Source organism: Trichosurus vulpecula, chromosome 8, assembly GCF_011100635.1.
Source record: "Trichosurus vulpecula isolate mTriVul1 chromosome 8, mTriVul1.pri, whole genome shotgun sequence".
NCBI lineage: Eukaryota > Metazoa > Chordata > Mammalia > Diprotodontia > Phalangeridae > Trichosurus > Trichosurus vulpecula.
Window position 1 is genome coordinate 127,758,442 of NC_050580.1, and position 72,089 is coordinate 127,830,530.

The 72,089-nt window shown below is 43.3% G+C and overlaps 1 protein-coding gene across 2 annotated transcripts; it reads left to right on the forward strand.

Moving 5' to 3' along the window:
- Window positions 1-8,513: 8,513 nt before the first annotated feature.
- Window positions 8,514-54,202, forward strand: KLHL25 (kelch like family member 25). Of its 2 annotated transcripts, none has more exons than XM_036735170.1 (3): window positions 8,514-8,699; window positions 37,402-39,228; window positions 52,144-54,202. In XM_036735170.1, the coding sequence occupies exon 2, from the start codon at window positions 37,416-37,418 to the stop codon at window positions 39,183-39,185; it is 1,770 nt and encodes a 589-aa protein (XP_036591065.1). In that variant the 5' UTR covers window positions 8,514-8,699; window positions 37,402-37,415; the 3' UTR covers window positions 39,186-39,228; window positions 52,144-54,202. The 2 variants fall into 2 exon arrangements, with proteins under 2 accessions (XP_036591065.1, XP_036591066.1); XM_036735171.1 differs by having other exon boundaries at window positions 8,601-8,699; window positions 37,405-39,228.
- Window positions 54,203-72,089: the final 17,887 nt, after the last annotated feature.

Here is a 72,089-nt window from a genome sequence, read left to right on the forward strand (position 1 = left end):
GAATTCTGCTAACCAAGCCCACCGGAACTGCAGCCCAAGGGACTGTAAGACGCAAAGCTCAGATTCAAACCCGTGTCTTCCCATGTCAATGGCCACTGCTTTTTCCACTGTACAGCAATGCCCCTTCCTGGCCCAGATGCCAACTCCCATAGCTTCCTTCTCTTCTCAGGCTGCCAATGTATGGATCAATTCTCCTCCCCAGGGAAATGTTATTTAAGTACCCAAGTTCATTAGAGAAAAAACAAGAATTTGCATAAGCAGTGATGAAGAACAGTTATCTTCCTCACCAACGAATTCAGGGCTGGAGTACCATTCTTCAAGTTCTCCTTTCTGTTTTTATTTTTGTTTTTTTTTAAGCAACTGAATTAGAAATGACAACATTTCCCCAGTGTGTTTATTGTGGCAGAGTTCTGGGGAGACAGACTAGAGTCATACAGGATGGGCAAATGTGGCTGGGTTGCAATCTGTGTCATTGGCTTTTAAACAAAGTGATTAGCTTTTAAATAAATATACCTACTAATTTGCATATGTGATATACACAATCTGAAATCCCTCAGCTCACACACATCTTCTATTTGCCGTGAAGAATCAACCCAAGATCCATTTCTACAAAGCTTCAGTCAGACCCCTGTACATTTTGCCTTGGAGTCAATTCACTACCATAAGACTTGTCTCAAACATGGTTGACCAGCAGGCCTCAGGACGATGGCGGTGGTTCTAATTTCCTCTCTATGAAACAGGTTCTGAGAAGTGATAGAATCATAAAAACTCAAATTGGAAAGCAGGTCATTTAGTCCAATGAATATTTGAACTGTGAGGGGGGACGGGGAAGGGAATGAGCATTTATATAGCACGTGCCAGGCACTGCATGAAGCACTTTACCAATATTATCTCATTTTACCCTTATATAAGGTAGGTGCTATTATTCCCCACGTTTTATAGTAGAGAAATCTGAAGCAAATAGAGGTTAAGTGACTCATCCAGGGTCACACAGCTAAGAATTATCTGAGGAAGGATTTGAACTCAAGTCTTCTAGACTCCAGGACTAGCACTCTATGGGCTGTACCATCTAGTTGCCTCCAATTGCTAGGAAGTTTTTTTTAAATTCCAAATTCCAATGGATCTGTGAATGTACTGGTGCAGCTAGTCCCTCCAATGACACAGATAAAAACCCATCCATGTCTTCTATATCCCATGACTCCTGTCCACATCCTCCCATGAATAGACCTTTTCCCTTATATTGAACCTAAAGCTGCTTCTGGCAACTTCCATCCACTGCACCTCTGTTCTTTGGAGACAAGTAGAACAAATACAATCTCATCTCCAAGTGGCAAACATTCAGATACTTAAACACAGCCTTTATTCCTGAGAAACAAAGAAAAGTAAGATACAGTCCCTGTTCTCAAGGTGTTCACAGTCTAATGGGGGGAGAACGTGTAAACAACTATGTAGTGACAAGTTATATGTCAGATAAATTGGAAATAACAGGAGCGAGGCACTAGAATTAAGAGGGCTTAGGAAGGCTTCCTGTAGAAGATGGGATTTTGGCTGGGACTTGGAGGAGGCCAGGGAAGTTCCCACCTACCCCCAAGTGTTCTCTTCTCCAGACCCTCATGTGACATTTCCCATTCCTTCTCCATCTTGGTTGCACTCCTCTGAACATGCTCCAATTTGTCCATAACCTTCTTAAAATGTGTTACTCAGAAGTAAACAAAATTCCTAGGTAAGTCTGTGTTCCCTCCTAAGAATTCTTTTCTGAGCCCCAAGCAACTGAGGGGCTGTCATTCCCTGAAAACCATAAACTAATAATTCAGAGGACCTCTGACTCCAGCCCTGGTTGATACTAGGTAAAAGGTCATTCATAGATTTGCCTGGCTCCATCTGGGAGACTGAAGAGCAGCTCTGGAGCCCATCTGTCTCCTAATCGGGAACTTCTAGTTCCCCATGCTTCTAGGAAAATGGGGATGAGGCCAGAGGAACACAGCCAGAGCTGTACACCAGAAATGAGCTCTATTTCGACAAATTCATCAACTATTTATTAATTGCTTACTACTGTACTCTGTGCTGTAAGAGCTGTAAAGTTTAGCTAAGAAATGGTCCTTGATCTTGAGTAATTTATTGTTTAGGCTTCATTCGCACCTGGATTGGAGAAGAGGAAGCATATTAGCTAGTTTATCCCCATGTTAGGTGATGGTTTCAACTGTCAAATTACCCCAGCTTTTGGGAGGATCATGGTATAATCTGTAGACAAATACAAAGTTTCAAGTTCATGAAAGTACCTGGTGCTTTGCCGAGGCTCAGTTGTGGTATATGGGATTTTCTCCCAGTTTCCTTTTGCATTTGTTTTGTGTGTGGCCCTTGCTGAAGGCTGTTGACCCTGTGAGGAAGGCAGTCAGGAATTTATGTGTGGCACCTCTGGGTTTCCCCCAAGTGTTGTCAATATGTCCATGTTCAGGTTCCTATGACGATCCCTACATAAGTCAGATCCCAGGAAAGAAGTGATACTAACAAAAAGGATTCATCCTGCAAAATTAGCCTGAGAGCTATGTCCCTTGTGGCTGAGCTCAATCCCTCATCACCTGATGATGGGTGAAAAATGTGGCATAGTGGTGAAAATCAGACAGGACCCTAAGCCCCCTAAGAACTGTTTTCTCTCTCATATGTTTCAATGTAGTGGCAGTATCTGGTATCCTTTATTGTCCTCCAGAAGAATCATAACAGGTTCCTTTCTGAGTTCCTGTACAATTATCTTAGCAAACCTTCTAAGAACCCCACCTCTCCCAGTAGCTGCAGCACCAGGAGTCTGAGATTTCCCTGGAGGGAAAAAAACCATTCACTGTCCAGTAAATACTGATAAAAGGGCTCATTATCTTGGAATAAAGAAGCTTTCCATATCCCTCTATCCCTGTGTGTAAGTTTTCCTAGGAAAGATTCATGGGATAGGACTGTGATTTTCAGAGTCTGATCTGCAGACCCTTGGGGGTCCTTGAGACTCTTTTAGGGGGCTGTGAGGTCAAAACTATTTTATGATAATGCTAAAACATTATTTGATTATTAAAATACTTCTCCCTTTTCCAACTACATAACTATAAGGCCAGATTTTCTTCATATTCTTCAACCAAAACAACATCACAGCAGATTGAATGCAGAAGCAGATATGAGACTCTATTAAACCAGATATTAACGAGATTTACAAAAATATCTAAAACAGCACCACTCTTTTTGCTATTTTCCTTTGCTTTGGAAAATATATTTTTCATAAGAATTTTATTTATCTTAACATATAATTGGTTTATTATCATTTTAAATGAGTTAATACATATTTTTAAATGTATTGTTTTCCATTTCTAAAATGATGAATATTGATAAAGATAACCCACATAAACAAAAGTTCTTTGGGATCCTCAATAATTTTTAAGAAGTTAAAGGGGTCCTGCAACCAAAAAGTTTGAGAGCCATTGGGATAAGGTAAGCCTTGAGGATTCCGTTTCCTTTTGGTCCACATTGTCTGAAGGAAGTAACTAAGCAAGGCTAGGGGTTCCTGAGGCTCCTCTCAATTGGGAGGGAGGGTCCAAGCACTAGCCAACATCTCTAAGAAGGGAAAGTTTGTTTCCTAACCTTCCTACCTGACTTTTAGCAATCCTCTCCCACTTGCTGGTTATCTTCCTAAACCTTTATGCTATCCAAAAATCCAAATACAGCATTCAACTCAGGTCTTCACTCCCCATAAAATATACTACCTTCCAAAATTGTCCCTTTCCTCAATTTCACCTTGCCAAAATTCTCATGGCCTGTCTCATCAGTTGCTAATCTCAATTAAGTGTCAGGGTAAATAGAGTCTGAACTAATTCACATTGAGGTGTGGAAAGTCTGATGGGTTCCCAATTTCAATCTCCCAGATGTAAATGATGTTTCCTAACTAAAATAAACCTCTAATTGGTACAATTTCAGCCACTAAGAGGGCAAATATGTTTGGAAAGAATAGTATTCCTAGGGTTCTGAAAGCCTAAAAACTCTTGGCTATTTGGTTTTCTGTTGGTTACAGAAAAGGAGTCTTTGGAGCAACTGCCAGCTTATTCCTAGGATTTCCACTGTCTCTACCAAGGGATCCCAGATATGTTCTCCACCCATCAGATCTCACTCCCAGACCTATTCTCTGCTTTCTTCCTTTGCTTTGCTGAGGCCTGAGCTTTTCTGCACTAAGTTGCTTTTATCCAGTCTTCTTCCCTAGGTCATTAACCAGGGTGACATAGACCTTCCTTTGGCACCCAGCTTTGAGAAGGACAGCTCTAGGCTCAGCCCCTCCCTCTTTGATAGACCCCTCTAAAGCAAGCCTTTTACCCCTTGGGAGATTGGGTGGGATCAGAGAAGCTTCCAGGTCGACACAATTCAAAATTTACCAAACAAAGCCCACAAGCTCTGAGACACTAGTGACTAAAACTGCTTTGCTTATGATGTTCAAACAAAATGCTACTACCTATTTATTCAGTAACTATTGTGTGCAAGATACCATGGCACAATCTATCCTCACTAAGGTTCTCTTGTCAATCATCAGAGCTCAGATTCATGCCTGAGAAGGCAAATACTAGACAGGTGGTAATGCTAAAAGCTCACCTCCCTTTTGTAGCTGCACTCCCTGAGAAGGCTGTCTACACTAGGTGCCTCCACCTGCTTTCGATTCACTCTCTTAGCTGCTTAAAGTCTGGTTTCTGAACAAAACTTCTCCCTCCAAAATTATTAACAATCTTCCAATCCATTAGATTGTTATCTCCTTAAGGGTAAGGATTGTCTCTTGCCTCTTTTTGTATACTCAGTATACTTTGACACATAGTAGGTGCTTAATAAATCATTTTTGATTGATTGATGTCAATTGCCAAATCGAATGGCCTTTTCTCAATCGCTCTTTCCCACCACTCTTTCCTGATTCTCCTCTTACCTATCTGATCACTCTTTCTTAGTCTCCTTGGATGGACCTTCATCCGGGTCATGCATGCTAACCTTGAAGATCTCACAGGGCTCTGTCCTGGACCATCTTCTCTACTCTTTTTGTACTTTTCACTTGATGATCTCATCAGCTCCCATGGATTCCATTATCATTCCTATGCTGATAATTCTGAAAATCTATTTATCTATTCTTCACCTCTCTGCTTACTGCTGGTCCCACATCTCCAACTACCTACTAGAAATCTCAAACTGGATGTTCCATGAACACCTTAAACTCAACACATCTAAATTTGAACTCATTATCTTTTCCCCAAAATTCTTTCTGCTTCCTAAGTTCCCCATGACTGTTGAGGGTACAATCATCTTCCAAGTAACCCAAGCTTGAAACCTAGGTGTCATCCTAGCCAAGGGTGGGGAACCTAAGGCCTTGGGGCCACATGTGGCCCTCTAGGTCCTTAAGTGTGGCCCTTTGACTGAATCAACTCTCTCTTACCTCTTCACCATATCCAATTTATTACCAAGGCCTGTCAATTTTACCTCTATAATAACTCTTGCATGCATCCCCTTCTTTCCTCTGACACTGCCACAGCCCTGGTATAGGCCCTTATCTCCTTAGATTTGGACTAATGCAACAGCCTGCTTGTTAGTCTGCCTGCCACAAGTCTGTCCACACTGCAATCCATCCTTCACTCAGTTAACAAAGTGATTATCCTAAAAACAGGGGTGGGGAATCTGCAACCTTGAGGCCACATGTGGCTTTCTAGGTCCTCAAGTGCCACCCTTTGGTTGAATCTGGAGAAGCCCCACTTGAGGACCTGGAGGGTCACATGAAGCCTCGAGGCTGCAGGTTACATGCCCCTGGGACCTAAAACCTAAATCTGACCATGTGACTTACCCTATTTAATAAACTCTAAAAGCTCCCTAATATCTCCAGGATCAGATAGAAAATTTTCTATTTGGTGTTCAAAGTCCTTCATAACCTGCCCAACCCAACCACCTTTCCAGTCTTCTTACACCTCCCTTCAATCCACCCACTCTGGGATCTAGTGATACTGGCCTCCCACTCTCCTGTCCTGGACTTTTCTCTGGCTATCTCACCAAGCCTGGAATGCTCTTCCTTCTCATCTCTACTTCTTGGGTTCATTGGTTTCCTTCAAGTCCCAGCTAAAATCACACCTTCAACAAAAAGTCTTCCTCTATCCCCTTTAATTCCAATACCTTCCTTCAGTAATTTATTTCCTATTTATGCTGTTCATGACTTATTTGTGCATAGTTGTTTGCACTCTCTCCCTCAACAGATTGTAAGCTCCTTAAATACAGTGCCTATCTTTTGCTTTTTGTATCCCCAGTTCTCAGCATAGCGCCTGGCACATAGTAGGTGCTTGATAAATATCTATTATTTGTCACTGACCAAGATAGGGGAGGGAGGGGCAGAGAATGGGAAGAAAATTCACTTCTTTTTTTTCCGTTTACATTTGAGCACATCAACTTAATGCAGATGTTCTGGCTTCATTTCATTTCCTATATTTTAATATATTCAAGCTACAAATTTAACATAGTTGCAGGGGAGAGGAAGGGGAGATTGACGTATATGACAGGGACCAGATTTTGGGTGGCTAATATTTACAATTTAACACATTATCCTGTATGGAAAAATAAATGAAGTCTGTTTGAAATGAATTTGAGGATCTTTGCTTGTGGATTTTAGATGACAGCACTTACACAAGTAAACTAGCCCCACAAACTGATAAAATGTCAAAACTGGAAATGTGCTTTTTCAAACAGACAAAATGGAGAGAGAATTTTTGAGGACAGTTCCCCACCACCACCCCAACCACCTACTTAAAAACACTGGCTTGAAAGGACCTCAAGAGAACATTTTTGCCTCTGGAAATGAATGTACTCAAACCATCTTGAGTGATCTTTCATTCTTTGAAGTCTCTAGATTATGACAAGGGTCCAGTTCATTCTAACATCTGACAACTTTTATAACTCATCATCCTGCATTTTGAAGTTAATTTTTTCTGTGCAGAGAACAGCCAAAGATAGGGTCTTCTGTCCATCTTCAATGTTCGCTAAGTACCATATACAGGCACTGTACTATGAGCAGTTAATGTGCAAGAAAAGTGGTCCCCAACTTTATCTAATGAAAGACATTGGAATATGGAGAGAGAGAGAGAGAGAGAGAGAGAGAGAGAGAGAGAGAGAAACTACAGCTAACAGGAACTCAGCTAATTGTAACCATCAGTTATCCTACATTGAGCTTTTAGGTGGAAAAAAAGGCAAACATTTTATGAGTAATTTTGACAATGCACCAATTTCCAGGGATTATGTTAGAATTATTGCAATCAACTCAATCACCTGTACATTCCCACCCACCTTTCAAACATCCCCTTTTTATACAACTACTTCACTCAGGCCAAATGGGAAAGTCACAATGCCTTTCACTTTCTCAACTGTGTACCTTTGCAAATACCGTGCCTGCCACCTGGACTGCCCTTCCTCCCAAACTTCCTGCCTGTTGAAATCCTAAAACCCAGTTCAAATGCTACCTCATCCAGGAAGCCTTTATTCTCCGATGTCCCTAGCTGGAAGCAAGCTATAGGTCTCCTTTCTCTGAACTCACAGAGTACTTGCTACTTTTTTCAGGGCACTTAACAACATACGGCCTTGTATGAGTTGGTAGAGCATCTGGTCTGGGGTCAAATCGGACCTCAGACACTTCCTAGCTGTGTGACCCTAGGCAAGTCACTTGACCTGCTTGCCTCGGTTTTCTCATCCATAAAATGGGAATACCATTGTTGGATCAAATGAGATAATTGCAAAATGCCTGGCACAGAGTAAGCGTTATATAAATGTTAACCACCATTATTATTATTATTATTAAAGGAGACAGCAATTACATAGCACTTAGCAAAGTGCCCAGCACATAGGGAGCGCTAGTTAAGTGTTCGCTATTTTTATGCAAATGTCTCACCTCCCCACACTTGACTAAAAAAAAGTTCTCTTGAGTAAGACCTCGTTTTACTCAACTTTATAATCCTTCACATTTCTTCTAAGAACATTGGAGCCCCTCGACAAAGGGGGTGAGAGGATAAAATACACAGTTACGAACAAGTTACAGTTTCCTAGGGCTTTGTGTAGAGATCAGCAAAAAGAAAGCAGTTGCCGCAGGCAAAGCTCAGCGAAGTCTAAGCCTGAGACAAACCTGCGGTGGTAGAGAAGTGAATGGCTCCTTCGAAACCACGCAGCTCCCTCCTTTACGAAACCCAGGTTATGTTGCGTTTTGTTTCCCAACTTCAGTCCTTTGGTGAACAAAAGCGCCTGTCGCTTTAAGAATCCGAGCCGAAGCTCTTTTTTCCCCCTCAATTCTTCTTCCCTCCCACTCCCCTCCAATTAGGCAACCTAGCCTAGGCTCCCACCCCTTTCTCTTCCGGGACAGCGAACTATGGGTTTAGCTTCCTGTCCGTCACAGTGAAGGCTCTTCTGATTGGTTCGCTGCCTTCAGGCGGGGGAGGGGGGAGCGAGGGCCGGGGAAACTAGTTTGTTTGCAGCGCCCTCGCTACATTGTATCCAGAGTGCGCGTTCTAGGAGTAGGCGAGGGGGAGGGGCAGGAGGGGCCAGAGAGAAGCTGGAGGAGGAGGAGGAGGAGGAGGCAACATGAGCATCGTCCCGGCGACCGGAGGTCACTGATTGGGAAGGACGGCTGCGGGGACCTGGAACTGGGAATCAGAGGGTCAGGGAGTGCCCCTGGAGTAAGTACCTGTGTCCGCGCTCAAGGTGCCCAGAGCGAGCGCTGCCCTGTCCGCAGGACGCTCCGCTGAAGCAGGTTTGCCCAGGCACACGCTCAGGCCCTTTGCAAAGTGCTGGGCACCAGGGCAGCAGCGGGGGAGTGAGTGCCGTCCGGTAGCCTGGCTCCTGAATGCGGGTCTGGGCTCTGTTAGAGGGTCGGGAAGGCGGGCAGGGAAGCCGGGTGTGAGAGCTGTCAATCCTCCCTCTTTGACAGGCAGCCCTGCGGTCTGGACTTGACTGCGGGACGATCCATTGGAAGTGAGTTCCATGTACGGGAGGCAGCAGTTCCTGGGAAAGAGGAGACACCGAGACAGACTCACCCCAGGCAAGAGACACCACAGGGGCATTTCTAGGCTTTGAGTCTAACAAGGACTAGCATCCGAACCCCTCCATACTCACACACACACACGCACCCTTCCCCCCCCCCCTTTTTTTGCACCTTTAGGATCCTGGGAGAACATTTGCTGAGCCCTGGGTGCGGGAATGAATTGTTTTGCAAATGGGTGTTTGGCTCTGGAAGCCTAAACTCTTCCCCCTGGGAGTTGTTTCTTCATTAAGTCTACAGTCTTTTTTATTATTATTGATCCTGGAAAGAGGAAGATGTTTGCTTTTGAGAATGCTAGTGTCCCAGCTTATTCACCCCAAGCTAAAATCCTGTGGTGCTTTGCTCTGAAAGCCAGATGGTCTCCTTTCCATAGACCCAGATCCTTCACTTTTTAAAAAAAAAAATGAAAACGTTGTGTACAACAATTATAGAGCATCAGTCCCTTCCAGGAACAGAGCATAGGAATTGCTCATTGTGAGAGTAAGGGAAAGTCCAGCATTCTGCTCTGATCTGTTTCCCAGCTGTGAGCTGCAGTTGTGAACAGTTTAGGCATCCACAATCCAAAGGAAGTGGGATGATTGGAGCATTTGGGGATACAGTGGGATGACTGGATGATTTGGGTCCCACTCTACTTTGAAATGTTCCTCTAGTAAAGTGCTTGTTGACTGGCTGACTCAAGTAAACAGCTTTTTGTTTTCTGTAAGAGGATAACCCCACACATGCATTCTTACATTCATTTATTCATTCAGCCATCATTTGTTAAGCACCTACTATGTGCAAAGGAAGGGGAGGTGGGGAAGATACAAGATAAATAAGAGAAGGCTGAGCTTGAGAGAGGGCCATCACACCCATGTAAAATACTATAGTGCAGAATATAGGATAATTACAAAGTTCTGAGGATGGTTGGAGGAAGGAATGGTAATTTCTGACAGCATTGTCCACCCACATGATATCATGAACGTAAATATGCAATTTAGTGGAAACGAGGTCCTAAGGCAATGCTAGTTCTCTGGGATCAAGGCTCTGTAGGTCTCTTCAGAGTGAGCCCAATTGGTAGGCTGCAGTAAAAGAGAATGTCTTGTCTGGGTAACTTGAGAGAGCAGCAGTTGGGTAGTGGAAAAGATCAGGGAATTTGAAGTAAATCAAAGAGGACTTGGGTCTACATAGGGGTAGGGAACCTGTGGCCTTGAGGCCCTGAATGGCCCTCTAGGTCCTCAAGTTCTGAATGCAAACCTCACAGAACAAATCTGGATTCAGTCAAAGGGCCAAACTTGAAGACCTGGAGGGCCACATGGGACCTCAAGGCCGAAGGTTCCCTACCCCTGGCTCCAGCCCTATCTCCGTTACTTATTGAGTAAGTCTTTGAAGATAATTTGCCCTCTCTCCCTCACAGGATGGTTTTGAGGATCAAATGAAGTAATGGGTGTGTGTGAAAGTGATCTTAATATCAATAATAATATAAGGCAGGATACAAGCATAAATTGGTGAAAGGGATGTGTCTGTTGTGTTGAAGGGATCCACAAAAGGACATTCAGGATCATAAGATTTAGAGCTAGAATGAATTTTAGAGATCATCTGGTACAAGCTTCTCCTTTTACAGATGAGGGAACCAAGGCCCAGAGAGTTGATCACGCAGGTGGGAATTAGCAATGATAGCATTTGAACCCAGGTCTTCTGCCTGTGAATCTGGTGTCCTCTCTGCTGTAATTTCACACTGCCTCCTCTGTAAGGAAAAAGGCAGGTCAAATCATTATGAAGTTTACTTAGAATGCTTCAAAACCTAATTGGTGTAGAAAAGTTACCAGTGTGGTGAATAAAAGGAAATTTTCAGGTTTCTGGAGCTGCTAATCTTTAACCCTTATTTTTGAGTGTGAACATCTTCTTTTGAGGGTAAAATTCACAGAACTGGAAGCTCTCTAATCCTGATTTAGCCTCTCACCTGCTGTTATCCTGGGATATATTCCTTTGTTTTTCTTTGGGCCTCAGTTTGCCAGTCTGTCCACTGAGGATGATATTTGCTAGCTAGGGTTCACTAGTATAGGAGTGGGAGTTTAGGATTCATGGGGGGATGTTGGAGAGGATTTCATTGAGGTGCTGAGGACAAGATGACTTAAAATACATATCTGCAATTTAAAGAGCAGATTTCAGTGGCAGACTGAAAAGCTGCTTTGGATGTTTCTAAAATAGAAGTCCAGTGCTGCCATGAGAGTTCTGAACACCTTGTAAGGATGAATGAATTATCTTTTCCAAGGCTGCTGCAGTTCAAATGACTTTAAGGAGAGTAGTGGAAAAGGAGATAGAAATGTAAGAACCCTTCAGTTCCTTTGTATTTGTGGTACCGAGAGGACTGGGAGAGTCAGAGGTCACCCTAGCAAGTCTGATGACAGGGTGATCGCGATGAAACCTACCTGCATATTTAGAATCCTTACTTCTAGGTCTTCTCAAAGAGGGAAAAGGACATAATTACCTATAGATTCTTGGGCTTAGTGAATGTATACTTGAATTGTTTCAGATCTCCCTGCGTGGTATCTAGGAAGGAAGAAAGAGAGAGGGACAGTTGGTAACCTAGCTGGGAGAGAGAAGTTCCACAGTGGCCCTTGTGAATACTTAGATTTCTAGCTTCCATACGCTCCCTCCTATCCCTCACTACTCCCAAAACCACATTCAGGTCCAAGTCAGCAGTCAGGAGTCTGGGGGTGGGAGGGAGAGGAAGAGGAGGGTCGAGAATGATAGCTTGGCTCTTAACCATCCCTGTCACTTGTCCCCTCCCCCACCCCCAACAGAGGTTGGATCGATTTTTGTTCTTGCCAAGGTTGGATTTGAAGGTCCTGAACCCAAGAGATAAACTGCATGGTAGAATGAGCTTTGGAATTCAGAGAACTAGATAGAAATTTCTCAGTGGATACTTAACCAGCTCTGTGACTAGGTATATTACGTAACTTAGAACCTCGGTTTCTTTATCTGCAAAATTAGAGTAATACTGGCTGATCCTAAAAATAGTATTCGAATGGCATTAAATTATTATCATTGGCCATCTTCCCTGGGGCCATGTAGGAAGTTAACTGGCCCCCATTTATGTTGGGAAGAGGAAGAGGCAAATGGTGACCACAGATTGATCCAGTGCCCTCAGCTCCTTATCAGTCTTTGAGTGTAACAGTTCAAATCCCTCCTCAAAGATATCCCTGGCTAATGTGGGAAGGCTTTAGTAGTCCTGAGAAAATGCAAGCTTAAATGAATTGGTTAATTGAGATTCTGGTTTTCATTTAATTTGGTGAATTCCATAATTGAATTATCTCAGCCACAGTAAAGGTTGCTTAAATCTCTCCCTGTTGGAATGAATGCCTGCAAAGAAGCATTTAGCAACTATAATCTACATCCACCACCCCTCCCCACTTGACCTTTAACCAGAATCTCTTCAATAGGTCTTTGCTTATCAACTTTACATCCCCACAGTGGCAGTTAGCCCTACTCAAGCAATCAAAATTCCTCCTCAGCAAGAATGAACCAGCTGCCTTTCTTGATCCAAGGATTCACTGCCACCCCAACATCAAGGGCAGAGGGCTGGCTATATAGCAACTTGGTAGACATTTACTTTAGGGCCATCCCATTCCCTGCTTCATCTCAAGAGCCAAGGAATAGACAGACAACTTGAAAGGTGGAGCTGCTTGCTGTGTTACTACTTTGGGCAGTGGTTAGCATCATATATCTTCATCCATATTCTTGAGATTTTGGTTGCCAGAGCAGTTTCTGATTCCTGAGTGTCTCAGCCCTCTGACTTGTCTGTTTCCTGACTACTTCCCTAACTATGCACATCCTTTCCTATTTCCTTCCCTCCTCTACATTCACCCTCCATTTTTTTTTCTGAGAAAGCACACTGGATTTGGAGCACAGAACAGGGTTTAGATACCTGTTCTACTACTTAATCAACTGTAACCTTTGGACAAAGTATTTCCCCTCTCTGGTCCTCAGTTTCCTTACCTGTAAAATGAGGATAATGTTTGTATTACTTAACTTCACTGCATTCTTTTAGGGATCAAATTAGATTACGTATATCAAATGCTTTGTAAATGTGAATGAAGTATGATATAAATGTGGGCTGTCATTATGATGAGGATAATGATATTCTTCTAATAGCCCCTGAATTACTTCATTCAGACCAGATAGGATAAGCCATGGGGGGAGGGATACATGGTCTCCAGACTGTAGGTTTCATTAAGACAGATGTAAGCTTTCTCAATAACTTTATTGAAACAAGTCTTTCCCAATTGCATCTGCTTGTTCCCTCCTCTGGCTTCACCTCCACCCCCTCACTTGGACTTGGAATCTTGTTTTGGTGAACTCCCTATTAGACTGACTTGCAAGCTTATATACCCCTCGCTCCCCAGTCCTCTGGCATTGCCTGCCCAGGGTGTGATCAATGGAATGAGCGAGCAGATGAAGTATACGCAAGCCATGAATGAGCTCTTTCACCTACCCAGGCTTCCCTGAGCCAAAGGATAATGGCAGAATGGAGCCAGGTGGGGCACAGAGAGAAACAGGTATGGGCACAAAATGGAGACAGCAGGTGAAGGATGCATTTCAGTAGAGGTGGTGCTGATTTGCCAGGGGCAAGGGAACTTGGAAGCAGATGTTTGGAGCTGTCATGTGTCACCCACCTCGAACTGACTAGAGAATTCTGTCCCAAACTGGAACCACTGGCTTCTGTGATTGAATGTCAGGGTAGGGTGTTGGCCCAAATCAGAGTTAGAAAAACATCCTGGAGGTGAATGGCTCAGCTAAAAACCTAGGAACACAAAGTAAGCGTAATCTCATCTTAATTCCTTTGTCTCCTTTCCCCCAGTTTCCCATAGGGACTCCTATAAGATTAATAAACCCAGATGGATTGATCTGCCCAAGAAGGAAAGAATGAGCAGGGATAGATGGAAACCTAACATTTATAGAGTGCAATAAGCTTTTCAAAGTACTTTATTATCTCACTTATGTGATCCTCACAAGACTGTGAGGAGGATAATATTATCCCCATTTTACAGATGAGAAAATGGGCTTAAAGAGGCAGTGGTTAGAAGGCCTCTTCTGCGTCTATTCATTTCTTTTGGCTATAGCCTGCTGACTTTATGTTAGATGAAACTTCTGCTGTTCAGGGGCCACATCTTCTGCAGAAATCTGTCTGAGGAACTAAAACCATGCCTTTCCCCACCCACCACTGCCAAGAATAAGCATTAGACTGTGTGAGATGTGTTGCCAATACATCAGAAAATGTAGGGTTGGAAAGAAAAAGACCTTTTCTCCTAAGAGGAGAATGAGGTGGCTCTTGCTCTGCCTGCTTCCTTTCTGCCTACCAGGGAAAGCTGACTGTGATAAATCAGGAAGTTAATCAATTACCTAATTAGGATAAGAGAAACCTTTCTCTTTAAAGGTCCACCAGGCTGCCTTGCCCAACTGTATTGCTTGTGTGTGACAGCTGGCAAATTGTACCTTTTCGGGTTGGAGATAGTGAAAGGTGAAAAGGGAGGTGATAAAATTCTGATCTCTAAAGTCAGGGTGATTTCATGAGAAGAGGCAGTGGGGGAAGTCAAGAGAACTGGATTCTAGATACAGCTTTGCACCATCAACCAATTGATATCGATCAGTCAATAAATGTTTATTAGGCACCTACTCAGCACCAGGCACTACAGGGTCAGTCCACCTCTCTGGGCCCAGTTTCTTGATCTAGGAAACAGCATTGGCCACTAAGAGGGTGGTGAAGAAAGTCTCTGGGAAACTAAAGCTAGCTATAAAAATCATAGAATGATTTCTTAACTTTGTTGCTATTGCAAAATCATTGTGATTCCTAGGGAAACAGAAAAGTTGCAGTCCTTCCATTCTCACCAGCAAAAACCAATCTGAAGACTGTGCCACTGTAACAGCCAACAACTAGGGTGATAGCTTTGCCCTCAGAGAAGGGGTTATCGAGGTTTTTTTTTGGTGACATTATTCATCCCTCTGGAAATCTGAAGCAATGGACCCCCTTCTCAGAGTAATGTTTTTAGATGCTAAAGATAAAATACATGGAGCTATAAGGAAAGCAGTTATAGCAAAATATAATTATCAAAATATTTTTTAAATTTTTTAAATTTTCTTTTTAATTTATGGAATGAAACAAGCATTTCTGTAATGTAGTACAATAAAAGGATGGTTTCACATGAAACTGCAGATCTACTATGTACAACTTGCTGTAATAAACAACAAAATTATCATGTAAATTTCTTTTTTTCTTCCTCCCCCTCCCTGCCTAGAGATGGCAACCACTAGATACAAATAAGTGCGTGTGTATGTGTGTGTGTTTAAAATTATTTTACACATTCTCCTATTTATCAATTCTTTAGGTGCAGTTAGTGTTTTTCTCCATATGTCCTTTATGGTCAATTTGGATATTTATAATTGTCAAAATTACTATTTGTTCAAAGTCATTCTCAAAATAATATTGCTGTTACTACATAAAATGTTCTCTTGGTTTTGCTCATTTTGCTCTTCGTTGTTTTGTGTAAGCCTTTCTACGTCTTTCTAAAATCACTGAGCTCATCATTTCTTAGAGCAGCACAGTAGTATTCCCTCCCATTCACTCAAATACCACAACTTGTTCAGCCATTCCCCAACTGATGGGCATCCCTGCAATTTTCAGTTCTTTGCCACCACAAAGAGAGTTGCTGTAAATATTTTAGAACATAGACGTTCTTTCCCGTTTTCCGTAATTATCTTCAGAAATAGACCAAGTAGTGATATTTCTGGGTCAAAAGGTATAGGCAGTTTAATAACTCTTTGGGCATAGTTCCAGATTGCTCTCCAAAATGGTTGGATCAGTTCACGATTCCACCAACAATGAATTAGTGTCCCGATTTTTCCATATCCCCTCCATAATTTGTCACTCTTCCCTTCTATCATTTTAGCTAATCTGATAGGTGTACAGTGTTATCTCAAGGTTGTTTTAATTTGCTTTTCTCTAATCAACGATTTAAAGCCATTTTTCATATGACTATAAATTGTTTTGATTTCTTCATCAAAATCCTTTGACCATTTATCAACTTGGGAATGACTTGTGTTCTTATAGTTTTGGTGAATTACCAAAATACTTTCAAAAATAAGTTCATGGACCCCAGGTTAAGAACCCCTAACTTAGAGGGTCCTGGTAGTACTTGTTCTCTTTTAGCAGGGACATGCTATTGAGCCTATCCTTAGTTATCAAGAACAGTTGGTTAAAATAGGAAGCCACCAGTGGGTGTTTGCATCCTAGGTGAACTCCCCCACCCCAATCCCCTATTGTGGGTCTCTCTAGTCTTAGTTACCCCACGTGGGGAATGTCTTGGAGTCTATCTTGGTGAAGCCTTGTATCCTAAAGCCAGAGTTCTCTGCTCAAGGTTTCCTGAACCCCAACTGAATGTGTCCTTAAAACTAAATTGCATTCATTCAACAAGCATTTATTAAACACCTTCCACATTCGAGGCATTTGAGATGCAAAGAAACTGTTCTTGCTTTCAAGAAGCTTACACTCTAATGGGAGAGGGGGAGGCAGTGAGGGTAGACAACCTGCACACAGAAAAGTAAATATGAAATATATACAAGGTAGATGCAAATAATTTCCAGTGTGTGAGGGTGACTCTGGTAACCAGAGGAATCAAGACAGGCATCCTATAGGAGGGAGGTACCCTTTGAGGGGAGCGTTGAAGGAAAAATAGGAATTCTCTGACTTGGTATGAAAGAAGATGCTTCAGGAATGAGGTGAAGGGAAACCCTGTGCAAAGTCACAAGTGGGAGATGGAAAGCCTTGAACAATTAATAGCCAATACACCGGGTTTGCCTGGACTGAAGGGGTCATTATGCGTGGATAGGAAAGCTGGAGCCTGACTGTGAGAGGTTTTAAAAGCCAAGTGGGAGACTTTGTACTTTATTCAAAGGGCAAGAGGGAACCACTGAACCTTCTTAAGCACAGGCGTTACTATGGTGAGCCCTGAGCTTTAATATCACTTTGGAGGCTGTGTGGAAGATGGCTTGGAGAGGGAAGAGACCAGAAGCAAGGGAGACAAACTAGGAGGCTTCTGCTGTAGCCCAGGCAAGAGGGGATGATGAGAGCCTGAATGCCAGTGATATGAATGGAGAGGAGAAAGATGCAAGGAGAGGTTGTGCAGGTATACCCACAGTATGGTTTGGGGTGCTTGCCCCTAATACCAAAATGGCCAGTGTAGATTTGCTAGGTCCGAGTCACATTCTCAGTGATGGAAGATTGGCATTGAACGGCCAACTCCTGGAGGGATAAACAAGAAACTTGGCATGGCAATAAGTTCCCTCTGGAGTAGCCCATTACAGGTGAAATTCAGGCCCTTTAGGGAACTACAGCCAGACATACTTTCCGTGCCCCTGGCATATTGTATGAAAGAATAGCAGCCTCTGGGAAATGACTTTAGAAGGGTTTGGTGGCCTGGCTGTCTTGGGATAACGATTCCCTGGTTGGCCTTGAGATGACTCACACTTCTGAAGGATGAAAAGCTCTCAGTTATCTTTAGCAGGTTTGCCTGGGCAATACCCAGTTCAATAGCCCTCGCTCCATTTCCTCAACAGGAAGGCAGAACCCGCAAAGATAGAAAAACAAAAGCTTTCCAAGGGACACAGGACTAGAGACATATAGGTGTGTCAGTTTTGTTCATAATCCTGGCTGATCAGGCTACTGCTTGTATCACTGTAACAGATGGAACAAATAGAAAGCAGCACCCCTTAGAGAAGGCAAACATTTAACATTTGAAAAAATTTCCCATCTCAAACGGTTGTGAGGCTTTGGAATGCACTGAGAGTTTGAGGATTCTATAATGGCTGGTTTCACTCTCTCTTCACCCATTTTCCCCACTAGCTTCCTGGTACCCACATCTGGGCTTACTTAACCCCCAGCCTGCAGGCTTAGCTCTACACCAGGTCCTGGGGACTTTGCTCTCGCATTGATCTTGCATCCCAACTCTGTTAACTGAGTATGCTTCATCCACCGTAACATTCTCCCCTCTTCTTCCCCCGTCACCCTACCCTCTCCTTCTCACCCTGCCAGTCCCAGTAATTAGTCACTGTCCTGTTTCTCTCTTCCTAAGTTTCTGCCTTGGTGTACCCTGCCCTGTGCCTCAAACCCTCTAGGATGGAATCTTTCCCTTGTTCTTGCCAGTTTTTCTGGGGACTAGAGTCTTGCTCCTGGACCACAATCCCTACGGCCGGGCCCCATACCTTGCAGCTAGATTACCCCTGACATTGTCTATCTACCTAAATGAATCTCTGCCTAGTATGTGACCTACCTCCCATTTTTCCTACCACCCAGGATAACTCCATCTATCTGCCCATCTGCTTCTTGCTTTGATCTCTATCTGTTATCTGCTTCTATATTCTCCTCTACTCCATTCACCTATTTCTTCCTTCCTATATTACTTCTGTGGTCCTCCCTGATTATCAGCCCCACCTCTATGGATCCATCTTTGATCTGGCCCATCTCTCTGGACACTGAACTCTACTACTGCCAGACTCCTGCTTCTGAGACTTTGTTAAGTCTTGGGTAAAACAGTTGACCTAGGTAAGTTGGTTTAGGGATCATCCTGCCTACTGGCCGGAGACATAAATAACATGGCTTTCCCAGGTCTTCTAGACTGATTATTCTGTGAGTGTCTGAAGATCATTTCCTTCAAGGGGTGGAAGGAAGTCGACGCTTTGAACTGCACCCAAGTGCCTTTCTGGATTCCCTGAATCTACAGGCTCCATGTTGCCGGACGTTACAGTTGCTATTTTTATCATTCCAACCAATACTGTTTACTGGAAAGGTATAATTAGTAAAACACAAAATGTCTAGTGTTGGCTGGTCAACTAAGCCATGTATGTAGCTTCAGGCAGGGGAGAGAGCACAGGGCTGTTATGGATTTATGGTTTGTTGGTATGTAAAACAAAACACATGCACGTGCCCAGTGTTGGAATTGTCTCCTTTGAACCATGCTCCTGTTTCTTTTGAAGGGGCTTTGCTCAGACCCTCATCTGAACTCAGTGCAGTCAGAAGCATAATAATGCAACCAAGTAAGCTCAGGTGACCAATTTCTTCTGCCGCTTTAAGGGAGTGGCCAAGACTAGGGATATATTAGTCCCATTGTGCTCTGCCCTGGTGGAACAGCTAGGTGGCACAGTGGATAGAGCCCTGGGCCTGGAGTCTGGAGGACCTGAGTTCAAAGCTGGCCTCAGACACTTAAGAGCTGTGTGACCCTGGGCAAGTCCTGTTTGCCTTAGTTTCCTCATCAGTAAAATGAGCTGGAGAAGGAAAAGATACTCTAGTGGTTTTGCCAAGAAAATAAGATCACAAAGAGTCAGAAACAACTCAACAACAAACAACCCTTTGCTATTGGCGGGACACAGCTAGAGTACAGTACTGTGTTCTGGTCTAGGTGCCACATTTTAAGAAGAAGGTTAATAAGGCAAAGAACATCCAAAGGAAGTCGGTTAAGATGGTGAAGGGCCTTTTTAGTTGATGCCAAAGAGGAGGATGGAGGAACTCAGGATGCTTAGTTTGGAGAAGAGTCTGAGGTGGAATGTGATAGCTGTCACATGGACTTGCACTCTTGGTCCTTGAGGGAAGAACTTGGAGAAAGGGCTAGAAGTTGCAAAGAGACAAATGTAGGTTTGTGGTAAAAAAATTAGAGCTTTCTCCAAGTAGAACAGGCTGCACTAGATAGAATGATGGACCTGAAATTGGGAAGACCTGGATTCAAATCCAGCCTCAGACATTTGTGCAAGGGGGTGCTATGGTGAATGGTACTACCATTTGCTAGCTGTATGCCCTTGAGCAAGTCACTTTAACCCCTCTTCATCTCAGTTTCCTCATCTGCAAATTGAAATGATAGCTCCTATCTTCCAGGGTTGTTCTGAGGATAAAATGAGGTATTTGTAAAAAGTACCTTGCAACCCTTAAAGCACTGTATTGTATACACACAAATTATTGTTGCTGTTTGCAGTTTCTCACCCTGTACCTCTTCAAGCAAAGAAGGCTGGGTGACCTGGTAAGATGTAGTTGGGCTTCTTACTCAGGTATGGGCCTCCAAGGCCCTTTCCAATTTTGAGAGGGTGAACCCTGGTGACGTGTGGCCAAGCAAAGCAAGCTGGCATTCCTGTGCTACCAAGCTTTTTAGGAAGTTTCCAAAAGCAGCAAACCATTGCTGTTCCTTCTGCCCCCAGAAAAGTACAGAAAGTTCCAGTTATCCACATGTACGTGTTATTGCTACAGTCCAAATCGAGACTAGTGTCGCCATCAGTTGCATTCATTGGCTAATACCCAGCATGTGTTTGAACAATTGGCAATTCAGCACCGGCTATTTGACTAACGTGAATGACATAAAGCTAGAGTTGAGAATATAGTCTTACTCTCCATCATTTGTTTTTATTCTTAGTTTAGCTAGGGATTTGGGTTTATTTGTTCAACAAATATTTACTGAACAGTGGACTTAGGAGTCAGGAGCCTAAATTCAAATCCTAGTTAGGAATCTGTTTCCTTATCTATAAAATGGACATAATATTTGTACTAGCTTCTTCGCTAGGTTGTTGGGAGGTCTGTGCTTCATTCATAAACTTTAAAGCATGGTATGAATGTGCTGCTATTTTGTTTTCTGTGTATTAGGCTATAAAGTAATAGAGTAAGGGCGATAAAAAATATCATACCCAGGGGGTTAGATTAGCTGACCTCTAAGGTCCTTTCCAGCTCTAGAGCTCTAGAGCTATGATGACCCTACGAACATTGTCTCTGCCTATAAAGGAACTTAAAAGCCACTTACAGAGACAAAATCTAAAAACAGAAATTAATCAGTATGAAAATGATAGGTTTTTGAACACCTGTAATATTCTTACACAGTATCAAACTTCAATACAGCATCAAATCAACAAGTAATTATTGAGAATTTAGTGTGTGCAAAGATTGCATCATATGACACAAAGATCTGTTGTTTTGGGGTGACATACAGGGTGTTCCAAAAGTTTTAGTGCAGTTTCAAACTATCATGTATTTCCAACTGCCTCCTGGATTACTCTGTCCAGATGTCCCAGTAAGGCTTTAAATCAGGGGTTCTAAGGCATTTTTGTGTCATGAGATCCTCTGGAGGTCTGGAGGAGGTTATGGACCCCTTCTCAGAATAATGATTTTAAATAAATGAAGGAAATGCTAAATTTCAGTTAGGTGTTAGTGAAAATAAAGATACATATTTTCCTCATCTAAATTTATAGATCCTCCTAAATCAGTGTTCTGTAGACCCAGGTTAAGAACCTGTACCTTAAATTCATGTGTCCAATGCCAAGCTTAACATCTTTCCTCAAAAAACTGACTCATCCTTCTGTCTTTCCCATTTCTCTGTGGTGTTATGTTTCACCCAGTTACATGTGCTCAAAACCTTAATGTTATTATAGATCTTTTCCTTCTCCTTTACCTTACCTTATCATACAGGTACTTAGCAAGTTCTGTCAACTCTTCCTCTTAACTAGAACTGAAATCTGTCCCCTCCTTTCTATTCCTAATACAGGCCCTTATTACCGTATATCGGGAAAGCTTTCTATAACATAACTACCTACCACCAGGCTCTCCTGTCTTTAATCTCTCCTTCCTATCACTGCCGCATTAGTTTTCTAATAGACAGATGTGATCACATCATTCTTTAGCGAAAAACCATTCAAGGGCTCTCTCTTGCCCGCTGAGTAAAGTCCAAGCTCCCCAGCCTGGCATTAAAGGTCATCTAGCCCCTGGGACATCTCTTTCTTTCCGCCTTATCTCACATTCCACTCCTACACATGGCCTGTTGTTGAAGGTAATCTGGACTATTTACTGTCTTTTGTAAATGCCTTTTTTCATTCTCCTCCCTGTATCTGGAATACATTCCACCCCCATTCTCTGAATTTTGAAATCCTACCCATCTCTCAAGGCCAGCCTCAAATACTATGACTTCTGTGAAATCTAGCTTTCAGAACCACCACGACTCCCTCCAATCTCCCAGGGGAAATTCGCTTTTCTATCCTCAGACTCACATATAACATTTTGTACCTTTCTTGTATTTATATGTGTGTGTGTGTGTGTGTATATGTATGTATGTATTCTATTTGGCACTATACTTACAGTGTAGTATTATGCATTTATATACGTGTGGTCCCTCTGATAAATTGTATCTATGAGGTCAAGGATCATGTGTTCATATCTCTACCAAGACTTAACATGGCCTTTTGCATGTAGTAAATATTTAATAAGTGATTATTGAATGAATGGATGAATGAGTATGATAATATAATTAAGTGACAAAGTGATTTAGAAATCAAGATCAGAGAAGGGAAAAAACTGTGGTTTAGCAAAAAGAAGTCTAGATTTGTAAATAACAGAATGCAGGTTTGAATTCCACTTCTCTGGCCCCTAACATGCTTTGTGACCTTGAATAAGTCACTTCTTTCTGGCTTTCTGTTAAGTTTTTTTTTGGGGGGGAGGGAAGGCAAGGCAATTGGGGTTAAGTGGCTTGCCCAAGGTCACACAGCTAGTAAGTATGTCAGATGTCTTAGGCAGGATTTGAACTCAGGTTCTCCTGACTCCAGGGCTGGTGCTCTACCCACTGCACCGCTTTCTGGCCCTCACTTTCTTCACCCATGAAATGAAGGTATCAAACTAGATAGTAACTACTCTTACGTAAAAATTTAATATTAATATCACTACTGTTGTGTAATGTCAGGCAAAGTGCTTTCCATATACTGTCTAATTTATCCTCACTACCCTGTCAGAAATGCATTACATTTAGCACTTTCCCTGTTTTGCAGAAGAGGAAACTGAGACTCAGCAAAGTTAAGTGACTTGCCCATACAGTTAAAACTAGACAATATAATTGGTTTCCTCTTTGACACTATATATTTTAAATTATGCATTTTAAAACATTATTTTGAGAAGAGGTTCATGAAAGCACCAGACTGCCAAGTGGTCTTTGATACAAAAAAGGTTGAGAACTCTGCTCTAAAAGAACACATCAGAACGATAAAATAGAGGAAACCAATTATATCGAAATACATTTATCAAAATATTTTTTAGAAAATTCATAGACCACAGGCTAAGGACCCCTGAATTTTAGAGTCTTTGTGATAGTTTTAACTAGAAAGATAAAGGTGTTTTCTCCTCACCACTTTCATCAAAGGCATTTAAAGTGTATTTGCTTGCTATGTCAAATGTGGTGTAGAGAAAAGCACAAAACTCCCTGAGGAGGGCTTAGGAGCAGAGCCAAGATAAGGGATCTGGGCTAGGTAAGCAGCTTTCTAGGGCACAACACTCAGGGTTGAGTGCCGTGAAGAGCTGCTTCTATTCATTTTTATAATTGCACGTTTTTAATACCAGAAAATTCTACCGTACCACATAGAGGTATTCTAAGTCAAGTCACACGTGCTACAGTGGAGGTTCAGAACATTTGGTGAATATTAAATACATGCAGGCAAACCTTGCCTAGAATGTGTAAATTCTTAGTTCCAACTCTTCCTAACAGGAGTAGAGAAAAAAGACCCCCCCCCCTATCTACAAGGTGCTTCAGGGTTCACTGTCAAAGTCCCTAGACTTCAGAAAGTATCTACTTTGGGATTCAGCCCACTCTGTTCATACCATTCGTCATTGTTACCACAACCTACGAAGAACATTTCGCAAGCCTTGGAAGTGCTATAGAAAAGCTAGCTATTATTATCTTCCCTGGTGTTCAGATAGCACTGTGAAGTTTACAAAGAATTTTACATATATCATCTCACTTGCTCCCACCTCCATGACTTAGTCAACAAGCAGTAAGTGCCAGGCATTGTGCTAAGCAGTGGTTTAAAAAAGAAAAGAAAAAAGAGCAAAACCAGGATCCCTGCCCTCAAGGAGCTCCTATTCTAAGCCTCAGTGTCCTCATTTGTAAAATGAAGGGATAGGATTTGATGGCCTATATAAGGTCCTATCCAGCTTCAAATCTGTAATCCTTACAGCTACCTTTTAAAATGGAAATTATAGATAGTGTTATCACCAGTTTCTCAGTGAGGAAACTGAGACCCCGAGAGGTTAGCTGACTTGTCCCTGCTTACACATTGTGTCAGAGGGAGGAAAATTGAACCCAGGCCTCTTCTGGCTCTAACATGAGGGCTTGTTCTACTCTGTCTCCTTAGAAGGTTGATGCTTTAGCTCAAGAAAGCCTCAGGTAGCTACCATCTCAGGGGTCGGATTTTCCTGCTTCATTTGTCACCTGCAGCGTCTCTGCTACTCTCCTCCTGCTCAATGGACAGTAATCACGGTACGGTGTTAAACGTCAGCTAGGTGGCTCAGTGGATGGAGCACCAGCCCTGCTGTCAGGAGAACTTGAGTTCAAATTTGGCCTCAGACACTTAATAGTTGTGTGACCCCGGGCAAGTCACTTAACCCTGTTTGCCTCAGTTCCTCATTTGTAAAATGGGCTGGAGGAGAAAACGGCAAAGCACTCCAGTATCTTTGCCAAGAAAATCGCCCCAGAATAGGGTCACAGAGAGTCCATCATGACTGACACAACTCAACAACAGCGTTAGAGTGGTCAGAGATGCCCGATAGCGTTTCTGTGAATGACTAAACAGCCCTGGTCATAGGTAACATGTGCCCTTGTTGTTATTTAGACTTTGGTGCAAGTACCACAACACAAATATCCTTCTTATGATGTAGATCCTGGTGTCTTGAAGGCCACAAAAGCAGAATACAAACTCTAGGTGGTCCTGCCAAGCTTGAAGGGCTTCAAGCATCAGCCTGGCAGCAGACTGCTGGTCTATTGTCCAAAAGAACAACCAGGAGCTGAAAACAATTATGTTTGGAAAGTAGGATTCCATGCATTTCACTTTTTTTTTTGGAGGGAGGAAGGCAGGGCAGTTGGAGTTAAGTGACTTGCCCAAGGTCACACAGCTAGTAAATGTGTCAAGTGTCTGAGGTCACATTTGAACTCAGGTCTTCCTGACTCCAGGGCTGGTGCTCTATGTACTGCGCCACCTAGCTGCCCTACATCTCACTTTTAATAGAAGATTAGCTACTGGGTTATGAATATTTTTGACCATTGTCACCCATCAAGCAGTTTACTAAGCTGTGGATAGAGTACTGATACTGAGAAAGTCATCGATCTTTTGAAGTAATGAAGCAGATTCCGAAAGAGGAAAAGTCTCCTAATGATTCTTCACCTATCTCTTCACACTTGGTGGTTTCCTTCTCCTTTAGCTCTTACCTCTTTTATATGTGACTTATACAATCCTAATCCTTTGTCCAGAGTGTATTCAGTGGGAGAGGGTGAGGATTCACAAATTGTCCAGCCTTTGGGAGAATAGTAAGAGAAGAACCCTTAACAGATAAAAGCTAACTTGAATCAACAAGCATTTATTAAGCTCTTACTGTGTTTCAGGCACTGTGCTAAGTGCTGGAGGCATTACAAAAGGATCTGAACCCTGGCCATTGAGCAATGAAGCAGAGATACAGGCAACAATAAATATTCTAAAATTTCTTTTTGTCTTTGCCCTTTATCTCGTGAGAAATCGTGTTTCACCTCCTCCTCTCTGTCCTTCCAGATGACTCAATGAAAGCAACTTCAAGGCTACAGTTTCTTTTAGCAAGACCAATAGGTGTGTCCTAGAGGATCTGATGGGAAATTCAGCAACGGGTACAGCTATTAGACCTCCCTCTGAAATCCTGCTCCTCTCCCACCACTGTTCTGAGCCTCTTCTGTTTTTAGAAGAGCACCGTTAGTCTGCAGGGAGAATGCAGTAAGATGGGGGAAGTGCTTGTCTGAGTCTGTTGTGTTTTTTTCCCTTTTCTCAGTAAGAGGGAACCAAATGATTACAACATATGGGTGAATCTGAGCCTTGAGTTACCCAACCCCTATGCTATTAGATCCATTTCACAAACTGTCCCTGCCCTCAAGAAACAGCTGTGCATATGAAAAATGTGCCTAACTCTAATTGGAAGATAGGGAGGGCCAAAGGCTAAGTTTAGGAGAAATAGATATGAGTCCTCTGGAAGAGGAAATATTCCAGGTGCCAAGGCTGCTTTCATCTCTGCTTTTGCCTATCAAGCTGGAGAAGATACAATCGGGGAGAAAATATTCCTCCATTTTCTTAAAATAATACCTAATTTTTACCTAATTACATATAAAAACAATTTGTAACATTTCTTAGGGTTTTTAAATTAAGTTTTGAGTTCCAAATTCTATCCCTCCCTCCCTCTCCACTCCCCTCCCTGAGATGGTTAAGCAATCAGATATAGGTTGTACATGTGCAGTCATGTAAAACATTTCCATATTATTCATTTTGTGCAAGAAGACTTGAGAAAGAAAGAGAGAAAAGAAGGAAGGAAGGAAGAAAGAAAGGAAGGAAGGAAGGAAGATTATGCTTCTGTCTGTATTCAGACAACATCAGTTATTCCTGGGGAGGTAGATAGCATCTTTTCCATCATAGGTCCTTCAGAATAGTCTTGGATCTTTGTATTGCTGAGAATAGCTAAGCCATTCGCAGTTCTTCATCATGCGATATTGCCGTTACTGTGTGGTGTTCTCCAGGTTCTGCTCACTTCACTTTGCATCAGTTCATGTAAGTCTTTCCAGGTTTCTCTGAAAGCATCCTGCTCATCATTTCTTATAGCACAATAATATCCCATTACAATCATAGGTAACCCTTTTTTTAAGAATGAAGAAGTGGCATTGGTTATACACTGTCAATGTACTCAATACATTTTATACCTAAATATAGATATATACACATACACATACCCATGTCATCTAAATACAAATTTGTATATATTAACTGCTTTTCTCATAATGATCAATATGATATAAAGCAATCTTCATACTATGTCCAAAATAGTTAATATACATAAATTTATATTGAGACCATAAATATGTATTCTTATGTACAATACATGTATGTGTTGTATATGCATGTATATATTTGGGTATACATGTGTAGATGTGTTTATTTATACATATATGCACTTTTTTTGAGCACTGACTGCGCAAAGCAGTTTACATGCTATAAAAGGAATGTATGACTTAGTCCAGGGGTGGGGAGCCTGCAGCCTTGAGGCCACTTGTGGCTATAGGTTCCTCACCCCTGATCCCTACCTTCAAGGAGTTTAGAATTTAATTGAGAAGACAAAGCATCCCCTTGCCATTCATCCTACTTTTGCACCCTCCTGACTATCAGGCCTCCAGAGACTGTGCCCCCATGCTTATTGGTGGGTACCTGAGAATAAGCTCACATGGTCCACTATATCTAGTTTCCAACCATGATATCCACCTTAGCCATCTTCTTGCTATCTGATGTACACTGCCCACTTTCTACTTTTTGGTCTAGGTAACCATAATCAAATCAGTATTGCCATTGCTATGAGAAAGTGCAGATCAATCTAATTCCCTCATGGTTCCATGCACAATCCCTATGACTTATGAAATCAAAACACTGTCTTCCTGGCTACCATTCCCCTATATATGATATCTACCCCATTAACATATAAGCTCTTTGGAGGTAGGGGCTGCCTCATTTTTAGATTTGTATCCTGAGCACTTAGCACAGTGTTTGGCACATAATAAGCACATAATAAATGCCTCTTCATTCTTTAATTCATGTTTTTAAAAATGACTAATACAAGACACTGAGAGGCAGCAGGATGTGGTGGTTTGTGGGCTGGCCTCAGAAGCATGACATCTGAATCCAGGTTCCATTTCTGACACAGGCTGGGCAAGTCACTTAAGAGTACTCCAGTGTTCTAAGTCAGTAAGTCCTAATCACCAATCTACACTGGTAGAAAAGGGAGTTTTTTTACATGGGGAATGACGGCCCCATGCCAATGAAATCACAGACCTGACAAAAAGAAAATACAAGACGTTATGTATAATTGCTGACAGTTGTCTAGCACTTTAAGGTTTCTGACATACTTTACATGCATTACCTCATTGGATCCTCAGAAGAAGGCCATGTGTCAGGTGCTACAGATATTGATTATCCTAATTTTTTTAAGATGAAAAAACTATGGCTCAGGGAGATTAAGTAATTCACCCTTGATCATCCATACAGCTAGAAAGGGTTGGAAGTGAGATTCAAGCCTGTCTCTCTCAACTCCCAATCCAATCCAATCTGCTGTTTTGCTATTCTCACCAGCGAGTTATCTTCATCAGTTGGCGTATAAAAAAAGTACAGCAATACTGGCTTTGAAAAACTACATGTTTTTCAGGGAAGGGAGGGAAGGAAGGATAGAATTTCAAATTCAAAATTCTAAAAAATGTTAAAAAATTGTTTGAACATATAATTGGTGAAAAATAAAATATATTAAAAAAGAAAGAAAAACTACAGGTCCTTTTTGAGCAGACATACAAAAGCTTAGATGATGCAGAATTCGGAACAGTTCCAGGTGAATAGAATAATAACTTATTGTTTTCTCAGTCTTCACTGAAAGATAGGTCACGGCAGAACCACAGAATGTAACTCTCAGAGGTACTTCAGAAACCATGTAGTACAAATGCTTTGTTTTACAGGGGAGGAAATCGAGGCATGGCAAGGTGTACTCAGAGGAATAATGTCCCTATTAAAATAACCTAAGAATGGAACCTACAAGTTCTGTCCCTGATCAGTAGATCAGTGGGATTGATTGTAGTCAGGCAGGTCACTGATTTGTTTCCACATTGTAACACTTGGTGCCATGCTATGGAATCATGGGGTAGAGCACCTGGTTTTTTTTGGGGGTGTTGTGGATGACCCATCACAGAATCACAAGAGTTAGCCCAGACATCAGAAACCACCCAGTCTGATCCATATCTGAATAAGAATTCTTTCTATAATATACCAGACAAATGGTCAATCTAGCTTTGGGGGGAAGAATTCCCAAAGAAGCCTTTTCTAATTTGGGGATAGCTCTAATTGCTAGAAAGTTCTTCGCATGTCAGACCTAAAGTTAGCAACTTTAGCCCATTGTGCTTGATTCTGTACTCCACCCCACCCACCACCAATCCCCTAGGACAAGTCTAATTCTTTGTACACGTGACAGCACATCAGATGTGAGAATGCAGCTCGACTGTCTCCCCAGGGTCTTCTTTTCTTCAGGCCAGACATCCCCAGGCATAAAGCTGACCCCCTAGTACAGGGGCTAAAGAAGCATATTAGTAGAATTCCTAACTGTCTGTCTACAGTGTTGCTTCATAACCTAACAAGGGTTTTGTGTATCATTGTATATCTCTGCCTTTGTAGTCTTTGTTTGTTGGGGACGCAGTGCAGATTTCTCAAGACAGAGCCTGCCGTCAGCCTCCTGTGTTGGCCACATCCCTAAGTTCTGGCCGGTTGCTCTAAACAGTAAGGGTGTTTCCATTTCAGTGAAGAGGGCATCAATCTCAATAGCTTCTTTCAACTGTAACAATAGCTCTTGTACCTTGAGTAAGAGAGACGTTAACCAGCCTGGGTCTTATCGATCATACTAGTCTCAAAGAGAATACTGTTGATTCAAATGTATTTAATGTTTCAGTGCATTAAGTAAAAAGGTGGGGGAAACAGGAGAGTCAGGGGATAGGGAGAAGCAGCAGAGTATAGGGTACAGAAGAGCTGGCCTGCTGTATTCAGGTGTTTGGACTTTTCTTCCCCTTCCAGTAACAAAGGGGTAATCAGAAAGCAGGGTCCCACCAGGGGATCAGGTGAGAAATGATGGATGATGCTATGTTAGGGGAAGTCAATACAATCATGGGTTCTTTTAAACATGCTTTTTCATTTGATAACTGTACTCTAGCTCTAACATCTTTATGGAGAAGCTCTGATGGGCCCCAGGAGGGCCATTAGATTACACATGACTGAGGGAAGGAAGGCACCATCCAGTGAGGCAAGGGATATAAAGAAGGCCAATCCATGCTGCCTCCCTGTGAACATCTTCCTGGCTTAAAGGAAAAGAGGACTGTGGAGAAATGAAGCAGCAGGAAATGCCAACCAGGTTGTAAATTTTAGCATGTCCCTGTGCCAGTGACTTTGTAGCCTCACCAATTAGATCTTGGAATAAGAGTGGAATAGGTGATGGACTGAGGCTATGTGGTACAGTGGGACATGATCTGCATTAGGCTTCAGAAGACCTGTGTTCAGGTCCTGGATGTGAGTCTTATTATTTGTATGACGTTGGGCTTGTCACTTCCCATCTCTTGGGTCTTAAGCTTCCTCATTTGTAAAATGAGAGGATTTGAATGGATGACCTCCTTCCGGCTCTAGAGCTAAGATTTCATGATAGCCTAGCTAGCTAGACTAAAGACATTTGGCTTTGAGGCATACATTATACTTACCAGATCAAAGTTACCTCTTCTTCTCTGACCTATAGCACTCATTGGTCCATATCACTGACACTTGTAAAGACTGTCCTGTGTCATTGATGAACTTTTTTATGTTTATATGCTGTCTCTCCAACTAGAATGTAAGCTTCTTGGGGGTACAGGCCATGTCTTATACTTCTGTGTATCACCTTCGGTGTCCACTGTGTTGCTTTGCACAAGTAGATACTTACCAAGAATTGGTTGATCAGGGACACTTTACTTTACTTTTACTTTACTTTCCATGTGTATGTTTTCCAGGATGGCACCCCTGAGACTATCTTTGTATTCATAGATATTTGACCGGAATTTGAGTAAAATGCTGTACGACAGACGGCGGTGCCTGGTGTCGTTGCTCAGTGTCTGTCTTTTGGAGAAATAGAGGAGTGAATTCAGATATATCTCTCTAGGCTGAAGCTGTGACTTCTTGTTGTTCACATCCTCAAATATACTGGAGAACAGCATAGAACTCATGTGCAGACCCCACGCCCAGACACCCCAGGGACACAGACATGCTCCATAGTAGCTGGCATTTATATGGCGCTTTAATGTTTGCAGAGCACTTAATGCATATTATCTCATTTGAGCCTCCCAACAACTCTTTAGGTTAGTGCTGCTATAATCACTGTTTTACAGTGAAGAAATTGAGACCAAGAGATGTAAGTGACTTACTCAGGGTCATTCATACAACTAAGTAAGTGTCAGAGGCAGGATTCAAACTCGGGTCCTCGAAGTCCAACACTATCCACTATACAACCTACCTGCATGGGCTCCTAATCAGTTCTCCCAGGGGTCAGCAGGCAGACACCATGCACAAGACAAAGGAAAATAAGAAAGAGCATCAGACCACCGTAGCTGAGTCCTTGAACTACTCCTCTGACCCTTAAAGATTGGTCATTTGCTCCCATACTTTCCTATGCACCATGTAATGCATGCCACCAAAGGTTGGAAGATTTGACATCTGGACACCATTGCCATCCTTCCACAGTGACTCCCCCTAAATCCTTTCTTCCTGTGACCCAGGTTTGATGAAACCATTGGTGTCTATCTCCGGGTTGCCTCCCCAGCTAGATTCCTAACACTTTGCTTAAGACCTGATGATCTGAACAGCTAGGTTTTCCACAGATATGTTTAATAGAAAGGCATGCTGCCATGCCTCGATATCGAGTTTTTGTTTTTCTCAGCATAAAAGCCAGTTGCCATCAAGAACCACAAAAATAGAGTAGTTCCCATTGATTTTGACAAGCTTTGATATTAGAGCCTCCTTGGTTAGAACGGTGGACTGGCCCAACACAGGACTGGGTGATTTTTAATCATAATCATAAGGAGAGAAATATTATAAAATTCCATAACTTCAGCAAAGTTGCAAAAGAAGGCTACATGAAAAATACTCTAGCTGACAATTCCCCAAGGATGGAGCCTGGCCTACTGAGGTAGACATGGTTCCATTCTGATTTCTGGCTCCAGGAGGTCACACAAAAGACCTCAAGTAAGCCTCATCTGCTGTTGCCTGAAGCAGTTCTCAGGAACTATGGTGTATGTTTGTATGATGGCATAAACCTCCAATAGCCTGTGGCTCAGAAAAAGCTTCCAAAGCTGAATGGGCACTAATTCTTAGACTCCATTCTTATGTACTACTTTGTTGTCTGAGGCTTAGGAGATGTGGTTATTGGCATCCAGTTCAAAAGAGAGGGAAAATGCTCTTTCTGAAGTCCTTGTCAACCCACCTCTTTCCTCTCCTAACAAAAAGGGCTGGTCTGACAGGATGCAAAGGATTTCCCAAAGATGAAAGGAGCCCTATTCTGTAAGGGAGTGCAACTCCAGGTCCAGCCCAAAGGATATGTGGTTGGGGTACAGGGCAGTCAAAGGAGGCTCTCACTAATGAGCGCAGACCTGAGCGGTGCCTGGTCAAAGTTGGGAATTGGCCAGGCAACTAATGTTCTGACCGACAGGTCAGTTCCATTGAACAATTAAGGTCCTAGCAGTCCAAGGCTAAGTGCTGACCTTTTTATGACTCAGTACCCATTGAAGGGAGGGGGCTTGACAGCTTGGTACTGAGGCTTAGTTTTCACATAACAGAACCGAAACAGCAGCTGCCTTGATGGTCTGACTTGTTCAGTGAACACAACTCCTCGTTTTCAAGTCAACAACCATTTCTTATGCCACTGTGCTAAGTGCTAGGGATACAAATGTAAGCAAAAGGAAAGATAGTCCTTACCCTGGAAGAGTTTATACTGTAATGGGGGAAGACAACATATAAAAAGGGAAAGGGGAAGGAAGCATGCATGGTAGTAAAGTGCTGAGTCCGAAGTAGAGCTGGGAGGGGAACGAAGGTTTGCTGGCCACTGGGCCCTTCCCCAAAATGGAGGTTCCATGAAGAACTCAACGATGGCAGAAGGGGCCCACAGGAGCAGAAGGACGCTCCAGGGTGAGAAGGCCTCATGGAGTCTTCTCCAAGGAAAATGGGGTGCTTTTCTGTTGATTCTACCAGCATCACCCTGACTACTTAGTTGATCTTTAGAAACCAGTTCCAAACACGTCTTAATTTCCCAGGGATAATTGACTTTGAAAGATTAACACATCTGCTGGATCCTGGTGTTTGAGAGCAGGCAGAAGTAAGTAGGTATATTCTGAAGCTGGATCAATAGCTTTTAGCAGAATGATAAATTTTAAATCTATCTTGTTGCAATGCCCTGCAGTTAAGTTATGTCCCTTAAATCCATCAACCCCCTGAGCTACAATGAGAGAAAGAGGGCTCTTCTGAGGCAATACTAATTAATTATGGCATAGAACAGTAGGTGAACCATGAATGCTAACAGTAGGGAAGAGTTAGGCCTCCCAGCGGCAAGACCTTGAATGTATATCCCTGTGCCCTTCTCCATCTTGATTCCCATTCTTGCTGCTAGGAAACTGGAGGAAATCTCCATGCCTCAAGAGCAAAGCGACTCTCACACTGCTTTTTTATCTGCCCACCACTCCATTAACAAATGATCCTTGAGGTAGACAGATCCTCATAAAAACGCCATCCTAGAACACTGAAAGAACTATCAGATAGAACTCCTGAGCTAGTACCTTCTTTTCCCCATCCTTCCCAAGGCACTGGGTGAAGACATTTTGAAAAGGGAGGAGATAGAACTGGACAGAGGTAGGAATACAGATTAGACAGGGTGAAGAGAGAAGGACGAGGCTTCTGAGTGTGGAATACGAAAGTGGGGCTTACATTTTCACCTGCCTTAAAGTGCATTTGATTGGTAGATTCAAAGATGAATAAAGCAGGGCCCCTACCCTCAGGAAGCTTATGGTTTACCATGCAGGATATTTTGCCTCCTGCCTGAGTTCTTACCCCACATTTTTTTTTCTCCAAGCTGGACAACTACTGAATTCCTAGATTATCCAGGCCAATTCATCTGTAACATCAGTAGTAACTGTGACAAGATGTGTGCCACATTTAGTTAAATTCTATAGATGCATATTAAGCACTTCCTTTGAGTAAGAAACTAGGGATACAAACCTAACAATAGTCCCAGCTGCAAGAGCTTTAATACTCATGCGTGTCTGCATGAGTGATCTGAATATAGGATCAGGGCTAAAAGGATTTAAGAAGTCATCTAGTCCAATCCTCCCATTTTACAGATGAGGAAACTGAGGCCCAAAGAATAAAGTGACTTTTGGCCAAGATTTCACAGCTTGCTAATGACCTGGCTGGGATTCACAACTCAGGTCTCCTGACCACCGTTCTGGGGGCCAACTACTCCATGCTCTTTCTCGTATATGATCTCATCTAAAATTGGGAAATTGGCAAGTTTTGCAATAGGGCTCTGCCTACCTATTAGTCATCGTGAACTTACCGTCCTCTTCGATTTCAGTGACCCCAAATTTAGTAGGTCTTGAGAAACAGCTAAGATCCAGTATTCCCCTTATCAATATAACCCAACAGGATTAACTCCCTGGGAGATTGAGTGAGATAGGCCAGTGGGAATTTTAGCAGGGATAGGCCCTGGAAGAAGGCCTCAGACTCAAAGGTAAATCAGCACCAGCAACCTCCCTGGCACCAGCCCAACAACTTGTCTGTATTTTCCAAGCAGCCACAGTGGATTTTCAGTGGGTGTTTTTGTTTGTTTTTTGTTTTCTGGGGAAGGAGAGAAGGAGGAGGAGCACAAAGAGAGACAGAGAAACAGAGACACAAGAACACAGAGAGAGATGCCAAATCAGAGATAGACAGAGACATAGAGATAGAAACACAGAGAGAGACAGAGACACACAGAGAGATAGAGCCAGACAGAGACACAGATCCAGAGAAACTAGGAGCTAAATTAAAATAGAACTTGGGACCATAGTTTCTCCCACTATGGAGGTGCTCACTGCTAGTTGGGTTCTTGATAAAACAAGAGGAGTGCGGGAGGCTGTTGTTGTTGGGTTTTTAAATTTATCTCTTTCACTGGTTTTGGTGAATGGTCTGGAATCAGAATTGAGAGCATGTGTACACATGTTTTGGTCAAACAATTTACTCCTTTAAAATGATTTTTACTAACAGCATTTCATTATTTTTCTTTCTTTGAATGGCTTCAGCACCAGGAGTTGGGCTAGTAGATTCAGTGTGCGGTCTGAAACCCCAGGCTGGATTCCCTGTGCTACTGTTTATCCTAACCATTTGCTGCCTACCTTAGACTTTCACCCAGTCCACTCATCTCTCTCTTGTTTTCCATAGCTGTGAAATGAGGGGAATGGCCCTCAGGACTGACTAGTCTTTAAAATACATTGGAACCCCCCCTCCCAGATGATATTGATAATCATTATTTTCATTGTTATTAATACTACAGAATGTTTGTTGCAGCACAGACCTAGGCCCCTTGGCACCTCATGGCAGAGCCTGGGAGAACTGAGGGGAGACCAAGAGGTGTGAGAGGCAGGACCCCATTGTCTAAGACTGTACACACAGAGTTCTACTATTCAGTTTAGGTGACTTCAGCTCAGGCAGTTTCAGAGTCAGCTTTGCTTCCTGTGTGGACTTTGGAACACAGTTATTGTCTATTATAGGCTGAGGGTCCTGGGCATCTTCTCCTCTGACTCACTGAGGCAACAGTAGCCCCTCTGTTGGATTAACCATCTAAAGAGATGACAGCTTGTGTCAAAGCTAAAATCAATTGTTTTTTTTTACCAAACCCAGTGGTCCATAGCATATGTCCAGGAAACCTAGATGCCTCTGAGTTGAGCAGAACGTTAGATGGCCTTAAGCAGAGAAGGATACATCTAGTATCCCAAGAACCATCCCATTTGCTTTCTAAATTTTCTGAACCCATGTTCTCAAAAAGTTGGTACTAATTGTACAGAAGAGAACAGAAGGATAGGAAGACAAGCGTAACAGCTTTAGAACTAACATGTTGAATTTATGATGTTCTTTTTAAAAATGCAAGTTCTCCATAATAATGTCATACTGTACAATCCTGCTCATCTGTTTGGTTCATGTTCGTCTGTATATGAAAATGCTTATTTGTCAAGTAGAGAACAACAAAAAATTCATATATATATATATATATATTATATACATATATACACATACATAATATATGTATATATATCTATATACACACATATGTACGTATTTAAAAGGGAAAGCTAGATGGCTTAGTGAGGCCTAGAGTCAGGAGGACCTGAGTTCAAATGTGGCAAACTCAGGCACTTCCTAGCTCTGTGACCCTGGGTAAGTCACTTAATCTCTGATTGTCTTAATCCACTGGAGAAGGAAATGATAAACCACCAAGAAAACCCCATGGACAGTATGAGTGTGCTGTGGTCCACAGGATCACAGACATGACTGAACAACAACATATTTAAAGATGGTACTTCTCATGACTGGTAGCAGCTAGGACTTAGGATGCCAAGTGGTACAAGATCTTCAATAATCTCTTCTGTATCTTTTGATTCTGAGTTGGAAGGAGCTAGGACAGTGTGCATTAGAGTGTTGGACTTAGAATCTGAAAACCTGAGTTCAGATCCATCCTCAGATAGCTATGTGACCCTGAGCAAATCACTTCTCTGCTTGCCTCAGTTTCTCTCATTGTAAAATGGCATCCTAAGGTGGTTGTGGAATCAAATGAAATAATAATTATATATATATATATGTATATGTATGTGTGTATATATATATACACATATATATGCATATATATGTGTATATATATATATATATGAAATGCTTTGCAAATCCTAAAGTACTTTATAAATGTTAGCTGTTTTCTTTTATGGGTACAAAAGCACCTTCTTTTATCACATATCAGTCTTTCTGTAAAAGGAAACAGTAAAATCTAAATTAAACTTGTTTGTCTTTATTGTTTTAAAAAAACTCCTTTTACCAAGGCAAATCAATACTCTATTCTCGGGGCAGCTAAGTGATGCAGTGAATAGAGCACCAGCCCTGGAGTCAGGAGGACCTGAATTCAAATCCAGCCTCAGATGCTCGACACACTTACTAGCTGTGTGACCTTGGGCAAGTCACTTAACCCCAATTGCCCTGCCTTCCCCCCTGCAAAAAACAAAAACAAAAAAATACTCTATTCTCCCTATTTCGTATACTCATTTATCTGATAACCATAGCTTCCCTGAGTCTTGGCTTATTATGAGTCTGGGGCTATACCAACCCTGAGCCAGCTGCAGTCCAAAGAATGGCTCTAAATTTGAGTTTGATTCCAGAACTGAGCCAACCCTGATCTGAGGGGCTGGGATTGCAACCCAGGGAGCAGAATTTGCTGAGTTCTGTTGCATGTGATCCTGTGCCCCAGGACTGAAGGGAAAGGATAAAGAGGCTTTGGCAGAACCAAGCAGCCAGGATGAATGAGGCAAGAGGTGGCAACCTCTTGGGATCTGTGGGGGCTGATGTTTGGATAGCAAGGGCAATAGCCAAGGGGAAGAGCCACTGGTTGCCATCCAGGCAAAGAGCTAGGACTATGACTTGGTAAAGGATAGGTAGTGGCTCTACTGAAATATTTGCTTTTCTTTCCTTAGCAGACTTGATCAAAATGTCTGTCAGCGTCCATGAGAACCGCAAGTCCAGGACAAGCACAGGCTCTATGAACATCACCCTTTTCCACAAACCTTCCCACCCAGACTGTGTCTTGTCCCATCTCAACACCCTGCGTAAGCACTGTATGTTCACCGACGTCACCCTCTGGGCTGGAGACCGCTCATTCCCCTGCCACCGGGCTGTGTTGGCCGCCTCTAGTTGCTATTTTGAGGCCATGTTCAGCCATGGCCTACGGGAAAGTCTGGATGATGCAGTCAACTTTCATGATAGCCTCCATCCAGAAGTGCTTGAGCTGCTGCTGGACTTTGCCTATTCCTCCCGGATAATCATCAATGAGGAAAATGCTGAGTCCCTGCTGGAAGCAGGGGACATGCTCCAGTTCCATGATGTGCGAGATGCCGCAGCTGAGTTCTTGGAGAAGAACCTCTTCCCCTCCAACTGCCTGGGCATGATGCTCCTCTCAGATGCCCACCAGTGCCGCCGCCTTTATGAGCTCTCCTGGCGCATGTGCCTGGTACATTTTGAGACAGTGCAGCAGAGCGAAGACTTCAAAAACCTCTCCAAGGACACCCTGTTGGACCTGATCTCCAGCGACGAACTGGAGACGGAGGATGAACGAGTAGTCTTTGAAGCCATTATTCAGTGGGTGAAACATGACTTGGAGGAGAGAAAGGTGTACCTCCCGGAGCTTCTACGCAGTGTACGGCTGGCCCTGCTGCCCTCTGAAATCCTGAAGGACGCTGTAGCCTGTGAGGACCTCATTATGGCAGATGAGCGCAACAAGCTTATCATGGATGAGGCTCTCCACTGCAAGAAGAAGATTCTACAGAATGATGGGGTGGTCACTAGCCCCTGTGCCCGACCCCGAAAGGCAGGCCATACCCTTCTGATCCTCGGAGGCCAGACCTTCATGTGTGACAAGATCTACCAGGTAGACCACAAAGCAAAGGAAATAATCCCCAAGGCAGACTTGCCCAGCCCACGGAAGGAGTTCAGTGCCTGTGCCATAGGCTGTAAGGTCTATGTGACAGGTGGGAGGGGCTCGGAGAATGGTGTCTCCAAAGACGTCTGGGTTTATGATACTGTCCATGAAGAGTGGTCCAAGGCTGCTCCTATGCTGATTGCCCGCTTTGGTCATGGCTCAGCTGAGCTGGAGAATTGTCTTTATGTGGTAGGGGGACACACTGCAGTGGCTGGGGTCTTCCCAGCCTCCCCCTCTGTTTCCTTGAAGCAAGTAGAGAAGTATGACCCTGGAGCCAACAAGTGGACGATGGTGGCTCCTTTAAGGGATGGAGTCAGCAATGCCGCAGTGGTGAGCGCCAAGCTTAAGCTCTTTGTCTTTGGCGGAACGAGTATTCACCGGGACATGGTGTCCAAAGTCCAGTGCTATGACCCTGCAGACAACCGATGGACGATCAAAGCAGAATGTCCTCAGCCTTGGCGCTATACAGCAGCCGCTGTCCTGGGCAGCCAGATCTTTATCATGGGGGGTGACACAGAATTCACAGCTGCTTCTGCCTACCGCTTTGACTGCGAGACCAACCAGTGGACGCGGATTGGGGACATGACAGCCAAGCGCATGTCGTGCCATGCCCTGGCCTCAGGGAACAAGCTCTATGTGGTAGGTGGGTACTTTGGTACCCAGCGGTGTAAGACACTAGATTGCTATGACCCTACCTCAGACACATGGACCTGCATCACCACAGTACCTTACTCCCTCATCCCCACAGCCTTTGTCAGCACGTGGAAGCACTTGCCTGCATGAGAAGCCCTTAGGACAGCGACTTTACCCCCAGGAACTCAGACAGGTAAGGCCTTGTCCCTTTTTGGTGCCCTGCTCTCAGTGCTGAGGGGAAAAAGCTCACGAACATTTCACCATCAGGAGATTCACTCTCTCTGAAGCTAGGCTCTTACTTTCTACTTTAAATCTTGGCAGAGTCACAGGTCATAGGATCATAGATTTGGATGTTGGAAAGACCTTAGAAAAACATCTGCTTCTCTCAGACATTCTTTAGTCTACAAGTTTCTTGTCACTGATAGTCTGTGATCTAACTGGGGTGGGGAACCTCTGGCTTCAAGGCCACATGTGCCCTCTAGGTCCTCAAGTGAGGCTCTTTGACTAAATCCAAACTTCACAGAAAAAAATCCCCCTAATAAAAGGATTTGTCCTGTAAAACTTAGACTTGGTCAAAAGGCCGAACCCAAGGACCTTTGAAGGCCACATGTGGCCTCCAGGCTATACGTTCCCCACTCCTGATTAAGATCTCTCTTAGCTCTCTGTTCTATGAATGGCCCAAGGAGAGAGGTGAAAAATATAATGAGGAAGCAAAAGTTCAAACTTCTGAACATAAAGATTTATTAAGAAATGCATGGCAACATGGCATTGCCCAACAAACCGAGACCAGATCTCCTCAGCTTAGGCCTAGACCTCAAATACAAGGGGAAACAGATTTTTATGCGTTAAAAAACAATTAACCAAATAAGACCAATTAATTAAAAGGAAACAATGCAATATTAGGTAATCCGATTTCTAATTGGAGGAAAGATTAAGGACTTTTCAAATTCGGAGGGGGAGACAATTCCCTAAAATCAGAAAAGGAGGCAACCCATTCCCTGCAAGTGACCGTAAAGGAACATGGAAACAACAACTGATTTATCAGTATGGGGCCAGCTTTCAGAAAAGACATATGGGTTACTCGAGAGGTACAACTGTGAGAAAATTCCTTGCATCAATGTTTGGTTCTGACCAGGTTTCTGGTCAGCATAACCTAGGTCTTTGGTCAAGGGTTTCTAAGAAGCGGGTGGTCCAACTTCCCAGGCACGAAGGGAATCTATGCAATAAAGTTTTCTCCCAATTCCCACAGCTGAATAAAGTTTTCTCCTAATACAGAGACTGGACTAGACCCATAATTGAATAGAAAGAGAACTGAGCTAGCTCCAGAATTGAGTCACAAAATGGAGTCAGTGTGGTTCACTCAATTCCCACAATTAACTACCTGCTATCCTAATCCATCCCCTTAGTTCTCTCAGAGGACATCAGCCAACTAAATTCATTTAAACAAGTATTTATAAGCACCTACAAAAAAAAGAAAGGAAACATTTCGTATTTAATATTATATATTTATTTATTAGATATATTAAATATTTAATGTTCAATCCCTTATTATATAGATGAGGAAATTAAGGCTCAGAGAGGTATATTCCTGTACCTAGTCCAACTGGAGCCTGCACTACCATTTAGATGCCTCACCTGCCCACAGTCACATAGATGATTAATAAGTCGGCAGAGGCGTGCTTTGAATCCAGGTCTTCCCGATTTCAAGCTGAGCACTCTGTGCTGTCCCTCCATCAGCATTAGGAATAGACAAAATAAGCCTAGGCTTTGGGGAACAGACTGAGGACTTCATACCAAGCTGCTGAGCGAATGCTGCGCATCTAAAATTTATTTTGTTTCTGAACACGCCTGCCCTGATGATATTCATAGAAAGTCCAACATTGCCCTTGCTAGACTACATTATGCCTGTGAACCAACAGACAGTGGAGGGGAGGTGCAGCAAGAGATGCTTGTTAGTTTTTTGTTTTTGTTTTTTACAACTCTACCTTATTTTTAGTGCCAGAAAATGTATCGGTTTATCACAAAGAAATTTGTTTTGTAATAATCAAAGTTCTGTGTCTTCCAGCGAAGCTTCAGAGCCTCTGATGGACAGTGACACGAATGGATGTGATTTGCAAATGCAAGCACTTGCTGTTTTCAAATGTTGCCCAATGTACACATGACAAAGCCCCAGCTTTGTCTAATAACGACCTCCCCATTCACCCACAGGGGCGTGGCTTAGTCGTCTTCCTCCAGAAGCTCTCCGGTTATCAGAGCCAACGCTCTGAAAATGTCATCCTTTGAATTGAACATGCATTTTCCAGGTGTAGCCTGACCAGCACAGACAGGGGACTGAGACTTCTGTCGTTCTTGACGCTTCTATTTCTAGGATCGCATTCATTTTTATTTTTTGCAGTCGTACTGTACTTCTGACTTGGGAACCGACTTCCTACGCAAATACTTAAATCTTTGATACATGACTTGCTTTTTAGGCATTTTACCTTTACCCCATCCTTGTGCTGCTTTAGTGAAACTAAATGTAGGTATTTACATTTATTCCCTGCTGAGTGTAATAGTTGAATAGTTCAGTTGGTCCAGTCATTATCATCCTTTTTGAAATCTTTTTCTAAACTGCCTCTCTATGATCCAACAACTTAGCTATTCGTCCTAACTTCATGTCTTCTGCAGACACGATAATCATGCCATCCATCTTTATCCAGCTAGATGGTGCAGTGGATGGAATGCTGGGCCTGGAGCTAAGAAGATTGGAGTTCAAATCCAGCCTCAGACATTTACTTAGCTGTGTACTTTGAGCGAGTCATTTAACCTGTCTGCCTCAGTTTCCTTAACTATAAAATGGGGATAATGATAGCACCTCCCTCACAGGTGGTTGTGGAGGATCAAATGAGATAGTATTTCTAAAATTCCCAGAACAGTGCTGAGCACATAAGAGGTGCTATATAAATTCTGGGTGGTATTGTTGTTATCCAAAGCTTTAAAATGTTGAATAGACCAGGGGGGAGGAAAGGGGAAAGAAGAAGTCACATCATGTAGTGGGAAGGGCACTAGATTTGGTGGCAGAAGAACTGCTTTGGAATTCTGACCCTCACCGATGGGGTGACCTTAGGAAGGCCACTTAAACTCTTCAGACTTCACTCTTTCTCATTTGTAAAACTAGGGGCAGGGGTGAGACCAGATGACTTATGAGGTCCTTCCAGCTTTCAATCTATGATCCTTTTATTCCTGGGGGCATTTCACCAAATAATATTCTTTCAGGCTGACGTCTGTCTATCAGTGTTCCCTGGGTGATGCCATTCAGCCAATTCTGAATCCATTTAGCTGAGTTATCACCTAAGCCCACAGTTCTCCATCTCGACCTCAGAGACCTGAGACTTCATTAAATGCCCTAAGGCATAGGAAACATACATCTATAGCAATGTTGTTTAAAAACAAAATTCCAGTCATAGTTAATATCTCATGCAATTAATCTAGTGAATCAGTGCTAGCCTCTAGTAATTGATCCTTCCCTGCTAAGCAGTTGAAGCCATCTGGTTATAACAGGGGTTCTTCGACATTATTTGTCTCATGATCCACTTGGTCAATCTAGTGGAGGCTATGGACCCCTTCTTAAAATGTTTTTAAAAGCATGAAAAAAATATATAGGATTCAGAAGGAAACCAATTATATTGAAATGCAGTTAGATTATTTGAGAAGGAAATCTAAAAACCTCTGCTTTCCGATAACCCATTCTAGAATTCCTCTGGAGGTGGAATTGATGCTTCCTAGTAGAGAGTTTCTAGAATACACCTTCTTCCTCCTCCTGGATACTGGCCCATTTTCCTCACACTTTGCTAGCATGCTTTCCACAGTTCTTCAGCTATGAGTCCTGGAAGTCTCTTACTCAAGTACTTTCAGTAATCTTGGCCATAATTCATCTGAGTCAGAAGACTTGAATTCATCCAGACAAACTGGGTTGTTTTGTTTGTTTGTTTGTTAATCTTTTCACTTCTCTTGAGCGCCTTGTGAAGCAAGCTCATAGGCTCTTAGGCCTAGAAAGGAATCTTAGGCATCATTTAGCCCAACCCCCTCATTTTACAGAAGATCACATGATCTCTTTAGATGCTTCTCAATCCAATTAAACAAGGACTTGTTAAGAACCTACTATGTGCTACACCCTGGAAATATGAAGACAGAATGTGTCATGACTATGAAGATTGTGTTCATTTAGTAGAAATGAACTTGGGAGTGTAGATAAATGTAATTCTTGTCAAATTATATTTATAGTTCATATTCATTTTGTTATTCATAATCTACATTGGTATATAAGCATCTGACACCACAAAAATTTTTCCCTATGCTCTTCTGAATTATTTTCTCATCTGAATTACTGGGCATCTTTTCCACTGTTATTCTTTCTCTGTCAGTCTTCCATAGTCTCTGGATTTTCAGTTTAACCAGAGGCATTCTTCCTTTTGCCCCTTCAGTTCAGTTTTAAATCCTTTTAGTCTGATCAGCAAGAGTCTAGACTGATAGCTTCTTCCCAGTTCCTATCACATATACTCCATCCCTCCCCAGGAGTCTTTTTTGATCTGGGTAGGAATCCCTTGTGGTAAGCAAAGCATATATCCTTATCCCCATTTCACAGAGGAAGAAAACTGAGTCATCAAGAGATGATGTAAGTAGCAAAGATTAGTAGTCTTTCTTTCAATATGCTGTGCTGCTTCTCTGTTGTTGCTATTGTCACACATATTATTATATAAAAACGTAACTAGGGCAATCCTATCATTAGGCCTGAGTGGCATGGGCAGTAGGTGCTTTAGAAGTACAGAGAAAGAATGCTGTGGGTTGAGGGAGTGAGGGAGGTCATCATGGGGGAAGGGAGACTTAAGCCAGCCCTCCAGATGGGACTAGTAGTCATGTAGAGGTGAGAGGGGACAGTTCTTAATCAGCCATGATATGGACAAAGGTATATAGATGGGAATACAAAAGCCTCGCTTGAGAGACAGGTGGTAGACCCATTGAGATGATGTTCCTGGTTCCCGTAGGGGAATAGATGAGATCATGTTAGAAAGATGGACTTAAGAGAAAGATAAATTCTAAATTCTGTGGTTGGGGACAATCAAATTGTGTGCCTTTGATTTCCTGAGTTGCTTTAGGAAACTCAGGAGAATGAAAGGTAATAAATGAACAAAATCCCTCCAAATCTGATGCTTAGACTTTGGGAACAGAGCTGAGTACTTTGTGCCAAGATGTTAAATAGATTACCAGGAATCTGAAGCTATTTCACGTTTCCAACATGTTTTCCCTTACGTTCCAAACATGTCTTCCATTACATTCATAGTATGTCCAACCTTTATCACCTTGGTGGATAAGATTGCTACCAAATTAGAGGTGTGGGTCCATGATCTGATTCTCTCCATTTATCAGGGGAGTGAACCTATGTAGATTCCTGGGTATGACAGGCAAGATATCCTTAACACAAGACAGAGAAATGTAGAATGTATGTGAGAAATAAAAGGAGCACATGTTCTGGGTGGGGATAGGAAGGCAAGATTTGCTAAAGGGGGAGTCTCAGAAGTATGGTCTGGCATAAGGAGACTCTAGGGTAGGAGTTTTTAATGTATGTTTTTGTTAATATTTTGATAACTCTGTATATGGTAAACCAACCATATACAGAGTTATCAAAAGGAAACCACCTTTGCAATCCTCTATATTTTATGTGTTTAAAAACATTATTCTGCTAAGCAGTCCAAAAATTTCACCAGACTTCCAAAGGGATCCATGACACCAAAAAATCCTTGCTTTAGGATAATGTGGTGGAAGGGAAGGGAAGGGAAGGGGGTGCTTATCTGAGAGACTATAGAGATGCCCCCCACCAGCACTCAGGGATATGAGATGGAAGAGTCATCTTAATAGACTGATTTCTGGTGTTGGTGTTTATGTGCATGTATACTTTCAGTCCCAGTGTTACCAGTCTGAACTGAAACCCCCCCCACCTCCTTGAAGCCAGGCTTCCCTCCTATGATTTCTTCACCCCAGAGAGTGGCAAGGCCCAAACTGGGCCAAGACCTGCAGGGCGATTTCACAGCAGTGCTCTCAAGGCCCAAGATGCCATTCATTTCTTCATTTCCAGCTGGCAGCAGATGAGATGCTGTTGGCCCAGAGTAGGGGAACATTCCTCAACCTTTCCCACTACTGGTCTTTTCTTACCCCTTTCCCCTCTTTCTTCCTTTATATTGAGTCACTGCTTTCAACCAAGAGGCCAAGAATTTCTAGGAAAAATCCAGCTTTGGGTGTCGAGGGCTTAGCTTGTGGCCATGTCTAAATTGGAGAGGGTTAACCTGGATTTGCACTCCAGTTCTCCATGCCCTGAATGATAATGGCTTTCCTTGCTGCCCCCCTCTTCTTCGCTTTATTCCCCTCACCCACCCCTCAGCTGGCGTTGCCTAGCATCTGTCACAGTTGCTCAACTAATCTAATTAACTGGCACTCAGCTATTAAATATTGCAACTAACAGTGTGAAGACTCCATCATTCTCAGTTTGGGTCACAAGGCCACGCCTCAGGAGCCATCCTGAGCTGAAAAATTAATTTTCTCAATGAGCTAGTCGCTGCTACCATCTCAAAATGCTGAAACCTCTGTGCCAGCAAAAGCAATCTCACTTATGCTGGGATTGCTTCTAAATGGAAGCTGATGTTTCAGCTATTAAATCAAACCCCACAAAGCTTTTGAGTCCCTTAAAGGGATACACACATGATGTAGAAGAGATGGGCCAGGGCCCCACATCTGAGATTGGCTATGTTAAATAGAGGCAATTTTGTTTCATAAAAACCTAAGGAGAATAGAAACAATTTTGTTCTTCTTTTCTTTTTTCTCCTTTTCCCCCCAGTTATTTTTAGCTTCTCCCCCTTTCTTTTGCTCTTTGGTAAAGCCTGGAGATAAAACTGACCAGCCTAGTTTCTTGGTTCCCTAGGGAATGAGCCACAAAAAAAGATAGTGACTTCTCTAACATTCTTGCAAAGGTAATACTCCGAGGGTTACTTAGAAACCTTGGAGGGAGGTGGGGCTGGGGAAAGAACGGGTTGCCGGTTTTAAGTGAAGGCTTTTTGGCAGCAGAATGGAGCCTCTAAGCTGGCTGTGTAAAAGTGGTTGGCAAAGCCATGTCTGAGCATGATTGTACATAGGAGCCACCTTGATTGCTGGGCTGGTGTGGCTCTGACCAGTTTTCTGTGTTGTTGTTGTCTCTGTCTCTCTGTCTTCTGTCCTCTCTCTCTCTCTCTCTCTCTCTCTCTCTCTCTCTCTCTCTCTCTGGAACCCCGTTCTCTCTCTCTCTCTCTCTCTCTCTCTCTCTCTCTCCCCCCTTCTGTCTCCTCTCTCTCTCTCTCTCTCTCTCTCCCTCCCCCTCTCCCTCTCCTCTCCCTCCCTCCCTCTCTCCCCCTCTCTCTCTCTCTCTCTCTCTCTCTCTCTCTCTCTCTCTCTCTCTCTCTCTCTCTCTCTCCCTCCCCCTCTCCCTCTCCCTCTCCCTCCCTCTCTCTCCCCCTCTCTCTCTTCCTCCCTCTCCCCTTTCCTCCTCAGAGAGACCACAGCTGTGAAGGCTGGTGCAAAGGCTGAGTGACCCCTTTGCTCAGTCTGGAGCTTTGTCTTTACTATTCATCTTTCAGCCTACTCTGGCCTTAGGCTGAAGAAACTAGAAGAGGGGTGAAGGGGAGTGGCCGTATTTAGGGTGCTTTATTCTGCTCGGCTCTGCTCAGCACAAAAGGGAAATGGAGCGCGGGCCCTGAACAGTCACACAAAGACACACACACTCTCTGTCTGTCTCTGTCCCTCTGTGTGTGTGTGTGTGTGTGTGTGTGTGTCTGTTTGTCTGTGTGTCTCTCTCTCTGTCTCTCTTAAAGTAAGATGGCCAGATGGCAACCCTAGTTTAATCTCCAAGCACAGATCTTCTACTTTTGAACCTCTCTGATTTTTCTGTGTCTTCTCAAAATGCAGACTCAAACTTGGCTTGTCCATCTTTTTTTTTCTTTCCCCATCCTTCACCTTATATTACTTGTCTGCTTTCTTTTCTGTTCCCTTATACCTCGAGTCATCATTGGTAATATGCTGCAACCTACGTTTGCTCCACCACTGGTAGCCATATAGGTACCTAGAATTCTGATTCTTCCAAGAGAGTGGTCTCTGATGATTCGTATCTGTGCTAATTTCTTTCTCAGGAGCTCCTTCCTGTGCTTCTGTCAAAGAATCCCAGAATATCAGAATCAGAAATGATTTCAGAAGTCATCTAGTCCAAGCTGTACCTGAGCAGAAAGCCCCTATATCATCACAAGAAGAATACTGGGAAGAATGTTTGGGAAATTGTACTATGATTCCAAACATGAGCCACTCTAATCTCTCCCTAATGAAGCAAGGATTAAAAACTGGAAAGTATGGGACAGAAATACTTAATGAGTTCAAGCTGTCAAGTCTGAGCAAACTACACTGCAGGACATTGAAACTGCAGGCATAAGAGCAGGCCAGCTCCTAAGACTGATCTTTGAGCAATTGTGGAGAGTAGAAGAGATGTCATAGAATGGTAGGAGGGCAATTTTTGTCTTGATTTTGGAAAGGGGATAGAAAGTGAATTCTTCAAAAACATGCTGCTGAGCTTGGCTTCAATTCCTGGCAAAATTCTAGAATGTATTATTAAAGGACATGGTTTGTAAGCACTTAGAAAACGAAGAAACAATTACTCCAAGCCAGCAAGGGGTCATCTGGAACAAGTCACCCTGGGCTAGTTTTCTTTCCATTTTTTGACAGTTGGTTATTAGGCTGGTAGATCAGAGGAATGCTGTATATGTGAATTGTTCAGGAGGATATTTGACCAGATCTCTCATGATAGCCCTGTGGATAAGATAGACAGACCGACTGGATTGTAATAGGTTGATTTGGTTGAACAGTTGGCCCCCAAAAGTGCTAATTAACGATTAAATAGTATCCAGCTGGAGGAATGTCTGCAGGGGGTCACCACAAGGGGATGCATCCTTGGCCCCATTCTGTTAAACATGACTTTGATAACGCATCGATGATATGTTTCTCAAAGCACAAAGCTAAGAGGACTATCCAACTTGTTAGATATTAGAATTGGGGTTCAAAAAGATTACAGGCTATACCAGAAGTGTGAAACTTGTGGGACCTTCAAAACTCCTGAGTGAGGCCAAACCAGATTAAATTGTAAATGGGAAATATTTAATAAAATAAACAAAAATAGCAACAATATAGATAATGTTAATTTTCTAGGTCAACATGTGGCCACAGGGATCCATTTCTATTTGAGTTTGACCCCACTGGGCTAGACGATGGATCAGCTCTGCTTAGGTGGGATTCTGTAAGGCTAAATTTAAATCTTGAACTTGGTTTCAAGGAATCAACCACACAGTTACAAGAGGAGGGAGACATAAGGGTTTTAGAGGACTCTCAACATGTGTCAATGTTGTGACCTGGCAGACCAAAAAGCGGACCCTATCTGAGCCTGATGAGCAGAAGTATTATTTTCAGAGCAAAGGCAGCAATAGAATGATCTGGAATAATGTATTGAATTTGAGGAGTTACATTTTAGGAAGAATATTGACAAATTTCAAAGTGTCCAGAGGATGGTGAACAGAATGATAAGGGAATTGGAAACCGTGCAATATTGGGATCAACAGGAAGACATGGGAATATTTGGATTCAGTCAACAGGCCGCTCTTGGGGACCTAGAGGGCCACATGTGGCCTCAAGTCTGTTGGTTCCCCACCCCAACTTAGCTGGTAGAAGATAGTAATTAAGGGGGAGGAGGACACGATAGATAACTGCTTTCAAGTATTTAAGGGTCTGTCATGTGGAAGAGGGATTAGATTTGTTTGGTTTGGCTACAGAGCAGGACTGGAAAGTGCAGAGAGGAAGATTTGGGTTCTCTCTAAAGAAAAACTCCCTAATGCTTATAGTTATCCAAAAGGGAAATGGGTTGCCTAAAGGAGTAGTGAGTTCCCCATCGCTGGAGATGGTTAAGGGTTGACTCTTTGTGACTGAATGTTATGTGGGAGATTCCTTCTCACGTACTAGGTGACCTCTGAAGCCACTCCCGATTTGGATAGTCTGTGGTTCAATGACAAAACTGTAGGAACGACCCTCCTGAAAGAGGAACCAAGAAATCCTGATGCCAAGGCCTAGGGGCTTTATATAGGAAGGGATTTAATAGAAAAGTGGATGGAACAAAAATTCTGGAAGCAAAAACAAATGAGGCAGTATTTAGAAAACTTCAAAGGAATTCAGATTAGGAATTTTCTATGAAGAGGAAAAGTGTCAAGGAGGTGAGGGGTAGGTGATGGAAGAAAATCTGAGCAGATTATGCTTCTGAGACATCTTGATGAGAATTCAAGACATACTTTGGCTAGTTGTTTCCAGTCCTCTTCCCAGTAATTCATATCCCTTGACCATGATACACTAGTTCCTTTCTTTCTGGGCAGCAATTCCTTTTCAGAGCAGAATTAGTCTTCCTAGGGAGGAACAGTACATATGAGTTGGATAGGAATTTCCAGGCTTTGGCTCCTTCAGGCTTTTCAATGCACTGTCTCCCAGCCTTCTCAGGGCTAGCTAGTGTCCTTGACAAGGAGCCCCCACCCCAGAAGTGATAAAGGAGTGGTGACTGGCCCTCTTGGCAGCTGTCCAGGTCTGTGTTTCTTCTTCCTGGGTTACTGACAAAGTATTTACAGCTAAAAACATTCCTTCTCATTCTCTCTTTGCTTCCCTTCTTCTGCTCTCTTTCCCTTGCTACCATGTCCTGAAAGAAGTCATAGCTCCTCTGTTTTCTTGACCTGCCTTGTGAGAGCAAGGTCACATGATAGTGCTAGGGAGGTTTTGCTGACCAGACTCTAAAGCACATGGTCAGTAGAGGCCCACTCCTGAGGGCTGGGTTCCAAGTTCCCACTTAACCTTCAGATGGACTGAATTAATTGTTTATTAGGTTCTCCCAGAGGGCATTTGATTTCTTCCTTATAATGAATGGCTAGCAAATTCTGTCCCACTTTCAAAGAGACTACCAAAGTGAAGTGTATCCCTTAACTTCTGACTTGAGAGAAGATAACCACTAGCCTCGTTGAGGATGGCCATCTATTTCTGTTGCAGTCTTTGTTCCCCAGTGAACTTTATTTATTTGACCTCAATTTGTGATTTCATCCATGTGAGGAACTCCCTTTACCATGTGGATTGGGCTGGCATACAGTAGAGACTTAATAAATACTGATGGCAATGTATTCTACTGACTTTCATTTGAGGAAGGGTAACTTTCCAAGAGCCTATTCAAAGGTCCTGGTGTGTTAAGGAAGGAGGATTCAAACTTTCAAATTCAACATTTACTAAGCATACTTACTCTGGTGTAAGACAATTGAAATACAAAGCTAAAAAAGGACTTGGTTCCCACTTTTGAGAGACTTACAGTATAACTGGAGGATAACAAAGAACCCCAATAGGTTAGAAAATAAGTGAACAGCTATGTGGAGCCATCGATAGAACACCGGAAACAGGGTCAGGAAGACCTAGGTTCAAATCCTGCCTCAGGCACTTAGTAGCCACGTGACCTTAGGCAAATCACTTCAGCTCCTTAGTTCTCAGTTGCCTCATCTATAAAACTAGGTGGCTAAATTTGATGGCTTCTAAGATGCCTTCCATTTCTAAATCTATAATTCTAAAAGAGCATGAGAGATCAAGGAGGGAGGAAGGAATTACTTCTAGCCTCAAGAAGAAGAAAGCGTAAGATCCAGGCCTTGAAGGATGGGATAGATGTCAAAAAGGGGATAAAGCTTCACATCAGAGAAGACTCTTGAGCTGAATCTTGAAGGAAACACGATTATGAGAGGTGGAAGTAAGGAAGTGCATTCTAGAGGTGGGCATCTTCGAAGGCATGTGGGAGATGCCTTGGGGGCGATGCGATGTTGTTTCCACAATCTGGCTAGCAGCTGTTGTGGGGGTGAAAGACCAACACAAGCCCAACAACAAGAATGCTGCCAAAGCCCAGGTTCTTTTGATCTGCTTTACTAAGGAAAGCAATGTTAAGGGGTTGACAATCTCACTTTAATCCAGCATACCAATACCATTCACTTAGCTCAGGGGAAAAAGCCAGCACCCTGAACTTCAGAGCAAATGCAAATTATAAACATCGACAGACAGGCCAAATACATTTCATAGTTACCAACATCTAAGTTCAGCCCGGGAGCTCATAACAAGGGCTGACCCAGAGTCATGCGTGCCATCACGGCTGTGGGTCAGAGCTCCGAAAAAGAGAAAGCCAACCCCTGGTTTTATATCTTTTTTCAGGGTCAAGGGTAAGTCACACATACGACCCTGAAATCGTCACAAAGAGGCAACTTAAACCCACGTGGTCTAAAAGCCTCTGATGTCCCAAACATGCCACTTAAACCCATGTAAACTAGGCCCTTCCCTGAGGCAAGGAGGTCGGTCACCAAGGACTCCCTATCTAATCAGGGAAACAAAAGCCAAACTCTTGAAGGGCACTTGGTTGAACTGAGTGCTAAGAACCCATTTTGATTGCCAACACAGACGTGTGTGAGGAATAGGAAGGAGGCCATTTTGGCTGGACTACACAGTGCAGAGATAGAAATAATGGCTTATGAGGTTAGAAAGGTAAATTGGGACCATATTGTGAAGGGCTTTAAAAGCCAAACAGAGAAGTTTACATTTTATTCTAGAAGCAATAGGGAGCCACAGTAGTATGAGCAGGGGAATAGTATGGGTTGACTTTCACTTTCAGAAGCTATTTTGATAGCTTTGTAGAGAACATAGGGGAGAGGGCAGAGTAGAACTTGAGGCCTGGAGACAAATTAGCCATTTCAGTAGTTCTGGGCTGTGTGATGAGGGCCCTGAAGTAGAAAGAAGCAGTCAGATGTGAGGGGTGTTGTGGGTTACAACAGCGAAGCCAAGCAACTAAACCAGAACTCTCTTCCCTTCTCTCCTGACCATCTGTATTGTCTTGCACCCTCCTTCTAGAGCTTTTAGCAGGGATCATTCTTGTGAAAGCTGGGCTTCATTTTCTGGAGTGGAATGGAAAGCATCTTTGTGATGCAGCATTTAACAAGGTCTCTCTGACTTTCCTCCCCAGATGCTGTCACCATGCTTAGCACCATCTCTTGGCTGTGGGCACCATGATGGAGGTTACCTGGCCCTGGTCTCTCTCAGGGAGCCTTAGTACAGTTCCTCACGCTTTCCCTGTCTGAACTCTCCAGCACCCAGAAGACTGAATTGGAATGCTTAAGAGCAGCACCCAGGATGGGGAGGAAATAGTGGCATGCTGCCCTTCAGCCCACCGGCTAATTAAAGCCTCTGGAGTTTTGAACAAGAAAGGAGAAGCTGCTTCCACAGAGACCTGTTGGGACCAAAGACCCTTTCAGCTGCAGTTTTAGTTTGGTGAGGGGAGATGAAGGCCAAGGGAGAACATTAGGGGGTGGTGGTATTTCATATATGACAAAGAGCTAAGTACTTGCTTGTGTGTTTCACATAACACGCCTACCCCCCACTAACCCTTTGAGAATGGTGGGGAAAGAGGTAGCAGCATCCTTGGTAGAGGGAAAGGAGTGAACCAGGTGAGCCAGAAGAGGACGGAGAACTGTGGAGGGTCTATGGCCTCCAACACTTTGCACTAAGGTTTGCCATTTCCTTCTGAGCCTGAATTGACAGCACAGTTTAATATTAGCCCCAGAACCTGCTAGATCAGGAATGTTATAAAGCTCATTTCAAAGCTCATAACTTGAAGTGTTTCAGATGCAACACACATTGGGTCACCCAGGAAGGGGGCGGTGATGGGGAGGGGGCTTCTGAATGCTCAGCGTTCAGGGAACTCTGGCTCTGTCAGGCTCCAGAGAGCTGAGGGGGCATCATGACTGAAAAAAGATGGACCTGATGTAGAAGGGCTGTTTGAAGAGTACCATTTAGTGTTCAACCTGTGGCCAAGGAGGCAGCTAAGCTTGTCAAAAATGCCAGCCTCAGGATGGCATCATCCCAAGCCCAAATTTCCCTCCAGGCCACCTTGCACCCTCTCCCAAAGTCCCCCAGTTGGGCTCTGCCACAGTGGCTCTGAGACAGAGGTAGGCTAACACGTGAAGATGCGCCTCCCTGCCCCGTTTTCTGCCTGATTCCCACCCCCTCCCACATACCCAGGAAAGAGAAGGGGATACTAGAGAGAATTGCCAGGCCTCCTAAATCATTGATGTCCTTACTCCAGGCCCTCACTTCTGGCAGGAGCCACCATCTGATACTTCCTTAGAAGTCGGTTCCAGCTCATGTCACTGTTTAACAAGTCTGTTTTTAATGATGTTGAAGCTTGTCCAGACCCAGTGACTCTGATTTAAGGAAGAAGAATTGTTCGTTTTTGCAAGGGGCTTAGGAACACACTGAATCCTATTGCGTCCCCAAATTGCAGCTACGTAGTGGGACCATTGAGGGAACTGTGCCTGGCTTGTTACCATCTGCCAGTGTGATGCTGACTCCATTAGTGTGGCCCAAAATGACAATGCAGTAACTTTCGAGAACATTGCCTTTATTCCCCTGGCCTTCCTGCCAGCCTCATCTGGTGGTTTCTCTCTTTGCAAAGTAGGATTGCTAGTCAGGATCGCCTAGCCATTGAGTTTTTCTGCCTTTTGCTGGGTAAACAGCAGGTTAGGCGAATCATTGGTTTCTCATGCTATAGGGCTTTCCTGGGTTCTAAGACATTCTCCATCACCCACTTAGCTCTCTAGAATGGGTGATTATCACCTGTATTTGTCACTGAGTTTAGATTTTGAAGAATTGTCTTGCCAAAGGCCCAGTGGGTCACTCCACAATCCCACAGGAAGTGGTGGAACCTACACTGTTTGTTACATAAAGGAGAAGGATCTCTAGACAATATCCTGTAGGGGTCAGACCCTATTCTGGCCCAGGGGTGGAAAGGCAACCTGGAAGAACACTTGCAAGCTGTTAATGACTTACTGCACATGGCTCTCGAGAGGGATGGGTGGGTCTGAGTCTACATCCACAGTTCCCTTTGACTTCATTACTGCTGGTTAGCTGAAAAGAGCACACAGACCCCTCACACACAGCCTTCGGATGCACAAGACAATTCTGTTGGTTTACTGAAAATTGTGTAGCTTTTACCCAGTTTTCTAACAATAAAAGGTTATAGGAAATGCTTTGCTTTTTTGGTGAGGGGAGATGAGCATGTGGAAGTAGACTTTGCTTATTGTACTAGGAATGTGGGGGGTGGGGCGGGGCGGGTTTGCTACTAAGAGGGAGAGGGCAATGGGAAGAGAAAGCCTATCTGTCCAATGGACTGCAGCACCCTGACAGTCTCACTATAAGCGTTATGCTCCCTTGCTTTCAGGACCATCTGCATCACTCTGTCCAAACAGAGAAGTCAAGTCATCAGACCCCCATTTGTTTGCTAACACCCAAATTCTGGTACCAACAAAAAATGTAAATCAGAAATCAGATCTGCAAGCCTGCTTGAACCTCTTCGGTCTTCCCCAGGGGTATAGTGCAAACCACTTCCTCTCCAGCAGTTTCTACATTCTCCAGTGGTTCCCTATGACAATCTGTCTGTTCTCCAGTGGGTGTGAACAAAGGCATCTTCTGCTACCTTTCTTCATAAGAAAGAGTTTCACAAGGGGATAAGAAGTCAAGAGCAGGGTGAATTGGATCCTACGTAGGGTCCAAATGGGTCAGTATGGTTAGGGAAAGAGTCTGAGGCTGGAAATTGGGAAGACAACTATTGCTGTTCCCACCCAACGTTCCATTCTATCACTAGACCTTCACAAAGGCTATTTCCAGCTCTACCACTAGTGATAATAACAATAAATAATTATAATAATAGCTAACATTTACATAGTGCCTACTACGTGCCAGACGCAGTGCTAAATGCTTTACAAATCTTATTTAATCTTCACAACAACGCTAGCAGGTATTTGCTGCTATTATCTCCATTTTGCAGATGACGAAACTGAGGCAAAAAGCATTGTGATTTGCCCAGGGTCACATGGCTAGTAACTGTCTGAGTCCACACCTGAACTCAGGTTTTCCTGACTCCAGGCCCAGTACTTTATCTACTGAACCACTTAGATACCACCAACAATTCGATCTCGACAAATCATTTAATTTCTCTGGTTGTCAGTTTCTTTACCTGTAAAATAAAGGGAGGTAGAACTTAAATTTCTAAAGTCCTTCCAGGCTGGTGACTAAGACTACCCCTTCACAAAATCCCAGTACTTGGGAGTTGGAAGGAACACTCAAGAGATTATCTAATTCCTGTCCGAAGCCCAAATTAAAGCACACCCCAACGTGGATGGCTTCAAGTCTCCTACTGGCAGCTGGCCTTCTCCCAAGACTGCCTTTTTCTGTTTTCAGGCAGCTACACGTATCAGACAATTTACCTTGCTATTTTAGTTGCCCACCTCTGGATTTGTGTTGGTTTGTCAATGTTCTTCCTAAAAGATACCGTCAGTCTAGGTACAATTCTGAATCCTCCTGGCTGTATTGAAAACCAGGAGATCTGAAAGCTGGTCAAGTCAAAGTTGAGTTTTACAAGTTGCATTGTTGGGGAGAACCTTAATTGAAGAATGACCCCATTACTGAGCAAAAGCCCAGTCTCTGTTTTTGCCTCCTTATCTGTCCAGAGTAAAGAAAGAGATTTGGCTTGGAGTTTGGCAACAGACTGAAAACTCCCTTGCCAAAACTGTGTACATGTATTCTTCCACAAGTGAAGGAATCTATTTCTTGGGGTAAGAAATTCGTTGCCATTTTGGCATCTTCTGCTACCACAAGGGCATAGGAAGTCAAGAGCAGGGGGAATTGGACCCTACATACTGTCCAAATGGGCAGTGTGGTTAGGGAAAAGAGTGTGGGGCTGGAAGAGAACTGTTGCCGTTCCCACACAACAGATAGTAGGGCTTCTACTTTAACCCTACAGTCAAACATTTCAGTGGGGCACTGGCCTTTTATATGAATACTGTGTCTTTGTCGTCCTGCTGATCCTAGCCTGCTGTCTGCAGCCATGGGTTGCCCATCTTCTCGTTTCCTCTTCCTTAGCTTCCAAGCACTTCCAGAGAAAGTCGCACGATCCTTTAAAGATTGGGTTCACTTCAAATCTGTGCCAACAACAACTGGCGACATGACTACCTTGTGGCAATCTTTCCTACCATACTGCCCATAGTGACTGTTTCGAGCCTTTTATCTCCTCAAGGCTCTATATCTACCCCATTCTGCTCTCTGCAAATGACTTGACCTCCTACCTTACTGAGAAGATTGAAATTCTTGACTGTGAGCTCCCTCATTTCTTCCTAATGCAAAATCTCCCCAGGTCCTTACTTCCCTCCAGGCTAAAAGGATGAAGTGGCCTTCCTTGCCAAGGCTAATCCATCTATTTGTATTTTGATCTCATTTCCTCCTGTCATCTCCTGAGCCTTGCTCCATCCATCATTCCCTCTACCTTTCTAATTTTCAATCCTTCCCTCTTCGGTAGCTCCTTCCCCACTATTGGCTTCATTGTATAAACACCATTCTGTAACCTGATCATCTCTCTTTTTAAAAATGTATTTATTTAAATTTTTTTAATTTATGGACTAAAACGAGTGTTTCCATAACATATTATCTCTTCACACTCTCCTCCTCCTCTTTGCTAGTTTTCCAGAAAGAAATCTGTGCTCACTGCCTCACTCTCCAATTTCTTGCAGTCAGGCTGCCATAACCCATGATTCCAATATTATTCTCATCTAAGTCAGCAATGTCCTCTTATGCATCATCATCTTTGATCTTTCTAGAGTACTGGAATTAAAGTCAGGTAATCTGGATTCAACTCCTGCTTCACACTATACCTTCTTTGGCAGGTCATGTAACCACTCGATATGTTCATTTATAAAATGGAACAATAATATAGACTCTATGTCGTTTGGTAGTGTAGGAAAGTGCCTTGACAACCTTAAAACTCTATAAAATGATGAGTCATTGTGAAGTAATAATTCTCATTATGCTCTCCTACCTTCTCCTGGCTTTCCTGCCTCTCTGATTACTCCTCCTTGGTCTCTTTTTCTGGTTCCTCCCCATCCCCCTCCACCGCCTCCTTCTTCTCCTCCTCCTCCTCTTCCTTTGTGTTAGCAAGCACCCTAGCACACCCAGGATAGCCTGCTTGCACAGGTTCTTTGATCTGCTTTTATAAAGGAAGGACAGCTTCAAAGGGGTTAACAATTAAACAGTGCAGACTTTATTCTATCTAACCTCTCAAGGGTGGCTGAGCACCAACTCCTACAGCATTCCCTAATCACCCTTCTCACAGGGGCCTGGCAAGAAGTGGGGGGCAATGCCCCCTACATCTCAATGGGAGCCAGTTGAGGCAAACTTAGATTCCCTCCGAGACTTGATGGGGGCTGATCAAGGCACACATGGCATTCTATCTTGTACATTTCAACCCTAAAGTTTCCCCTACTCACTGACCAGTGCCCACCTGCTTTATACTTACACTCCACCCCTCCAGGGTCCTGACCTTCACAATCTAAACATTCAACCCTTACAATCAACATAGGCCGGGGTGGAGATGTTTTGAACCATAGAACTCATACCTATCACCTGGGAACAAGAGATTGTTATGGCCATGGAACCTGGAAAACCAAATTCCTTATGCTTACATCCTCTTCTTCCTCCTCCTCCTATCTCTTATCTCCTAGATGCTGCTTTCTCTTAAGGCTCTGTGGCTGGCCATATTCGTTTCTCTTTCTATGGTCTCTCCCTTGATGTGCTATAATCTACTCATGTCTTCAGTTCTATCTATTTAATGACTCCTAAATCCAGTCCCACTCTCTCCTCTGAATACCACTCCTACGTTTCTTACTGCCTGCCGAACATGCCCCCCTTCCAAATGTACTTGTCGCCGTTGATGGCACCACTATCCACCGGGATAGAAAATCTAGGAATTGTCTTTGACTTTTCCCTCTGCTTCATCACTAGCCTTCTATCCACTGCCACGTCCTGCCGTGCCTTCCTCTACAATAGCTCGCGTAGCCACCCCTTCTCTTTGCTGCCACTGGCACCAGCCTGCTTCAGGGCCTGATACTCTTCTCCTCTGGACTACAGCAATAGCTGCCTAACTGGCTTCCCCACCTCCAGTCTTTGTAAGCCACCCTAACCATTGCCAAAATGAGTTTTCTAATGCACAAGCCTGACCATGCCTCTCCACTACTCAAAACATTTCAGTAGTTTTCTGTTGTTTACTGAAAAAATTATGAGCTCCTGGGCTTAACGTTTAAGTCCATCCACACTCTGGCAGCCGTCTACTGTCCAACCTTATTTCGCACTAATTCCCCATCACATACTCCATGTTGTAGTCAGATTGGACCACTAGGTTTTTCCCAATCTTACTGAATCCTCTCCCATTTCTGATTTGAGCAGGCTGCTCCCTGTGGCTAGAAGACACTCCTTTCTGGGTTCCAATCATTGACGCATCAATTTCTCTTGAAATTCTTCTCAGCTTTCAGAGTCTAACTCAGGTGCTGCCTCTTCCTTGAAGCCTTCCCGGATTGCACCATCCCCAGCTGAAAATGATTTTTCTATTGTCAAATCTTCTTTGTCTAGATTTTCCCTTTATCCCCACGCCATTATACCTTGTAACATCTTTATTTCCATGCACAGCTTGTTTCATAAACTCCCGTTCTCCATTAGACTATAAAGTCATTGAGGGTAGAGGCTGCCATTTTTGTTTCCCTAGTCTCTTGCATGGTGCCTTGTCTGTAATGATCTAGTGAGCACCGGGTAAGTGCTTGTTGAATGGAGATGAACTTAATACAACAGCAGGCCCTTCCAGCCTGGGGGTGGTGGGGGGAAGCGGGGGAAGCGTGGGAAGGGGAGCAATGAGCAGAGAACCTGCCAACTTCCAGATTCCTTCTCAGCAGAGTTTCCCAGTGTTCAAATGACTTAGATCTTATACCTGTGGGAAAGACAGAGATGACAAGCCTGGGCCGATCTTTCCCTTAAGAGCAATTGCTCAACACTTAAAACTATAAAATATAATGTGAAAAAAGAAGGGCCTTTTTAAAAAGTAATTTTCTTTAATAAGTGTGGCTTGAAAAGTTATCTTATTGGCAATGGTGATTTCAAGTTGTCACTGGGGTTTAAACAGGGGTGGGGGTAGGGGTAGTCAGCACTCCCTGGCACAGCTGATAGAGCAGTGAATCTGGAGTCAGGACAACTTGGGTTCAAATCCAGCTTCAAACATTTACTATGTGACCCTAAGTAAGTCACTTAGCCTCACTATGCCTAATTTATAAATTGGGTATAATAATAGGACCTATCCCCTAGGGTTATCGCAAGGCTCAAATGACATAACATTTGTAGAACAGTTTGTAAACCTTATACTGTTAAATGAGCACTATCATTACTGATATTTTAATTCCCAGGTTGTCCTGCCCATCCAACATTAATTTTAAGAAAAAAAATTATTTGTTTTTTTGAGTACAGCTGGTTTTCCCAGGAGGGTATCAGGTGACAGCTCTCTCCCAGTCAGACCTTCTGGCTTCCTTTGGAAAGCTTTCGGACAGAGCAGCTTTTCTCAGTGTCCCTGCAAGCTCTCCCCTGACAGCAAAACCAAAATGTGTCTGTACCTCCTTGAATTCTTCAGCATATGGCAAAAAGCTCCAGGCCTCACCTTGCCAAAAGAAGGGAGAGGGAGGGTGTGATGATTTTTAATTTACAATGATCCTGAATTCCTACTTTTATCTAATGCCTCATGACAACCTTGGGGTACAGGAGATTATCACTCACTTTTTACAAGCAAGGAAATAGAAGACTGGAAAAAAAACTATCTAGAATTTGCCCAAGGTTAAGTGAAGTAGAACTATTTGCCCTTGAGGTGTTGGGCTCTATCTATACTATGGAGGTGCAGAGGTGTGTGTATAAATAAATGTGTATATGCATATTTGCAAATGTATATATGTACATGCATGTATATTGCACCCGTGTATATATATTCTGTGTATACAAGTTAGGTGTACATATGCATATATATAAATTGTGTTTATGTGGGTGTATGGATGTGCATACATCTATCTATCTATCTATCTATATATATATATATTTATTTGCATGTATATATTGTGTATACATGTGGATATCTTTTCTATATACACATGCATGCATGTACATGTAGGTGTATTTTTAGATTTGGAGGACCTAGGTTCAAAACCAGGCTCTGTCACTACACATGTGATCTTGGGCAAGTTACACCTCTTCTTTTCTGTGGGCTTCAGTTCCCTCATCTATAAAATGAGGGGTTGGACTTAGATGGCCTCAATGACCCCTTCCAGCTCTAGAGCTGTTATGCTACAAATCTGCAGGACTAGGTAATTAGGAGGAATTGGATAGTGAACAGCACCCAGGAAGGAGGGAGGGGCTCTTCTGAGTCTGTCCTGGCCTCCAACCTTGCCTGTGCTACTTACCTGGCAAGTCCAGTTGCCTTCAGATGCATTGGTTCAATGTGCCCCTCTCCAGGTCCAACTGGTTCCTGCTGACAGTAGCCTGAGACATGTCCAAACAGGTAGGAGATTCCTCCCCATAGTCACTCCTTGGTTTCACTTTAGATATTATCCTCTTCTGAGGAGAAGATGGTGGCAATATGCCTTGGAGGAGCAGAGCTGTTTTTCCGCAGTTGTGCAGTTGTGTAGCCCATACCTCAACTGTGTGCATTGTGATGGATTTTTATAATCCTACAAGGTCCTTATTTCCATCTAAAAGATCAGAAAACTAAGGCACAGAGAGAGGTTCATCAACCTGCTTCAAGTTACATGTTCAGGTGGCTGGACCCAAATTGGAAGACAGAAGTCCTGCTGCTTGATCTACTGAAGGAAACCTCCCCTGTACAAACATCCCTAAATATTGACCCAACTTTATCTTCCTTCTCTACTCTCTTACTGGACCCCTGTATATTCTCAAAAAATCTAAGACAGCCAACCTCCCAGGACCTTCCTGAGCCCTCACAGCAGTAGTACCTTGGGCCTTTCTATTCCGTTTCTTTTCACTTGGAGACACCAAACAAAGAAATGGAGGAGACTCAGGATGGGGAAGATGGCAAACACCATGGGTTCCTCAGGAAAACATCACTGTTTCACTGTCCCTCCCCTAGGGCCTACAGAAGCTGGAGACAGGTATCTTCTCTTGATCCAGGCCCCATTAGCTCCAGCAATCTGGGAGCCACCTATCCAAGCCAATGCCAGGAGGAAAGCATGTTGATAGAAGAATGATGGCCAGTCCCTGGTCTTGAAAGCTCTGCCACAGGCACAGCTCTGTGCCTGGGCACAGGGAAATTGGAGTGATGGAGGGAGTACAGGTAGGCTTCAAGGCAGGCTCTAAAGTAGGGCCTCAGGGGCACCAGCCTATCCCCTCCAGTCCCCAGATGGGCAGAACCTGGAGGATCTCCAGATCAGCAGCACTAGGATCTGAAATACCTCACAAGCTGAGCAGGGATGGAATGGGAGGGGACAGGTACTATGGACTTTTTGGGGGAACCTAAAGCCATGAGCTCCTACCATTTCCAGTCTCCTTTCCCCCTGAAGCTGGATCAAGTGCCAACAGAGGAAGAACCCTACATGGCTCCTGACCACACACAGCTTTTTACTTCCCTCCCCCCATGCCCAAGTATACATGTGGTACTATTGAGACCACTGAGGTATGCATGTTCTTAGCCTAGATCCAATAAGCTGGTAAGTTTCTGTTTCTAGAACCTTTACTACCCAGCTCTTCACACACCCCTGCCTGGGATCTAGTTCCACCCATGACGAGTAGGGTAAATGGAGAAAAGGGCGTATAGGCCACTTGCATGTGGGTGGGTAGGTGGGAAGGGTCTCGGACCTCTTCCCTGACATACATATCTGCCATCCAGCAGCTTCCAGACAGAGCCTAAATAGTAACTAGCTACAAACAGTAATTTCATTTGAAAACAAAGCTTTTCTCTCCTCTCTTTCACATCCAAACCGCTAAAGAAAAAAGCATCTACGGTCATTACCTACATTATTTCTTTCTGTTCCACTCACTTCTTAACCCCCTGACATTTACCTTCAGATCTCACCACTCAGTTAAAACTGCCCTTTTCAAGGTTACCAAGGGTGCTAAATCTGTATCTTGTTCTGACCCCCCCTGCCCACCCACGACTCTTCTAGTTGGTATAGTAAGTAAAATTATCAGTAGCCAGTATAAGGTAACAATGGGAGAAGGCAAGATTACCAAGGGGAACAGAAGCGACATACAAACCATCCCAGAGATGAAAGGAGCAGAACTTGCACACTGTGTCGTGTACTAACCAAGATTTACATCCTGAGAAGACGTGCGAAATCAGAGGAAGCCATCTAGACCTTGCTGTCAGGCCCTTTTGATGCATGAACTTCAGAGAAACTCCAGACACCCTCAATAAGCTCAGCAGAACACCAAATGTAACCAATAACTCTGAGATGACACAGATTTGTTAACTTTAAAGCTTTCCTGGAAACTTTGAGATGATCAAGATAAGCTAATATAATGCCCCATAGTGGCACAGATAAGAGTCTGTCCCCCACAAAAGCAAGACCTCAAATTCTTGATCCTTGAGTGCTCCCCATGTCCACTGAGTCCATGTTACCAAGTGCTCCCAACTCTGATGGATAGTTATGTGAGTTACTGTCTGGGACTTTCCCCCTCACCATTCCCTTCCTCATGGGCCCCATCCCTGTCCCCGTGCCCCACTGACTGTCATGTTTTCTGTGTTTTCTGTGCCTGTTTACCCCTGTACCCTGCATGCCTTATTAAAGTGTCATTGAAGCCTCACTTCCCACTGCCATTGTGATCTTTCCCAGCAAGTACCCAAAGAACCAGGTAAGCTTGTCCCCCATTTCATAATTCCAAAATTAATTAGCAATTTGCCAAGGATCTCCTAACCGCAAATTCCATCAGCCCTGTCTCATTCCCTGTCCTGCTTGGCCTCTCTGCAGCTTTGGACATGACCATCCCTTCCTCCACATTACTCTCTCCACCCTCAGCTTTTGGGGCACTGTGGTCTCCTGGCCCTCCTCCTACCTATTGGATCAGCCTCTTTTGTTGCTTTATCGTTCATGTCCCACACTACAACTGGGTATCCCCTGAGATTCTGTCCTGGGCCCTTCTTTTCTTCTCTCTCTAAACTTTCTTGGCAGCCTTATCAGCTCCCACGGGTTCAATTATGATCTCTCAGATGATTCCCAGATCTATAGATTCAGTCCTCATTTCTCTCCAGAATTCCAGTCTGTTAGAGGCCTGTTACAGGCCCCTCAGGTGTATCAAACTTAAGGTGTCCAAAACAAAACTCATTATTCTCCGCCCCAGACCTAGAATGTAAATTCCTTGAGCACAAGGGGGGCTTTATGATTTTCTATTTGTATCCCAGTGCCTAGTGAGCACTTAATAAAATGTGCAACCTGAAAGCCCAGCAGAATGGGTGCCTCCAATTCCTGGGACTTTGCCCTTCTCTGCCCCAGCCACCATAGCCCTCCATATTCCAGGAATTGGATGCTCCCCCCACACTGGATGTTGACCCCTCCCCAACTCCCACCAGAGTTATCCCAGAGCCCTGCTACACTCTGACTCTCTTCTAATGCTCCTTGGTCAGGAACATTGTTCATCATAATATTTGGAGGAACAGGGAATCACCCACTGCAATCCTGGCAAGATGGTGGCTCACTGGGCCTTATATTTGACCTCTTACTATGCCCTCTGGACCCATGGACATTGCCTTGTGACCTGCCACAGCATCCCAAGTACTCCTAGGCTTAAGTACTGATCCACCCAGCCACTGCTCCTAAAAAGCAGGATCTATCTTGCTTTTTTTAAAACTTTTTGTCACCAGTGTTTAACATAGCACTTGTCGTATAGTAAGTACTTAATGCATACTTTTCCATTCCATTCTGTTAATTAATGTTTCTTCAACTGGATTTGAAGCTGTTAGATGATCCACAGGGGTTGATCTTTCCAACCAGATACTGGTTTTCTGGAATCTGTGTCTTCCTTCCTCTCCTCTCCCCAGCTGAAGGCATCCTTCCCCAGGCCTCTTGCCCAAGGGTAAAACTTCCTCTGCTTGTACTTATCCTTTTGGGGTTGTTGACCACCTTTAACAAGTTCTTTGGGAGCCAAGACTATGCCTTACTTTAGGCTCATTTAGATCCTGGTATCAGACATCTGGAGGCCTACTAGGTGGTAAGATCAGGAGTAAGGATGACCTGAGTTCAAATGTGACCCTCAGACACATTATTAGCTGTGTGACCCCGGGCAAATGATTTAACCCTGTTTGCCTCAGTTTCCTTGTTTGGAGAAGGAAATGGCAAACCACTCCAATATCTTTGCCAAGAAAACCCCAACAGAGGTCACAAAGAGTCAGACATAACTGAAACAACTAAATAACAACCAAATATCCCTAGTGCTTAATATAATGCTTCGCAAATGGTACGTGCTTAATAAATGTTCCAGCTATCTATTTATCAATTCCAACATTTTCCCTGGAAAGAAAACTCATCTTTTTGACACCAATATTCCTATAAGGAAACTATATGGTTGTGAATCATGAATTATGATTCATCATGAATGGTCTCCTAAGAATCACTCAAAGGACAAGCGAAGGATGGAGTAAATATGCTGCAATATATTACCAACAATGATCTGAACTATGGAAGATATCAAGGAGAGCTCGATGAAGTGACCGGTCATGTAGTGAGAATGGAAAACAGCTGACGGCCAGCCCAGATGCTTCATTGGCACCCACTTAATCTTAAACAATCTAAAAGACTTCCCTCCCAGGCCAGAGGGTGAACCCCCTCTGGAAAATTTGTGGAAGGACATGGATGAGAATGGCATAGGTTGGGAGCTATGAAATCATGGATCCATTAAATTCATAGGATCATAGATCTAAAGCTATAGGGGACGTCAGAGTCCAGCTAGTCCAATCTCTTTACTTCATAGATGAGGAAACTGAGGCCCAGGGAAGTTAAGTGATGTCCCCAAAGCCACCCAGGTAGGAAGCATCAGAGCTGGGTCTGATCTTCTGACCCCAAAGTCAGCACTCTTTCTACCTGCTATTACTGAAGTAATCCCTGTAGAACAGCATTGCAAAAGTCAATGTTTTGATTTTGAGGAAGTGGAAATCAATACTCAATTCAATTTTTTAAAAAAGCACTTATTAATGTCCCACTAGGAGCCAAGTATTGTGCTAGTCTTGGGGATATAAAGTCAAAAAGGAAACAGTGTCTGACTTCCAGCAACTTACACTGCCCTGTGGGCTTGGGGGATCAGGCCTCTTGGGGAAGGCCTCTAGAAGGAGGTGACAGGAGAGACGCTTGTACTAAAAGTTAATCCAGGGAGGTAAGGGGACAAATATGTTAAGAATGAGTTAGTTGGCCCCCAGGGCACTGTGCTTTGACTAGCTTCTTCTACTGGCTGGTGGCCCAACATTTCCAAGGGCTCCTTCTCACTGCCAAGGGGGTGACAGTGAGCTGGCTAGGCAAAAGCACAGACTGTCGAGCAATGGCAAAGCCAAAAGTAGGGGGATAGGTGCCAAACCAATGGGTGGAAATTTGAGTGATATAGACAGGGCTAGGTGAGTGGTCCAGCCTGTGAACAGGCACTAAGTGGGCACACAGCCCACAGAATATGTAGCTAATTAGACAGAGGAGCTTATGAGGGCTTGATTATTAGATTAGAATGAACTCAGAAGTGGAATCACCTCTTCACTTAGTCCTGGTTTTAGGAATGATCAGGGGTCACCTCCTTAGGAGCTATCTGGAATTGGGTGGCAGATATAAGCAATGGGCTGGGAAGATATGGGAAGGTGATTGGATTGGCTAATTCCTAATCAGGCCAGGGAATGTAGGGGTAGAGACTGCCAATAGAAGGAGGTGTCGAGGTTATTAAATGAGAAGTACTATTTTCCCTAGTGTAACTCTGAATCTCCTCCACTCTTCATATATTGTGTGTTCTTGGGCAGCCATAAATGGAAGATAATATGCATGGTGAAATGACCCTATCATTAAGTATGGAGGTGGGAGGGGAGAGACATAGACATAAGAAGATGAATGTTTGCTGAATGCATGTGTTATCTATGCATTTTGTTTGGAATTATTTTTTTCAAATGCCTATAGGATCTTCCCCAGAAAAGAGGGGCCCAAGCTTAGGGTGTGAATCAGTCTCAACTTGGGCCACATATTCTTAAGCCTTTTTTGTGTCATGGACTCCTTTGGCAGATCTGGTGAAGGCTATGGAAACCTTCTCAGAATAATGTTTATTAATTGCATAAGATAAAATACGTAGGATTATAAAGGAAACAAATTACGTTGAAATAGTTATCAATTTGTGTATATTTAATGTATATGTAAAAGCACAAGTTCAACAGATTCCAGGTGAAGGACCCTTACCTTAGATAAGCAATAAGTGGGAAGCCTACCAGGAATCTCAAGGTCAGTTAGAGGAGAAATTCTGCTTGTGAAGAAAAACCATGCTGGGAGCAATGTGAAGGAGTCAAGGCTGGAGGAAGCCTGGTCGATCCAATGTTCAACTTGGGCAAAAGAGGTGAAAGAAGAAATTTTACCATCAAATGTCAAAGCAATCAAGAAAAATATGGCTAGCAGAATTTTCTTCAGGCAGTCTAGTCAAGAATACAGAGGACAGTTGAGGGAAGGAAGGAGAAAAAATAAAGAAAGAAAACCTTTTGGTGGCAAAAAATTGGAAATTGAGGAGATGCCCATCAATTGGGGAATAACTAAACAAGCTGTGGTATATGAATGTAATGGAATACTACTGTACCATAAGAAATGACGAGCCAGTAGATTTCAGAAAAAGCCTGGAAAGACTTATATGAACTGATGCAAAGTGAAATGAGCAGAACCAGGACAGCATTGTACACAGTAACAGCAACAGTGTGTGATGATCAATTATGAAAGACTTAGCTCTTCTCAGCTATACGATGGTCCAAGACAATTACTCATGATAGAAAAAGCTATCCACATCCAGAGAAAGAACTAATGGACCCTGAATGCAGATCAAAGGATACTATCTTTCCTTTCTTTATTTTTGTAGTTTTTTTTTTCTTTTGGTCTGTTTCTTCTTTGACAACTTGATTAATATGGAAATACGTTTTACATGATTGTACATTTATAACCCATATCAAATAGCTTACCATTTTAGGAAGAGGAAAGGGAGGAAAATTTGGAACTCTTAAGTTTCGTAACAATGAATGTTAAAAATTATCTTCACATATAAAAAGAAGAAACTGGAAAAAAAAAAGAAAACAATCTTTTAGGGCATCAGAGCATAGAGAATGCAATACCAAACAAGAAATATTTATTAGGTGCCCAAAGTAAGCAAGGAAGAAAGGCAGCTAGACAGAGAGTCAGTTTTGAGAGCCAGGAAGACTTGGGTCCAAGTACCACCTCTGGCACATACTATGCCCTATCCACGCTGCTTCTCATGTCTTTACACTGATCATCTGGGAATGAGGAAATCCAGTTAATAGAGAAAAGATGGTGGCAGGTAAACCCAATAGATGGTGCTAGCAGGTCTGGTTCTGGGTTGAATGGAGGCCCCCTCCCAAAAAAAGCTATAGTATTAAGAAGTAGGGGCTATTGGGAGAAGTATCAGTGGATTCTAGAATCTTAGGTCCATGTCTGGTGTTCCTGAACTGTAGAAATCCCATAATCCTTTGGCCCATCTCTCTTTTGCAGATGAAAAATGTGACTTTTCCAGTACCCCAGGCCAAAGTAGCAGGAGTGCAATAGGGTCTGACTGACTGGCTGGCAAGATTTTTGGCCTAGTCTACGTAAGGTAATTTGTTCAACTTTGATTCTGCATCAGTCTCTAATGAGGTAAGACTCTGCTGTTTACTTCTGAGATTTGTAGGCCTCCAGTTGGGACTTAGAGCCCAGGACAGAGTGTGATATCATACTTTGCTCCGTGGAGGCCTGCTTTCTTAGCTCTTAACTTTCATCAGAGATAGAACTAGCCAGGAGAACTTTTCAATTTCAATCTGGATGAAGAACAGCAGAGAGGATAGGATTAGAGGAGCAATCTGTGGAGGTGGCATTCTAAGGGGGATTAGCTAGATTCCTCTTACAGCTGTTCCAGTGTTAGGAAGTAGCTAACATAGCCATTTTAAAATCTACACTGAATAAAAGACCCTGTAAAGGAAATCTCCTCCCTAAGGATGAGAGTTACCACCTCGACAGAGAAATGGTATGTTTAGGTGAGTAGCTAGGTGGCAAAGTGGATACAGTGCTGGGCCTAAAGTCAGGAAGATTCACATCCCTGAGTTCAAATCTGCCCTCAGATACTTATTAGCTGTGTGATAATAAGTTACCAGGCAGGTCACGTAACCATTTTTGCCTCAGTTTCCTCACTTGTAAAATGAGCCGGAGAAGGAAGTGGCAAACTGCTCCAATATCTTTGCCAAGAAAATCCCAAATGGGGTCACAAAGAGTTGGACACCACTGAACAACAGAGCTGTCTTTTCCAAAATATGATTTGTTAGGGCTTTCTTTGGTCCCTATTCTTTGATTTTATGGGTTTAGGAAACTTGGGGAGTTGTGAAAATTGGGAGGCAGTGTGGTCTAGGAGACCACGGGTAGAAAGGGCACTACTTCCAGTGTCAGAGCACCTGGGTTCAAATTCCACTTATGATTCAACCTCCATGGCCTCATGCAGGCCACTTAAACATCTTAGTTCTCAATTTCCTCCAAATGAGGGGGTTGGACTGCAGGGCTTGAGGGATTCCTTCCAATTTTAACTCCATGATCCTGTGAGGACTGCCTCCAGATGTATTTGTCTCTAATAAGAGCCTAAGAGTTGCTTTGGGGGACACTGAGTGGCTAAGTTACTTGCTCAGGGTCTCTTAGCTAGTAGGCCTCGGAGACAGGATTTGAACCCAGCTCTCCTTGATGCCAAGCCTAGCTCTCCGTCTGCTTTGCCAGGTTGCCTCTCATATATAGGATTTATCAAAAATTCACAATATGCCTAGTATTGCATTAGGGTAATTTTTATACATAACTCTATCGAACTGGTCCCAGCTTTCAAGAACTTTACATTCAAAAGTAGAGGTAAAACATACAAACATTTTCAACCTATAATTAATGATCAAATAAAAAGTTTTTCAAGCCAACAAAAGGTTCCTACCTGAGAGACAGGAGCAGGTGTTGAAGGCAAGGAGAATCTCAAAATACAGCCGCTGGCAGCTTTTACCATTTTTTTCAAATGTTAACAACCATTTAAATTCAGCCCCTTTTCTGCTCCTGGAAATGGAGTTTTAGGGGGAGGAAGGAAAGAGAAATGTGAGGGGTCTCAGGCTCTGAATTCTTGTCTACTTGGTTTTTAGGAAATGGGGAAAGGAATGACCTTCGTGCCCCTCAGGTTGTTGGCCGTGTACACATCTCTATTGGGTTTCCAGCTTGTCTCTAGGCCAAGCTGGCTCGATCCACTTTTGGCAAGACGGTGAGAAATGTGACCCCAACTCAGTGGCCTAGTTAAAAAAATAAAAATCTTCCACCAACCTTTAGTTAGGAGAGTAGTTTCCCCAGGGCCTTGAGGATGGAGCTACAGCTAAACTGGAGACACCTGAGCAACCCAGGAGTTCCACTAATCCCAGGGCAGGGCCCTCTTTGGAGACAACAGTAATTTCAGTCTTAGTCCCATTGATAGCAAAGCCCAGGAAGGCAGCCTATACATTATCCATTACTCCCCTGGGGATGGCTGCCAGCAGCTCTTGTTTCTATAGAATTCTGCTACCCCTAGCAGTGAACGTCAAGCTGTAGGAGGAAGAATAATTGAGGCTTGGCTGAGCATTTGGGCAGGGGGAGTGGTGAGAAAATGGCCTTTCTCCCATTTTTCTTTCAGCCTTCCAAGTTCACCCCAAGGGGAGTCAGTATAATTTGGTCCAGAGATTGATATGCAAATCTGGCTTCTGCAACACTACTTAAACCAGTATCACCTAATCCCCCAGGGGACCGAGCATGGGGTGGAGCCCACTTTTAGCAACCTCTTTGCCTGGCCCTGCAAAGCCTTCTGGGTAGGAGGTGGAGATAGAGAAGCAATTCCAGATTGTTTAATGCCCCTCTACCCTGTGAGCGCACAGAGCTTGAACTCAGTGAGTGATTGATTGGTTGACAATGGTAATCTACTAAATCTCCCAGTTGGTGGGAACAGGTTTTTTTCCTTATGTTGATTGTGATAGCTCTCAGTCCTTCCTTCTCAGGGCTTCTGGGTGATTTTAGCTCAGAATAGAATCACATCCTAGGCTTGGCAGAGAGGTTAGGTAGAGGGGACTTGGTCACGAAAGGGAGGGAGTTAGTGCTTGTTATCTATCCAGTTAGAAGCACATGGATGGCTCTCAAGCTGGACTGGATCCAGCTCTTGAAAATGGCACTGGACTTGGAGTCAGAGGATGGGGATTTGAATCTTGACTATGTTATTTGTTTCTCATGTTACGTTGGGCATGGCCTATAATAACTCTAGGCCTGTTTCCTCATCTATAGAATGGGGTGTTTGGACCAAATAATCCCACAGGGTCCATCTACCTCTGGATCCTATGAACTGGTAAGTTTGATTAGGAGGGGCTCATAGCTTTGGTAGATCTCAGCCTTAGCTCATTGCTCAGGCCCAAAAGCCACACTTGAGGATGAGAAGAATAAGTTTCATGTTCTTTTAGCTGGATAGGCTTGAAGGAAATGAAAAAATCCTACTGGTACTCTAGGTAACTCCTAAATCAAGTTAGTCATTAGACAGTTGTGTCTGACTTCATGAGCCCCTGTTTGGGGTTTTCTTGGCAAAGACAGTGGAGTGGTTTGTCATTTCCTTCTCCAATTCATTGTACAGATGAGAAAACTGAGGCAAACAGGGTTAAGTTACTTGCCCAGGGTCACACAACTATCAAGTGTCTGAGGCCAGATTTGAACTCAGGTGTTCCTTACTCCAGGCCCAGAGCTCTGGTAGGGAAATACCCAAATGACCAAGAATGTGCTTTTAGGTAGCTTGGACCTTGTTCCCTATAGTACCACAGGGCATGCTGTACCCTGTGATTTCTATTTTAATTAATCAAGAAGTCCCAATTCTGAAGGGCATCTAGGTAGCACAATGGATAGAGAACTAGACCTGAAATTAGGAAGACCTGAGTTCAAATCTATCCTCAGACACTCACTAGCTGTGTGACCCTGGCAAATCACTTAATCTCTGTGAGCCTCAGTCCTTTCATCTGTGAGTGGGATGGTTAAGACCTCTCATAAAATCTAAAATCTAAACCTCAGCCTTTCTGTAAATTGAGTGGGATAAATTAAAGTGAGGACTTTTCAGCATGGCTCAGGGCTTCTGATTGACAGCTAGGCCTAAGTTTCGAGTTACGAGAAATCATCTGACCTGTAGGACCTATATGAATCTGAAACTTAGAGCAGCCTGACCACCCCACTCAGTAGGAGCCTCACCAAATAAGGATAAAAGTATTCTTAAGATTTGGTATTGGCTAAATTAGCATTTCCTTGTTCCTTGTACCTGGGGTAGTAGATCTCTGCATTTAGATTGTGAGCCTGAACGCCACCAATGAGAGTAAAAAGGTCAGTGGTGGATGGGGGTTGTTTGCGTTAGGGAATATAGCTGAGTTCTATCATTTGGGCGCTGCCTCTCCCTACCGATTGTCTATCAGTTTGGAAATGGCCCTTTCCCACAGGATTGTAATAAAATTTCTTTCTTTTTTTAATAATTAAGATTTTTTTTTATTTTTAGTTTACAACACTCAGTTCCACATAATTTTGAGTTCCACATTTTCTTCCCCCCCCACCCCCCTCCTTCCCCAAGACAGTATGGAATCTGATATAACTTCTACATGTACCTTCGCATTGAACACAATAGTCAAGTTGTAAAAAAGAATTATGACCAATGGAATGAATCACGAGAAAGAAGAAACAAAACCAAAAAAAAAAAAAAACCAGAAGAGAAAAAAAAAAAGAAAAACCAAGGGGGAAAAAATGGAGAGCATACAGTGTGCCTCAATCTGCATTTAGACTTCATAATTCT

Excerpts from the sequence above, each read along its gene's own strand:
- KLHL25 (XM_036735170.1), top strand. The coding sequence starts at position 37,416 with ATGTCTGTCAGCGTCCATGAGAACCGCAAGTCCAGGACAAGCACAGGC.